Source organism: Ailuropoda melanoleuca, chromosome 8, assembly GCF_002007445.2.
Source record: "Ailuropoda melanoleuca isolate Jingjing chromosome 8, ASM200744v2, whole genome shotgun sequence".
Taxonomy (NCBI): Eukaryota; Metazoa; Chordata; class Mammalia; order Carnivora; family Ursidae; genus Ailuropoda; species Ailuropoda melanoleuca.
The window spans coordinates 53,699,418-53,769,173 of NC_048225.1; the positions used below are offsets into that span (position 1 = coordinate 53,699,418).

General features: G+C 54.4%; 1 protein-coding gene and 1 pseudogene across 5 annotated transcripts; one reads left to right on the forward strand and one right to left on the reverse strand.

Moving 5' to 3' along the window:
- Positions 1 to 4,500: 4,500 nt before the first annotated feature.
- On the reverse strand, positions 4,501 to 50,914 carry SLCO2B1 (solute carrier organic anion transporter family member 2B1). Of its 5 annotated transcripts, none has more exons than XM_034666325.1 (14): positions 50,062 to 50,373; positions 38,194 to 38,324; positions 36,971 to 37,108; positions 35,424 to 35,586; positions 32,335 to 32,574; positions 32,004 to 32,102; positions 29,544 to 29,734; positions 20,534 to 20,636; positions 16,915 to 17,272; positions 13,768 to 13,933; positions 9,410 to 9,573; positions 7,752 to 7,816; positions 7,365 to 7,485; positions 4,501 to 6,361 (listed from the first exon to the last, which is right to left on the reverse strand). In XM_034666325.1, the coding sequence occupies exons 1-14, from the start codon at positions 50,096 to 50,098 to the stop codon at positions 6,181 to 6,183; spliced, it is 2,157 nt and encodes a 718-aa protein (XP_034522216.1). In that variant the 5' UTR covers positions 50,099 to 50,373; the 3' UTR covers positions 4,501 to 6,180. The 5 variants fall into 5 exon arrangements, with proteins under 5 accessions (XP_034522216.1, XP_034522217.1, XP_019650927.1 ...); XM_034666326.1 differs by lacking the exon at positions 50,062 to 50,373 and adding an exon at positions 46,167 to 46,443; XM_019795368.2 differs by lacking the exon at positions 50,062 to 50,373 and adding an exon at positions 42,523 to 42,701.
- A 15,153-nt stretch (positions 50,915 to 66,067) lies between these two features.
- LOC100478048 lies at positions 66,068 to 67,148 on the forward strand (annotated as a pseudogene).
- The last annotated feature ends 2,608 nt before the right edge of the window (positions 67,149 to 69,756 follow it).

The following is a 69,756-nucleotide window of genomic DNA, read 5'->3' on the forward strand; positions in this document are numbered from 1 at the left end:
GGGATCAAGCCACACGTCAGGCTCCTCCGCTATGAGCCTGCTTCTTCCTCTCCCACTCCCCCTGCTTGTGTTCCCTCTCTCGCTGGCTGTCTCTATCTTTGTCAAATAAANCTAAAAAAAAAAAAAAAAAAAAACGAAACCCTCTGACCACCTGTCAGCAAAGAATGGAAGCCTGACCAAATCCACAGAGTGAGCCTGGAAGTGGATCCCAGTTGAGCCGTCTGATACCTGCAGCCCTGGCTGACACTTGACTGCAACCTCCTGCGAGATCTTAAGCCACAATCTCCCAGTTAATCCACTTCTGGGTTCTCGATCCTCAGGAATTGTGTCAGATGATAAACATGTGTTGTTTTAAACTGCTAAGTTTTGGGGTAGTTTGTAACTCAGGAGTAGTTGACTACTATAGTGCTATATTGTCACGTTAAGTCCTCTCAACAACCCTGAAAGGTGGCGTTTGTTTCTCCCATTTTTAGGATTGAGAAAACCAATGCTGAGATGAGGGCAGTGACTTTTCACACCTGGAAAGTGGCAGCGCTGGGATTTGCCCTCGTGTCTATTGGATTCCAGAGCAGAGGGAACCTGGTTCTGTTTCCTCAGCTGGGATTTCTGCAGGGCGAATGTTGAGGAACTGGGAATGGGAGGAGGAGGTCTCTCCCTCTGATGTGTTTTCTCTCCCTTTCTTCATTCCACCACATTAGTTAGCCACTACATCATCTAGTGTGTACATGTGACTCCGGGATAAAAAGTTGTATCAGAAAAAACAGTAAAGTTTTGAGAGGATTTTGAGTGACCTTGGACAAGTTTCTGCACTTTTCTGGGCTGTGGCTTCTTTGTCTGCGATATGGGGAATATAGTCCTCCTTCCACGTGCCCCACCAGGAAACCCTGAACATCAGGTGTGAGGGGATTTTGTAAAATGCGAAGCGTCCTGATTATGGAAAGGTCTGCTTTGAGTCGGGAGCGCCCCTGACCTGGACTCTCGCAGCCTGCAGGGGGTGGGGATGGGCAGCCCCACCCAGTGGCCTCTGCACAAGGGGCAAGTGCTCCCTCTTCTCTCCCACTTGAGTCTAGCTTCAAGAGACAGAGAATACTGAGAGAAACTGAAGGCCCCGACCCACTTCGTCAACCTCATCCCTCACCATGACCTCTCTCTTAGGCCACACCGCAGCCTGGCTGAGCTAGTGGAAATTCCCCAAGCCTGCCGGGAGCTTTCTGGATGCTGAGACTTTATCTGTGCCATTTCTTCTCCCTGGACACCCTTCCCAACTTCTCCACCTGGTGCGTTCCTACTCATCTTTCAAGACTCAGCTTAGATGCCCCCACTTCTAGGATGCCTCTCTTGACCTGGTTCAAGGCCTCCTACTTCTCCCCTTGATTAGTGCACCAGCCTCCTGCCTGAGCTCTTGGCCTCCAGCTTCCTTTTTCCACTCAAAGCCCCCATGGTGCAGCCAGCAGCCTTTCTAAAACACAAATCTTGTCCTGTCACTCCCTGCTTAAAATAACCAGTCAATGGAATAATCCATCAATCAATGCTTCAAGGGCTTCTCCTTGCCCTCAGGAAGATATCCAAAGCCTTCAGCTGGAACTCAAGGCTTGGTCCCCGCTGGTGTCTCCAGCCTCAGTGCTCTTGTCTCTCCTGATTGCCCTGCACATGCAGTACACCCCTGCCACCTTGCTCTTGTATCATATCTCAGACGAAACTTACTCTCTCGTGCCTCCCTGTCTTTGCTCATCCTGTTGTTTCTCACGCCCATTCCCGTCTCCTCCACCTGGGGACTTCATGCCTAATCTTCTAAGCCAGCTCTGCTTTAACCTCTTCTGGAAGCCTTACTTGGTGGCCCCAGGAGGAGTTCATGGCTTCCTCTTCTTCCTTCTCTTATATGACAAGTCATGTTTTGTTACTGTTTGTCAGTTTGTTTACACTGGGAGTGTGCTGTATCTGACCCTGGCTGTGTCCCCAGCAGTGCCGGTGTGGGGGCACAGAGCAGCCATGTGGGATTTCTTGGCTGGTTGGGTGGTTGAATGAGTGAATGGTGGATGAATCCAGCCTTGAGCCATCACTTCTTGGCCAGCCCCAGAACTGCTGTTTCCCAGGGTAAGCCCATTTTATAGCAAAAAGGGAAGCAGAGGAAGGGACTGCTCTGGAAGGGAGAAAGAAAATCAATAAAAATGTAAATCTAGTTGAGAAAAGCTGTCCCAGGCTGGCTGTGGGGAGAGATAAGACTGGGCACGCTGAGCCCTGGCTGACAGTGGAAGGGAGATTAGGGGACAAGCAGAGCTGCAGCCAGGGCTGCAAAAGGAGTGTGTCTCCCCTCAGTGGGACCTCCTCCCTCTACCTTCACCCTCAATCCCCCCCCCCGTGCTCTATGTGCTCCTTAAATTCTTTCAGGGACGGGGAAGGAAACTTACAAATATTGGTCATCCCGTGCACTGCCTGAGCACGGGTGTGTTGTTAGTTGGTCTTCACAAATTCTGGGAGACAGGAGATGGGAATGGTCAGCCTTACTGTACAAGTGAAGAAACAGATGCGGAGAAGGGCAGGGTCACACCGCGAGTAAGCGGCAGTCAGGATTTGAACCCAACTCTCACCCGACTCTAAACCTCTGTTCTTTTCCCTCCACTCCACTCCACTGGAGGTCTACAGCCAGACTTCAGATGGTCCCCAGCCTCTGAAATCAGGCACAGGTGTTTATATGATTGTGTGCAATTTTAATGGAGATACATCTCGCTTTATTCTCTAAGATGGTCGTCGTCCACTCTCCATTGCCTGTACCAAGCTGTCTCCCCAGAGGTGGTGGCTTTTGAGTTGGGTCTGGAAGATTGGGTAGGACTTCATGAAGTGGGATGGAGAGGTAAGCAGTGGGGTGGGGATGAAGAAGGCCCATTAGGTAGAGGGAAGAGCACATGTTGGGGCCTGTTGGGGGAAAGGATCAATAGGGCTACAGAACGGCGAAGGTGCTGTGGGTTCTTGCTCTTCGTTGATTTGTACTCCAGTCATGGTGCCTGTCTCCTGGCTCTGGAGAGGCATCTCCCTGCTGCTAGAAAGTTGCATAGCCCCATGGGCCAGAGGGTCTCCGAGCCAGGCATCAGGATGTTCATTCTGGTTCCAGGAGAAACTGCTGGATTTTCCCACTGGTCAACTCTAGCATGGAGACAATGCCTTTCTCCCAGCTTCCAGATGCAGGGTGAGAAGAAAGTGAGCTCATAGATGCAATTGCTCGTGGCTCCTCATTGGCCAGAGACCATAAGAGGGCTGCTCCCTGGACTCCCTCGGTCCCTGGGAACCCCTCCAGCCCTGACCTGCTCCACCCCTGCCTCTCAGCCCTGTGTCTCCCTTGTGATGACTCCTGGCATCTCCTCGCCCTGACCAGCCTGGGAGGTTTTAAGCACAAGGACCTCATTTTCTCCTTCAAATCTCAGCTCGACCAAGAGGCGGACTCAGCATGGAGCTAATGCTGCTTGAGTATCATCATCTCTCCTCAGGCCCAGGGAGGGGCCTCTGCAATGTGTTCAGGTTGTGGTGTTCTTGGGAAATTTGCAAAGGTCCAGGGTACTTTAACCACAAGTAGTTAAGATGGCTAGTTCTTCCTACTCCAGCTACTTGTGTCCCAGTTTCTCTTAATGTGAGGTGGGCTGGAGGGGCCGTGGGCATTTCTGGGATCTAGCTAAGGGGCAGTTCGGTTGAAGATCAACTTAATTTGCGTTCATTGGGATATATTTCTATGGTTCTCAGTCACCTCTGTAGCTAGATAACTCATTGCTAGCCACCTGCGTGTAGAGAATGGCCTCTAGGAATCTTTCTACCAACTGTCCGACTCACTCGGCATTGTGACATCAAGGTCTCATATCCAGAGGTCATCTTGTGACATAAATGTGTTTTATGCTGCCTGGCCCTGGAAGTACATGGGCAATGGAGCAAAAACAGGTTTGCAATGATGGAACCAGAAGTGAGGCTGCAGAAAATCCTTCTAGTCATCGGGGAGACAAAATGTATTTTAGACGTGTGTACAACAGTTAGTAAAAAATCTGCTATTTTTCTGAATCGTGTGATGTATTTGCTTTGACTCCTTTTCTCATTCTAGATAAATATTCACTTTCTTACCTAATTTTGTGCTCCTTTTTAAAGAGGGCTCCCCAAAGTGTATAAGCTTCAGTTCCCACAAAACCCTGGCTCCACCTTTTATGTTCTGTATGATCTTGGGCAAGTTGCTTATTCTTTCTGCACTGTTTCCTCTTCTGTAAAGAATGAATGACAGTTTGAACAGGTGAGGACTCGGAAAGCTTCAGGAAACTGACTGCATTTCTGAAACCATTACTAGAGGAAGTAACCCAGTCAAATGAAAATTAGACCAAAATATACAGATAGGGAAAGATGTCATATACAAGAAATAACAGTGAGCAATAAATCCAGTAAAACTTAAATCTAAATAACTGGAAATAATGAGGTTGTTGCAAACTGTAATGCATTTTGTAAGAAAGGAATTTTGTAATATAAGAGACATCATGCAAGAACAAATTTAATAATAAGCCATGTCTATAATTCCAGATTATTTCTGCAAAACTTGGGAAACAGGAGGAAGGTGAAGAAATATACACACATGAACGGCCTCACTTTGTTGGAGGAAACTCTGAGGTTCTTGGCATTATAAATACAGGCTCAGATATTTATTCAACATTTAAAGGTATCAACCAGTAGAATCAAAATGAGAGTTAGAACATCTGTACCTTCTTCTTCCTCTTCTTTCACTTGGGAGAGCCTCAAAGTCCTGCCGCAGGAGCTGCTCGGAGGGCCAGAGCCACACATGCCCCCACTGCCTTCCCCCGCCTGCCCCACAGCTTCTCCTCTGTCTCCAGCACAGGGCTGGACACAGGGCTTGGGAAGCCGCTGCTGACAGCTGTCTCCTGTCTCCCAAGCAGCAGGCGACAGAACGGGCTGGAGTAGATCGGGAAACTCTCTTCCCCTCCCCGGGGGGATAATCAAGCCAGAGAAGACCGGCCATAAAACAAGACAAGGCCCACTGAAGGACCAGTTGGTTCAGACCCAAGCATTCCACAGACCCACTCATTACACAGAGCTGGACATTACAGACCTTGGCCTTACAAAGAACAGGTCCTTACACCAACTCAGGCATCACAGAGAACCAGATGTTGCCCCCAAAACGTGGTTATCACAGAACCAGCCATTATCTACATAGCGCTAGGCGACACAGATTCGAGCACCCTGGAGGAAATGGTGAAATTCGGATTCTAGTCAATAGGGGTCACAGTGATTTTGGTGGGCCTGGTCAAATGTGTGAAGTCTTGGCCATGTGTAAGTGAATTCACATACCAGTGAATGTGTGCTGAGTGTCTTTGGTCTTTGAAGTCAGAAAACGCCCAAGTGTGGGGCCTGGATCTCCCTCCCCACTAGAGCTCCTAAGGCAGAGACTGGGCCTCGCCCAGACTGTGCCCCCCTGAGCGCAAGGACTGGAATTTCCTGAGTCTACAGAGTGAGCCTCCCCTCTCAGCTAAGTGGCCCCAGGGCTCACACCAGGTTTGCTGAAGGCCGGGATCGGCCTGATGTTCTGGGCATGAGGCTGGCTTCCTCCCCACTGGGCCCCCCTCGGAGCTCAGGGCTCTTCCTCCAGGGGGCGCCAAATATTTCTTTACAGAGGTCCTCCCGGCCCCACCTCCAGGCGGAGTGTGGCTGGGGAGGAGACCTGAGTCCGTCCTGACCACACAGATGGTCATAGTCAGAAGGGGCCAAAAAGCTGGCAAGTCCATTTCCACCTGTCAGAGATGGTGGCTGAGGCCCAGAGAGGGTACGGTGCTTCCGGCGAGCGGCAGAGCTGAGCTAGGACCAGGTGTGTAAGGCCACCTGGCCTACTATTGTCTATTATCTCTATTCTAGGGCCTGGGGGAAACATATACAGTCCTTCCACCAGGAAAGTCTGGTTTCAGGTCAGCCTGTCTGGCTGGGGGAGGAAGGGGAAAGACCATCGTGCTTTAGAAGTGGCCATCACACCAAACCCCTAGACAACTCTTTGGTTCAGATGAGTAACAAAGGCCCAGAGGGGGTCAGTGACTTGCCCCAAGTCACAGAGCAAGTTAGCAGAGGAGTCAGAATTGGAAAACAGGGTTCCTGACACCCAAGATTGGGCAAAAGGCTCAGAGGAGGTACTCCCACCACTCTAGGGCCAGCTCACACTCTGGATTCCTCAGGCTTCTTTTCTGGCCGTGACGCTAACAGCTGCTGCTGTAGGCCAGAGGTGGATACGGTCACCTGGGTCCCCTCCTCTTTGTCCTGCTGCCTTAGGATGGCCAAAATCAAGGCGAAGCAGGCCAGGGAGCCTGTCTTGAAGAAGAATTGGAGGCCAACAAACCTGGAAAAGACCAAGGGACCTATGAACTCAGGACCTTCCTGTCCAGGGCTTGGATGTCCTTGGAGTGGGGCAGAGCGGGGTCAGCCATCATCACCCATTGTGTGGTCAGAGACATTGAAGCCTGAGGGGAAAAGAGACAGCCCCAGAGGGAGAGGCTCTGCAGAAGGAGCCCTGGGCAGGGAGGTAGAAACCTGGGCGTCCTCCTTGCCCTGTCCCTGGCCGGCTTGTAACCTGGGCCAGCTCTGCCTCTCTCTGGCTGTCGAAGGGCTCAGGGGGCCTGACAGTTGCAACTTTAGATCACCTCCCCGCCACAAGAGGATTCCCTCCCCTGTTTGCCTAACTCACCAAGGCTCTTATTTGCTTTTTCTTCCTCTAGGAAAGGCCTTGGTCAGTCCCGGCCCGCAGGAGCCATGCCCTCCTCAGAGCTGGCAGTGACCAGCTCCCTGCTCCCAGCTCTGTTAGCAAGGCCCCTCCAACCCCCCCCCGTCCCATCCCAGCAGCCTCTCTGCCTTCAGGTTCCTTTGGGCTCCCCACTGCACAGATGGGAAGACTCAGTTCTAGAAAAGGCAGGTCTCCCGATGAGAGAGACAGAGCTGGGCTGGATCCCAGGCCTCCTGTGTCCTAGATAGGCCTTCTCCCAACCCCACTTCAACTCCTGGTCTCTCTCACAGCTGGGCTTCTCCCCTGATTCTCCCCCCGCTCAACCCTGATGACACATTTCCTGCACAGACCATGGTTAGACTGTCTGGGTTCAAAGCCTAGCCTATCGCCCGTTATCGGCTATGTGACCTTGGGCTGCTTCACTATCACTTTCTTTATCCGTAAGAGTAGGGCATGTGGCTGGTTCATAGGACTGGTGAGCTCAGTACGGGACATTGCACCTGCTACCTAGCAGCGGGATATAAATGGGCCTCTCGTCCCTGCTGCTGTCCTAGCTGGGACCCCAGGAGTATTTCCAGCAGCCTTCCCACAGGGCCCCGGCAGCCCGCACCCCAGGTCTCACCGGTTTCGGAGCAGGTCGTGGTCATAGTAGCGGCAAACGGCCCGACGCCCACAGCTCTGGGCCCAGTGCACACAGGTGGTGTCGATGGCGCTGCCGTGGATCACTGGGCTCGGCATCCAGGCTGCAGGAGGAGGTGGGCAGGGGACAACGGGGCCTGGCATTCCTACTCCCTGGCAGACACAAGCCCACCCCTTACCCTGGTGTGAGATGCGCCTCGCTGGAGGCCTCTTTAGCTGTTGCACACCCACCTCCAGGGTCCCAGGTCAAATCTGTTGCCCCATGAGCCTGTGAACCCTAAGGTCAGGAACTGGGTCCCACTCACCCCTGTACCCCCAGGCCCAGCACACAGTGGGTGTCTGAACTAAAGGTCCCAGGAAGGTTCTTTACCCAAAACCCTCAGGAGCATGAACTGGATCCCCACAGCCAGGGTCTTGTCTTCTTTCTTCACTCCCCTAACAAGCACAAACACGACCACAAACATGAGGGTTGAGAGGGTCCTGACCCCCAGGGGCTCTCACCATTCCCTTCTCTCTCACCACCCAGGGCCTGCCTTCCCCCAGTCTGAAGGCCCTGGGGTAGGCTCAGGCTCCCCACTCCATTTCCCTTCAACCTGCGGAGTCTAGCCCCCACATTCCAGGCACTCCCACTAGCCATCAAGGACCCTGTGCTGGCCTCCCTGTCTTCCTGCTCACAGACACTCCCCCGCCCTGGGCCCACCAAATTCCTCCCCCTTCCTCCTACACTCAGCAAAACTTGAAGCTAGGTAGCCAGACCTGCCTTCTAACTTCCGCAAGTGCTGTGAGGCCCCAGCCTAGGGCACCCGGGCTCCTCCTTGTAATGTCAGCAGCTGGTGTTAACGGAATGCTTACGACAGGCTGTCATTCTATACCGCAATCCCTACCTCACACCCTATGAGGTAGGTTATACCATTAGCCCCGTTTTACAGATAAAGAAACTGATGAATGTTTAGATAGGTTAAGTGAGTAGGCTAAGATCCCACAGCAGGTGGGTGTCAAGAGTCAGAATCTGCAGCCCACTGCCTGCATTATCTCCTCTTACATGGCCTTCCTGCTGGGACATCCGTTCCTCTACCTTCTCTCTGGCGGCCAGCCTGTTTATAGATCTACGCGTCGTCTCATATTTGTAAGGGGTGCCACCCCCCTTTTAATTTTCCAGAAAAAAGGGAATTAAAATAATCCCAGGGGTGCCTGGGTGGCTCAGTTAGTTAAGTGTCTGCCTTTGGCTCAAGTCATGATCCCAGGGTCTTGGGATGGAGCCCCGAGTCAGGCTCCCTGCTCAGAGGGGAACCTGCTTCTCTCTCTACCTGCTCCTTCTCTCTCTCTCTCTCTCTCAAATAAATAAATAAAAATCTTTTTTAAAAAAGTAGTTTAAAAAATAATCCCAGCACAATGAAAATTTGTAATCCCCCCAGGGGGTCCCCTTATTACAGGCCCCACCCTAGGAATGCTGACTTTGGCCCCAGGTAACAATTTGTCTGTCCCAGCAGGCACCCTCAGGACAATGGCCAGAAAGATCTTGGACCCAGAGGCAGTGCTCCTGTGGGCTGGGTCCCTAGCGGACTGTAAGTGCTCATTGACCTGAAGCATCGTGAACCACAGTGATAGGGTTTGGTTTTCTGGATGGACCTCCTGCAGACCACCCACAGGCGGGGGGAGGGAGGAGGTGGGCAGTCAGGGGGCACTCTACTTTCTCCTCACTGTGACTGGGTGGCCTCTCCTCCCCCAGGGCAAGCAGGCGCCTGGCTCTGCGCCCTGGTACCAGTGCTACTCTACCCAACACTTGCCACAGACCTGGGGCTCGCTTCTGAATTCCTCTGAGCCCCAGTTTTCTTATCTATCAAAGGGGGGCGTCACTTTAGTAGGTTGCCATGAGGACGAAGATGCGGCAGTGAGGACCCGGTCTGTTACGGGGCCCAGGACACCTGAGTAGCCTCCTTCTTCAAAGCCCGCCTTCGGGATCCCTTCTCCTGCCTGGGGTTAAGGACTTCTCCGTACCCAGCGGGCCGGCCCGCGCGCCTCTTTCACCTGAGGATGAGCATGAAGGAAGGCGTGTGGGTGAGACTGGCCAGCGCCGCTCCCAGGCTGACCAGGAGCATGAAGGGCAGCACCAGGCCGCTGCAGGCCGAGTCGCAGGAGCCCGCCGGCACGGGGCCGCCCCCCGCCACGCAGCTGCAGTTGGCGTAGAAAACCTAGGGCGGGAGGGGCGGAGAACAGCCCTCAGGAGCCTCCCAGGGCACGCGGCTGGCCCAGCGACGCCCCAGACGGCTTGTGAGGGACCCGGGGGAACCAGCCAGTGGCGGCAGAGCGGGCCGGAGGCGGGGATTTCTGGCCTCGGGCGGCCCCGCAGGTACCCGGACACACACGCTCTCTGCACACCCGGGCTGGGGCTGTGCGGACAGGGGAGCGGAGGACACGGAAAAGGGAGAGGGGCTGGGACAGCATCACCGCCCATGGCACCGCACACGCTCACACACATCCCACGATCACTCTCACACAGGCACCACCGTCCCACAACACACACCCACACACCTACACACATGCGCACACAAACTTTCATTCTTTCGCCTGGTGATGTCAGGATGTTCCAAATTCCTGACGGTCTGCGCCAGGAATCAAAGTAACCAAGAGTATTTTGGGGATGTCTCTCATGCTCTCTCCCTCTCTCTCTCTCAAATAAATAAAATCTTTAAAAAAAAAAAAAACAATGATTTAAGAGTGTTTTGGGGAAGGAACTCAGATTTTCCAGCTCAGGGTCCCCTCTTCTACTTTACTAGGTCTGCCAGGGCCCTGGGTTGCCCAGGAGACTCTCCACGAGAGGTTCAAGCACAGGAGAGAGGGACGCAGATGGCACCATGGGAACTTGGCGTCAGCAGGTGAGGGGCAAGGAAGGCTTCACTAGAGAGGGGTGCTGGATTTGGGTCTTGAGGAATGAATAGGAGTTCGCCAAGAGGAAAACTGAAATGAGTAGAGGGAAAGTCAGAAGTAAAATCACATGAAAGTGGCACGAAAGAGCACTGCAAATCTGCCCGGAGCAGAGCACAGAGCGGAGGCGCTCGAGGGCTGCGCTGGGATGGCGTCGTGAAGAGCTTGGGACGCAAAATAGGGACCTGGACCGCAGTTTCCAGAAACACAGCCGACCGGGGCCCTGCCAATCCTCCTGCTGACAACATAATGCCGGGTAAAGTATTGAAAACGTTGTCCTGAGTGCACCCGCGCGCTGGCAGAAACGGAAAACCGCTCAGAGAGGCCGGAACCCAGCGAGGTGAGCAGGATCCTGAAGCAAGCTTTGACCCCAGCATGTTTGCAAACCTACATGAGGGAGTATAGCTTTCTGAGGTCTGGAGGCTCTAGGGCCGGAGGACAAAGCCTAGCCCTCCCTCAGGCTGGAGTGAAGTCCATTAGGAGATCCCCCTCCCCCAAACTGGGATCCCTCCAGAGGCTAAAGTATGTGAAAAGCTGACCCCTTTACAAACTGCAAGGAACAGCCCCCAGGCTGGCCCAGGGGTGTGTTTGATTGCAGCCCGCATTCCCACCCCCATGTGGCCTAGAAAACTTCCAGCCTGGGATTCTTTCAGTAGTGGTCTCCACTGCCAGAGTCTTCGGGTGCCTCACAGGAGCAAAGCAAGCCAGGAAGCCTAGGCTTTTCCTCCCCATAGAACAGTTTCTGACCAGTGTGTCCGAGGGAGCCTCGGCCCCTGCTGGGAGACAGGTGTGCAGGGATGGGTGCCATCAGCCTTCAGGGTGGTCTGCTCAGCCTGGGACAGCCTCTCACCTCCAGCCCCAGCAGCCTCTCACACTCCCATTGTGAAAGGGTTGGGAGTCTTTGAGATGGACTCTGGGACCTTGGGAAGAATTGAACCATAGGAGGGACGAGAACTTACAGCACCAAAGTCGCTCTGCCTCCTGCAAGAGGACAGGCCAGACAGGAGAGGCAGGCCAAGAGGCCCACCCTGGAGAGAGTGGTGGGAGGGGGAGGAGGATGGAGAAAAGCCTTTTGATTGGAGAGATACTTAGGAGGTAGAATTAGGGCAAGGTGAGAGAGAGAGGGAGAGAGACCCGGGATTCCCAACGGGGTAACTGGCCGCTCTTTCCGTTGCCCGCAGGGCACCTGGGCCTAGGGTGCTGCCATATGCGTCCGACCTGCTGAGCGCACACCCTTTGGACTTTTGCCTCTAGACTAAGCAACCCACTGGGCTGGAGGTACAATGGAGGGACAGCTAAGGGGAGAAATATGCCGGGCAAGGTTGCTGGAAGAGAGGGACCCCGCCCTCGGGCCCTTTCTGAGTAGCAGGAGATGGCTGGGACCGACACAAAGCTAGAGGCCCTCCTCTAGGAGCGTTCCCAGCCCTCATTCACATTCATCTAACTCCGGCAGCAAGTTCTTCTTATGGGTGACTTCCATCTCTCCAGCTGCCTCCCATTCTCACACCCCGTGAGCCTCAGGTCCCCCCAGCCACCCACCTCCCCCCATCTTTCCCCTGGTCATTTACTCCATAAACGGTTACTGAGCGCAGCCGTGCTGGCCACTGAGCAACGCAGCCCTGGGCCTGCGAGCTCGCTCACAGTCGGTCTGACGAGGCAGGCTCGCTGCGAGACTCTTCCAGGAGACGATTCCAGAGTGACAGTTCCTGCGTGCTGACCACGACCCAGCGGCACCCTCCTCCAAATACGATCCCCAGACACAACCTCTGAGGACGCTCTGGGGAGGGGGCTGGGCTGGGAGGCCCGAACCCTGGGTTGTAATCCCAGTTCTGGCATTAAGACTTTGGGCAATGCCTGGTCCTTTCCCGAGCCTCCCCTTCCCATCTGTATAATGGACATAACACGGGTGTATACTACCAACTGCTTAAAATTTCCCAGTCACTATGCTAAGCGCTTTTCGTGGGCTTTGTCACATGGCTCTGTCCTCACTATTTAATGAATCCACCTGAGGAAAGCATTTAGCAGAGTGGTTGGTATACAGTAGGAAATCAGTACGGTCACCTCCGTTTTATAGACCAGGAAAACGGAGGCACAGATTAAATGATTTGCCTGAGAGAACAGAGCCAGTAACAGAACAGGGATTCGAACCGGGTGGCCTGGCCTCGATGCTCAGGGGCCCATATCCACAAAAGTTTACTGTTCCCTGGGGGATCTCGCCCCAGCTGGCAGGGCCTGGGGCCCCCTGGAAGGTCTCAGGGAGGTGAAACCAGGTAAAGACAGTGAGTGCCAAGGAGGCGCAAAGGCTGGGATTTCCATGATTGCAAATGCAAACAGTTCGCAGAGGCCAGCTGGCGCCTGCTGGCTTGAAGCCCCATCGGCCAGGTGCTTCCCTCTGCAGCAGCCCGTGGGGCCCACGTCTCTGCCTGGAGGAGCCCTGGGTTGGGACACTGATGCCCAGGATGGATGCAAAGGCAGGAGATCCTCCTAACAAAGGTGGGGAACTCTGGAGAGAGGGACGTGTTGTCAGAATGGCCAGCCTCGGGGTCTGAGGAAGGCACGTATTCTCCTCAGTTGTTGTTTGGGGGACTGAGGAGAAAAGGGAGGACGAGTGGCTAGTCTTGGTGACCTGGTTAAGGTTCACACAGAGTACACGGCTGTTGCTTTATTCTGACTCCTTCCCTGCTGGGAGTTCCTTGAGGGTAGGGCCCCTTGGCTCTGGGTCCTCCTCCTGGCACAGAGGAGGAGCTCTGTGAAGGTTGGTTGATTGACTGAATGACTGACTGGGCTCGCTGGGCCAGCCTCCCCTCCCCCCCGCCCCACAGATCTGACCCTGTCACAAGCCTATTCAATGCTCCCCATCGCTCTCTTGGTAAAGTCCCTACTGGTGGCCGGGCATTCAAGGCCCTTCTGTGCCTGAGCCTCACTTTTATGCTTCTGCTCCAACAAGTTCTTTGCAGTTTCTTGAAACACTGTGTGCACGTGTGTGCAGACACTGCTTCTGCAGTTCCCCCTGCCTGGAAAGCCCTTTCCTAGGTTGCTCACTCATCCTTGACGATCCAGCACACATGCCACGTCCCAGGAAGCCTTCTAGGACCCTCCCAGGCGGGATGCACCTTCTTCCATCTTTGTCTGTACTTGTGGGGACCATTTCTCCTGCCTCTCACCACCCCTGGAATTCCTGACATGTTTCCTTTTGCCTCTCCCCTGCACAGACAGCTGGAGCCAGATCAGGTCCCCTGTGCTTTGGGGCTGAGCCCAGCCCGGCAACAGAAGTTTACTGCAAGAGTCCTGTTCTACATTGGCCGACAGAAGGAGACAGACTGGCCAACATATAGACAGACAGACGGAGAGAAGAGCCACAGAATGAGAACGCGCAAAGATGGAGCGCGGGATGGGGGCACAACGACAGGGCGGGGCAGAGCCCAGGGGAGGCAGGGGGAGCAGTCAGAGGCCAGACCCACCTGACTTTTGTCCACACCCTCCTGGACCAGCCGGCTTGTGCAGCCTGCCTGGCAGGGTGTGAGGTATTCCACATGGGTTCTGGGGTCACAGACGGGGTTAAAGTCGTCCTCAGGGCAGGAGCAAGGCTCTGCGCAGGCTGGAAACAGCTCTGGTCCAGGCAGGTTGCTGGTGGGAGAGAAGGCGGCAGGGTTAGCCTGGCCTTCCCACTCTCAGTTGTGAACCGGGCCACCCCAGCGTGGCAGCCCGGCTCCCCACCCTGAGAGCGATGGCCAGAGATTTGGCTAAAGACAGAGCCCTTTACTGTCATGGTTGCTCTGTGCGGCGAGCTCCTTGAAATGCAGGCGTGCGAGCAGGGAGATGGACTAGAAGGTCCCAACGGGAGGAGGGGGGAGTAGAGTCTGACAGAGGCCTCTGAGACCCCGTCCAGCCCCAAGAGCCTATGAGCTTTTGAACTTCTACAAATATCTCCATCCCTCAATGGCCCTTCTTTAGGGAACACAAGATAAATTCGTCCCAGAATTTAGTCTCAGATGAAAGGGCCTTTTTCTTGATGGGCTGGATTGCTTCCTTTTCTTAGAAAATTCAAGTTCTGTGTGTTGGACCACTCAGGACACCTGACTAGCTGTGGGATCACCGACCTGTCCCTGCCTCTCTCTGGACCTCAGTGTCTCTGTCTGTCAGCTTGGCTGGGGCCCCCCTCTCATCGCCATCCTGCAGTCTCACGACCTCTCAGCTCCCTGTCACTACTCTGTTCACTGTGGCCACGGCATGACTTAGTCCTGCCAACTCCCTCTGGAGGGCCTGCCCCCAAGTCCCAGGATCACCCCCACTCTAGTCAGCTGGGAGATCAGAAGAGAGGCTGAGTCCGAGGGGACAGGTCACCCTGGGCAGGGTGTGGGGGTGGCCCCTGGGACTCAGAGGAGGTCCCGACTCTGTGGCTAGGAGGGAGAAAGCCTGCCAGGGAGCCTACGGCCAGGCTACAGAGGAGGACGAGGCCGCAGTGGGCAGCGAGGGTCCTGTGGGCCCAGGGTGGGTGTGGCCCCAGGCAGAGGGGCAGCTCTGGCCAGCTTAGTGACATCTCAGTGCCCTGGAGAAGAGGCTCAGCTCAACAGGGGCTGGGGAGGTGGGTAGGACCACTGGGTAGCCAGAGCTGGGAGTGGGGAGGGGGCGTTGGGGAGAGGTGAATTCACTCCTTTCCTCAAGAGGGGGATTCCCTCTGACAGTGGGTGGGGGAAGATCATCTCTTCTTCCTTCCCCGCCAAGCAGGAAAGGAAATGGGCTGGCACTGCCTGAGCTGAAGGGGAAGGAAGGAAGCAGCAGGAAGGCTGAGTGGATGAGAGCTGGGGGGCGGGGGGGGGCTCTTCCTCAGCCCCTTGCTCCCGTGGGGAGAGCCCTGTCCTTCAGGACAGCCCCTGGCTGGGCGACTTCACCTCTCTGAGCCTCACTGTCCTCATCTGTGAAATGGGGATAAAGCTACAACCCATCTTGAGATGCTGTGAAGGTTCAATGAGACAGAATATGGGAAGAGCTGGGCAGGAGGCTGGGTGCGTGGGGGACCCTCAATTCTTGGCAGCTGTCAGTATCACTAGTTGGCCTGAAATATGAGAAAGCCCTCCCAAATTTGCGCAGTTGGTCCCAAAAAGCTTCTTCAATGAATTAGAGCCCAAAGCTCAGTGAGTAAATTGTAAGAACAAAGATGAGAACACAGTGAGATGAGATGACAGAGGCAAGGTGAGAGGCAGAAGAAAAGGGAAATAGGTATGTGTGCTAGGCTTGACTTTTTTCCATTTACTTTTTGGAAACAAAAAAAAAATCATTTAAAGGCCCTGGCTCTGGGCGCCTGCGTGGCTCAGTCGGTTCAGCCGCCAACTCTTGATTTCGGCTCAGGTCATGATCTTGGAGTCCTGGGATGGAGCCCCCTGTGGGGCTCTGTGCTCAGCAGGGAGTTTGCTAAAGATTCTCTCTCTGCTTCTCCCCCTGCCCCTCCCCACGTCATGCGCTTTCCTTCTCTCTCTCCCTCCCTCCCTCTCTCTAAAATAAATAAATAAATCTCTTCTTAAAAAATTAAATAAAAATAAAGGCCCTGGCTCACTCCTCAGACCGGGGACTTCAGGGGGCCTGGGGACAGCCCCACCTGCTGGGCTTAGAACGGACAACAGGCAGCAGAGTTGCCTTGCGTTTTGGGAGAAGAAGGGACCAGGAAGGAGGGGAAGGGAAAGGATGATGCAGGAGAGGTTGCGATGTGGGGCCCGGGCCAGAGAGAAGAGCTGAGCTTCCCTCAGGTGGGGAGAGCTGGCATGTGGGTGGAGGGAGGAGATGCCCGTGGAGAGGTGGGAACGGAGACAATTGGGGAATTCTAGCTGGGTCTTGGGCCAGCCTAAGCCTGGAGCAGTTCCCAGGAAAAGCGAAGTCATCTGGAGAAGAGGCAGCGATGTAACTTCCAGCATCCTCTCGAAGGCGGCCCCCACCAGGAGAGACCATATGTTTGAGGGTGGGAGGACGGAGAAACGACAAGAGAGATGGGCATCGGAGGCTTTCCTCCCGGTGCTGCCTCAGATGTGGGAAAAGAACCTTAACTTTTAGGGTCATGGAACAACAGAATTTTAGCTGCCAGGCTCTAAGAACCGCAAGGCTTCAAGGCCTCTAGGCCAACCCCTTCTGAGAGCATAAATCCCTTCTGCAGCGTCCATGATAGATGCCTTCCAGCCCCTGCTCGCCCCCTCTCTCTCTACCCCCGCCCCCCCGGGGATAGAAAGTGCATGGGCTCCCAGGCAGGCCTTTCCTCTGCCCAGAAGCGAAGCCTTCCTCACGCTAAGCTGGGTTCTGCTCTCTGACGTGGCCCCCACAGGGCTCGGCCACTCTGGAGATGCCGTCCCCACCGGTGACTTAGCCCTGCCTTGGCTTCCATCTCTCCCCAGGCTTGAGCTGTGCTGTCTGTGAAGGTCCATCTTCGCCCCTCCTAGTGATGCCTGACACCTTCACTGGAGACTCGGAGAGAGAAGTCTCACTGCTCTGAAGCCAGCCGGGGAGGGGAGGAGAAGGTGCTGGTGCGACGTGAGCTTTGAGGTAGACGGGTACCCCATTCCCCTGGCCTTGTCCAGGTCCCCTCTCTGACACCCTCCACCACCTGCTTCCGACACACTCACCCAGGCTGGCGGGTGATGCCTGCAATCTGGTGGGTGGAGCAGCCCATGAAGAAGAGGGGCAGGCTGAAAAGTAGGCAGAACAGCGCCCCCAGCAGGCAAAGGACGCCACAACGCATGGGGCCCAGATGGAGGCGCTTGACCAGGACGCCCCCGACCACAATGCCCACGATGGCCGTCGGGATGGTGAGGCAGCCTATGAGCAGGTTGGCGTAGGATGCTGTGACGGAAAACTGGCGCTCCAGGAACTTGGGCAGGAAGGTGGCCATGCCTGCCACCATGGACGACAGGCACACCTGGGACAGGACCACTAGCAGGAAGATGGGGTGGCGTAGGGTCCGCAGCAGCACCCTGGGGAACACTGTTGGGGTGAGCGGGGAGAAGGTCAGAGCGGGCAGGCTGGCCATGCTTCCGTTTCTGTCCTGTCTTGCCCTGTTCACTTGAAACTGGCCCGTTCCTTCCATGCCGTCTCGTTTAATTCTACTGAACCCAACTCTAGCCCGTTACGTTTGACTCCTTTCCATTTAATTCTGTTCCCGCTTTTGAAACTCAGTTTCGTTCCATTCCATTGAGTTGGAGTGCACTCTATTCAATTGTGCCTCTTTCCATTCGATTTTATCTAAAATTCAATTCCATAGAGTTCTATTCCACCCCTCCTATTCCATTCATCTCATCCCATCTCGTTCCATTTCTTCTGTTCAACTTACTCATCTCATTTTTCCCCACTAGGACCTTTTCATCCTGTCCTCTTCTAGCTCTCTCCAAGCCAACCCAGGCCTTTGTCTTTCCTCCTTATCTCCAGCAGGGAACAGCGGCCTCTCCCCTGGTCTTCCATCCCTAGTTTCTGTTCTCTGCAGCATTTTACCTAACAGACCACATGTTTCCCTCACTTAGCCATCTTACTATCTCCCCACCAGAATACAAGCTGCATTCAGAGCAGGGATTCTTGTCTGCTACGTTCATTACTGAATCTTCAGAGCCTGGGGCAGAGCAGGCGCTCAGTAAATATTGATGGACTACGTGAAGGCACAAATGAATGGACAGACAGGCCAATATGTGATACAATGTCCCAATGTTGGGGCAGAAGTAAGACCCCCAGAGAAGGTGAAAACTGAGCAGGCTTGGTGCTGGGTGGCTTCTCAATGTAGGACAGAAGTAGGGCCTGAAGAATGGATCTGAAGGAGAAGGAATTCCCAGCAGGGACACGGCAAGAACAAAAGCACGCAGAGAGGCATAGAAGCGACAGGCCTGGCTTTGATGACCGCCCCACTCTCCCATTATCTCCTAAACCTGGGCCTTGTGTACGGGTTTCCTCACTGCAACCTGCTAGCCTGAAGGGCATGTGATATGGGGCAAATCTTCAAAGAGCTTCAGGTCAAGAATGCTTTCTTTTTGCCCACACGGCACACACAGGAGCCATCCTCTCCACTAACATCAAAAGAGAAAGGCCTGTGTCTCTGCCCACAGGGGGTGAGGTGTGGGGGAGAGAGGAGGAAAGGCCCATTAAAGGTGATAGTCACAGGAGCAAACCACCTGGCAGTCGGGACTGGTGGGGAAAGATGGCCCTGGGGCTCCTCTGGGCCCAGTGGAAGGTCCCTCCTGTTCCTGCAGTAGCAGGACCAGGGCCTCTGTCGCTGGAGTTCTCTGTCTGTCCTCAGAGCATGGCCAGAGCCCAGTCAGCTAGTTCTCTAGCCCCCTGGGCCGGGCCAGGAACCATTTCCTTAGAAGCCAGAAAATAAAGACAAACGGCTGGTCAGGGTGGGTAGGAGCTGGGGCTGTGGAATTCCCCTTCCTTTATGTCCCAGGCCTGGCTCCTGTCCTAAGTCCCTCGCCCTACACACAGCGCATTCAGCCAGCGTTTGGAGTGAGAAGGTGTGACGCGTGGCCTTCACCCCAGGTAGCTGCGCCAGCCTCCCTCCCTCCCTTCCTCCCTCCCTCCGCGAGCTGCCCCGGCCAGGATCAGCCCAGGTCCTGCGGGTGCCCTCACTGGACAGGTGACGCCCAAGTTCATCTAGAGCAGCCGGGGCAAGGCCGGCAGTTGCCAGGGGACTCCTAATGTAAAGGCCATTCCACCTACTAGACCCCACCCCACCCACATTCCTGTGCCTCTCTGACTCCCAGAGGGCTCTATCTCGTTACTTGTTTCTCTCTCCTTCTCCTGTGCTAAGCATCCCAAGTGCACTTTGTACCCCCATCTATCTCTTCAGCATCTGCAGTCTGTCCTTAGAACAGATGGAAAATTCTTGGAGGGCAGGGCTATGCCTTTCACTTAGATAGGGATACCAGCAGGGGAACTCCAGGGGCGCCTCTCCTACATAGCTGCTTCCCTTAGCTTAGTGTCTTCTCCATCAGATAGGTTAAGGCTCCTCTCCACACAGAGACTCTGTCTCCCTTATCAGACAGGAGCCTCTCACAGCCCAGAGGCCACGTCAACCCTCACTGTAGGGATAGTGTTTCTTCCCTTTGCCAGGGGCCTCCCTTAACTCAAGGATAATGTCTTCCCCATCACACAGGGGCCTTCTCTAACTCAGGGACTGTCTTCCCCCAAGAATTTAGGCCTCCTCCAGCTGAAGGGCCATGGTTCCTCCTCCCTTTGGCTCCCCCACGGCCCCATGCGGTCAAGGCAAAGCCTCAAGTCACCACTGATCCCTCTGGAACTCAGCAGAAAGCCCAGAAGCCCAGCTTGCTGACCAACTACAGGGCCTATAGCTAGCCCTGCCTCAGTATCCTCTAGGCTCACAGAGAAGCTGAAACCACCAGAGACAATCTGCCCAGGACACCCACTCCAGGATCCAATTTCAGTGATTGGTCCCAGCTTTCCTCTGGGCAGAAGCCGAAGCAGTGATTAATAAACTCTCTCAAGGAGCGGCCTGCTGGGGCCTTCCAGCAGCTGGGGGGTGATCTGAGGTTAGGGAGTCCAAGCCCCTCCTGCCTTAGGCCAGGCCCCGATGTGGTCCAGCCCCCCCCTCACCCCGGGAAGGCTGGAGAACTGGGGGCTGGATTACTGGTACCCCAACATCAAGTCTTAGGACACACTTCCGAGAATTGGGCCTAATTAACTTCCTGTTTCAAGAGTCCTCAGGGGGGGCAGGGGTGGGTGCTGAAGCGAACCCCTGAGGCCATCACCCTCCTAAACCATAGGCAGCTCAACTTACTGCCCCGGGACGTGGTCAGAGTAATAGCAGTAGGGCAGGGGTGGTAACTGAAAAAAGAATTGTACCTTATATAAGTAAAGGTGCTTTGTTTTTTTTTTTAAATAGTATACAAAAGGCTTTCCATTCATCACCCCATTTGATTCTCCTAATAGTCCTTGAGGGAAGCAGAGCAAGGATTATAGGCCCTGAGGGTTTGGAGAACGGAGAGGAGGGAGAGCCAGGCTTGCTGGGGGAACGCACTGGAGCTTGACCTAAAGGGACAAGGAAGATTTTGATAGAGAGCAATAAAAACTGATGTTCCAGGCAGAAGGGATCATAGAAGTCAAGATTTACAGGACTGTATGGTGCTCATGAGGGGACTGCAGGTGCGAAAGATAAATCAAGAAGTGCAGGAAGGGGCTGGATGTTGTACGGCCCCACGTGCCCTCTGGTCCCACTTCTCTATAGCCTGGCCTGAGCTCCCTTACCTTTAATGAACTGGATCACCGTCAGGTCTGGCGCAATCTGGGCGAGGCTATCCTGCTTCTCTTGGGACTCCCCCGGGCTCTGCTCAGGGGGAGAATCTTCACCCTGGGAGGACACACAACCAAGGGCAGTCAGTGGGATGCCAGGCATTCTGCCCCAAGATGCCTGTGGGCTGGGGAGACACTCTGGGAGAGAAGAGGGTATGGGGCAGTCACTGCATCAAAGCAATAGGGATCAACAGTGTTCCATTTGTTTTGGCCCCAAATGGGCCTGGATGGATTGATGCTGATGTGTGCTGGGTGTGGGGGAGACTCCTCTGGTGCCTGAACACCCTGTAAGGACCTTTGCTTCACCTTGGTGGGGGAACCCTGAGAAAGGCCGAAGTCGAGTGTCTCACTAATCCAGCAGGATGGGCATTCAGAGCAGAAGGGAAGTTGATTTTCAGAGAAAATCACCACCTTACATACGCACGTAGGTCTGAGTCAAACCTTGTTCAGTGTCTCCCCTACTGGGCTCCCAGCTCTGCAAGGGCAGGGATCGTGCTTATCTTGTTCCCTGTTGAAACCCTGGTGCCTAGCTAGGGTCTGGGGTGGAATGGTGGGTATCTGATAAAAGCTGGAACAGAAGGAATGGAAGAGAAGGCTGCGACAGGCAATGGGCACCGCCATCATCAGGCTCTAGGAGGAAAAATGAGATCAACGGGAGAGGCTGTTGCAGTGCAAGTAAGCTCCCACACTGCTTCCGGTTTGGAATGGTGCAGGGGGTCCACACTGAGTACCCCAGGGGCCTAGCAGAATGGGGACTCCAGGTATGCGGGGCCATCGGTCTGTGGACTGGGGGCTCCGCACGCGCGCTGCTGCTCGTTCCTCACGGGCACCTGCAAAGGAAGGAGACGGGCTCCGCCCAGGAGCAAGGCAGCTATGAGGTTAGGTAACTTGCTCAACATCGCACAGAGCTGTGATCTGAGCTCAAGCCTGCCTGAGAGAGAACTCATGCTTTATCCACTAAGCCCCGTGAGTCGGAAGCCCTGGTGCAAGGCCGGCAGAACTGGGAGGCACCTTTGTGGCATGATGTGAAGGGGCCTGAGAGCCCACAGTCTGAGGCACGGGCCGAGGCATTGTGGGTCAGTTACTCACTGATACCCGAGAGCGGCGCTGTCTGATGCGGCGGCCACCAGCCGCATGTGGCCTCCGAGCCCTAGAAGTACGGCCAGTGCAGACTGAGATGCGCCTTGAGTATCAAACACAGGCTGCATTTCAAGACTTAGTATGAGAAAGAAATGGAAAATATCTCATTATTCATTTTTTAAAATTTATGATATGCTAAATGAGAATATTTTAGATGTAGTGGGTTAACTTAAATATGTTATCAAAATCATTGTCTTTTACTTTTGAATGTGCTACCAGAACATTTAGAATTACGTATGTGGCTCCCATATTTCTTTTGGGCATGCTGCCTTTGAGAGAATCAGAGAATCTCCTCGCACCTTTCTCTGCCCTAGCCAAGCCATGGAGAGTGGCGCTGGGAGGGCCCAGGACCGAGGGAGGGGTGCTAGGACTGGGACACCGCCCCAGGAAGGGAGGGTGGAGATGAACTGAGATAAACTAAGAACCTCCCAGAATTCTTATCAAGGACAACGGGATGGGCGGACTCGGCTCGGCCTGTGGACAGGCAGAATCCCCTGAGTTCCGGGCCTGGGGTTCCTTGTCCTCCTGTGAACAGCGTCTGCACGTCCAGCCTGTGGTCTCCCCCGCACTTTCACATCCACCATATGTCATTTGATTCCTGCAACGGTCTGGTGAAGGGGTCATTATTGCACCTATTTTGCAGAAGAGGAAACTGAGACCCCGGTAGAGGAAGTGTCACCCAGGGAGCAATGGGCAGGGCAGGTTCTCGCAGGCAGATCCTCCAGGACCACCCTAGTACCCCTGTCTCATGCTGTGAAAAAAAGCATGGGGTTTGGAGACAGGAGGGGAGAGGCAGACCTTCAGGGGCTGGGGTGGGGGTGGGTCAGGGAAGGTCTCCAGGAGAAGTGAGGTTTGGGATTTGGGTGGATAGGAAGGGAGAGGTTATTCGAAGGAAGGGAGAGGTTATTCGAAGCAAGGGCATAGGATAGCAGGAGTGCAGGGGGTAGGGGGAGGGGTCTGTCTGTGCCAGGAGGCCGTCCTGACTACGGCCAAGAGTGGCTGGGGCAGGAACAGGGGCAGGAGTCGGGCAGTCTGGAGGGCCATGCTAAGGGACTCAGGTTTTATCAGGTAGGTACTGGGACCCCCTGTCCTGTGCTCTTCACAAGTTTCTGCCTCTCTCTCCAGATCTGTTTTGAGGACTCCTGACCAGGAGTGGGCTCCAGAAACCAAAAGCAGCCTTGTGGTTCCTCTCTGAGCAGGGCTCGGAGTCAGCCGCGTCTGGCTGTGGTTTGCCCCGGTCAGCAGGCCCGCGTGAGGGAGCTGGTTAGAACTTCCCCTCCGTCAGGGACAGCTGCGAGTCTGCGGGACACAGGATGCCGTGTGGGGTCCGGCATGTGCAAGTGCCCTCCGTCTGCCGGGCCTCTGCGGCTCGGGGAGCTATCCTCGGGGGAAGCCGGGTTCCTAGAAAGCTCTGAGCAGGGCTGTGACCCCAGCCCCACGGAGCCACGCTGACCCTGGCGAGTGATGTGGCACTCCCGGCCAGCCCTCTGCTGCCATCGCACGTGGCCCTGGCCCTGGGCCCAGGGATGGGGCTATCTGCTACCCATCCCACCACTGCGGGAGGGAGATCGTGTTTCCCGCAGAGCACCCGGAGACCCGAGCTTTGCCGAGGATTGCGACATGCTTCCTCCGGCTTTCTCATATTGAGATCTGTGCAACTGGCCATGCCTCCTTGTCCCTTTGGCCACCCGCAAGCTCAGAACCAAATAAGGGGTTCGCTTATACCAACTGAACTCATCTCTGTGGTCCATGCTTCTATGTTTCCCCCTCTCTTGCTGAAACCCCTCTTGCTGCTGTTTCTATTTTCCTGCCTCCTGGTCCTGACTGAGTGATTCAGCCCCAGTCCTGCGATGCCCGGGTCTGAATCCCAGCTCCACCCTTCACTAGCCCTGTGTTCAGATTATTTAATCTCTCTGCAGCTTGACCTCTCAGGGATAAAGTGGGGTTATAGCTGATCCTACTTCATAGGCAGATTGCAAGGATTAAGTACGGTAATACATACAAAGGGCTTAAAACAATGCATGGCCAGAGTAAGCGATAGATGTCAGCCTAATTTCCCACTCTTACTAGTACGGTATGTGAGTGTGGCGTGAACTGTAAGAATATTAGAAAAAAGGTAATTTTTCCATTGTTTTTCCTCTTAAGAGCCGGCTTGATCAGAGAAAGATATCAAGAACGAGCACTCCTGGCCATCAGGCACTGAACGACCCACCTCACGCTTTGCCTCATTGCATTCATACAACAATCCCAGGGTGTGGATGTTAGGGTTATACCCATTTTATAGATGTCAGGGTTCCAAGTACGGAGGCAGGATTCATAGCCAGGCTATGTACAGCCATACGCATGTACAGATAACGGCGTGTCTGGCTCCTGCTGCTGGCCTCCCTGACGCCAGTGCGGATGTCTCAGGCACCGAGGAGACTCCTGGGCCAGATCAGCTACCGATCAGCTCTCTTCCTGAGTCTCAGTCTCCTCCTCTGTCAAACGGGGGTATTGGACTAGATCAGTGTTTTAAAAACTGGGTTCTTAGCTGCAAAACCCTTTCGCCAATTGAAACCTCAGTCAAAAGACTGGTATAAAAATACATGAAACTAGAACCTGTCTGATTGAAGTGTGTGTGTGTGTGTGTGTGTGTGTGTGTGTGTGTGTGTAGGGAGGTGGAAGGCCCTTAGTCCTATTGGGGGACACCTCTCTTCAATCTCCCTATGGTGGCACCCTTGCTGTTCTGTGGGTACAGTTTGAAATCACTGAAGCAGATCGCCCCAAAGAGCCTTCGAGTCCCAGTGTTGGAGGAAACTCTGATCTACACCAGGCCGTGAGTGGGGGTGGGGCTCACCTTAGCCCTTTGGGACCAAGACCCGGCTTTGTACAGACTGGTACAGGGGGAGGTGGTGGTGGCCAAGCTCTGGTCACAACCTTGACCCTGTCTGGGCCTGAATCCGTCCATCTGTAAGATAGAGTGGGGGTTGAACTGGATGACCACACAAGACCTTCCACTTCGGAGAGTCGAGGAGGGGTGAGGGTGGAGGCACAAGGCCTGGGGTGCCAGGGATCGGGGGAAGGACACACGAGGGCTCCCGGGCTGGCTGGGAAGGGTCTGGAGGCAGTGCCTGCAAGGGAGAGGTACCAGGCATAAGGGAGACCCGAGTCACCTTGGACCTCCCAGGGGCTGCAGAAGGAGCACGAAGTCCAAGGGGAACAGAAGCCTCCCAGCTGGACCTAAGTCCTGGGCTTTAAGGGCCACTGTCACTGCCCACTCCTGTCCCCATCCTTGACCTCTCTCCCAAAGAAGCACATCAGGCTAATGTGGGGAGAAAACAGATTTCGTAGACTCCTAGACTTGTAGGCCAAAATCGTAGCCATGTAGAAACATGAATTTTGGGAGTCAAAGACCGTTGGGGGCATAGAATCATAGAACAATCGAACATAAGTACTTGAGAACCTTTACTAGAAACACAGAACTTTAAAACTGTATAATATTAGAATCCCAGACTCTGGGAGACGGCCTAGAAAAACAGACATGGAGATTTCTGGGACATAGGAACTGAAAGAAGGTGACAGAGGCCAGTGGTGCTCAGAGGCTGGGCAGGGACCGGAGCTCCTGATGGACGAGGCCCTTCTTTCTGCCCCCTGGCCCCACCCCAAGGGCAGGCACTCAGAGGGACCTGAGGGTATGGAGGGCACAGGAGGGTGGCTGACTAAATGGGGTCCTACGACCATAAGGACAGATGGGGCCCCTAAGGGGCCATCTCTACTCCACAGGCCCTATAGAGCCATGTGTCATGAGTCCTGGGGCTTGACAGGACCTTGGAGACTGGCTCCTTCTAGGCAGGGAGACTGGGGCTTACAGAGTGCTAACGCCTGCCCTGGGTCACTCCTAAAAGCATGCCTGGTGGCCCCCATGAGGTCACAGATACGTGGGCAGAACCAACGCCAGGAAAGCAGAGCTCCTGCCCTTCCCTGTCCCGATGGCCTCCCCCATCTACCATCTCATAATCTTCCCTGGGGATACTGGTCATGATCCCTTTCCCACCGGCAGAGAACTCTAAGCACTGGCCATGGGAAAAGCCTGAGCTGTGAGTCAGTCCTCCCCCTGTCTGTCTGCATCTGGCCTTCCTTCTTTACCTGAGAGCTTCTTGGGGCAGAGGCTGCGGACTGCACCCTTTTTTCCCCCACAGCGGAAGGGCTCGTGTACCGCTCTGTTTACCGAAGACATCACTGAACCTGTCAGAGCTGGTAGACGCCGTCCAATTGTCTGCCCATTGTACAGATGAGGAGACTGAGGTCAGAGACCTTCACTGGGTCACAAAACCCTGATATTACATACCACCATAGCACCATTAAAAACTGCATTTGCTTGTAGGAGGCTACTTAGGGGACCCCTGAGCCTGGGAGAAGATACTCGAAGACATTTCAGAAAGAGTCTCCCCTTCACTTTCCCTGCCCCCCTGCCTCTTCCCACTCTCTACAGAAGATACACGTCCCACGTCTGTGTGGCTGCCAATTCTGCCTGCCTGGGCCCTTCCTCCCGGTGCATCTACGTCCCCAGCCTGAGTCGCTGCCGGCAGAGCTGGTCGAGGCAGCCTCAAGGAGGCAGGGGGTGGGGGGGGAAGCAACTCCTTCGACATCAATATTTATTGCCTGCGAGCTGCTGGAAGCAGATCGTGGTGTTCTCAGCCTTCGGTTCTTTTTTAAGAACCTCTCACCCCCTTCCTTCCTCACTCCCCATCCCCAATGTGCTGACAGAATGAATCCAGACAGCCAGACAGGTTCACAGCCGGGGAGCCGGGGCTTCCAAGCATCAGAGAGATGCCGCTCTTTGCATCCAGATGTCTGTAGCCCAGCAGCTTCGACTCGAGAAGCTGTGCATTCTTAGACTTGCGGGCGCACAGACTACGGCTCCAGGAATCGACCCTCAGCATCTTACAGGGCCAAACGGAATGGGGAAGCATCTTGCTCAAGGTCACACGGCAGACACGTGACCGAGCCCAGCCAGGCCTCACACTGGCTTCTCCCACCTACCCTGCCCCATGGCTCAAGCAGTTGTCCTCTGTTCAGATGTAAGGCCCAACCTGGACACTGTCCCTAACCAGAAACTCCTCGCTTCCTTCATGACCACTCCTACTTCTAAGAACTCTTCACCCAAGTTCTAGGAATTCTTACCTCACTCAATTTCTGGCCTGAGCTAGGCAGAACCAGGAAGGGCCATCTGTGGTTTCAAGCTGCCTTCTTCCCCTGAAACCCGTTGCTCTGCAGGGCCTGCCTCCCCCTTCCTTCGAGCCCAGCACCAGCCCAGCCCTGCACTGTCCTGGGATGTCCCATAGCAGAGTAGNGGGATCAAGCCCCACATCAGGCTCCCTGCTCAGTGGGGAGTCTGCTCCTCCCTTTGCCCCCCCCCCCCCCGCTGGCGCACTGCTTCCCACCTGGACCATGGCCAGAGCGGCTGCACCACTCTCCCTGCCCCCACTGCTCCCCGCACACTTCCTCTGTCCCTTTCTCGGCTTGGACCCTGCCATAGAGCCATGGAACCTCCGTTTACCCTCCTTCCAGGGCTCCCAGCTGCTCTTGAAGCTGGCAGGCAAGGCTGCCTCTGTTCTGGCCCGTATTGGCTGTTCTCACATCAATTTTCACTGGTCTCCCACGTATAAAACTTCTGTTCCAGCAGGGGGTGGGGGATGGGTCGTGGGGTTCATAGACCACCCAGGTTTGGGCTTGGACAGACTTGGGCTCAAATTCTAGCCTTTCTAGTTGAAGACATTTTCAGCCCTCTCTCCTAAGCCCAGACTTTCTTGCTCTAAGAAGGAGGGCCTCTCTCCCATCACAGCCAGAATATTTAAATGCACCAACATGCCTCATTAAATAGAATTATTCTTGCTGCAAGATATTCGACAGGCTTTTTACAAATCGTCCCTTTGAAACCAGAATTACTTAGCAACAAATAATTTCTGATTGTGATTTCTCAACAATTACTTCCCTGTGAAATAATAAGAAATATATATGGAAATGTATATATTCCTGACACAGAGCTCCTAAAACTCTTGTAAATAAGAGTGCATAGGAGAATCTTCTAATATTTAGTCTTTGACCCCAGTTCCTGACACAGAGCTCCTAAGATCGGTGTAATTTCCTGCGTGCGAGAGGAACATCTTTTGTCCTAATGAGATGACTCTCGGGGAGCTCTTGGATGGGAAATGGTCACCGAAAGACCAAGCCACGATTACAAGCTTAGAACTTTCAGCTCCCCCACCCCCACCCCCCATTCTCCAGAGAGAAGTGCTGGAAATGGAGTTAAGGATTGTTCATGTCTATGTGGAGAAGGCCCCCACAAAATCCTAATAGTATGGGGTTCAGGGAGCTTCAAGGTTGGTAAACATCCATATGCCAGGAGGGTGACATACCCCAATTCCACAGGGACAGAAGCTCCAGTATTTTGGATCCTCCCAGGCCCCTCCTTACTCAGCCCCTCGTCTGGCTGTTTACAATACCCTTTATCATATTCCTTATTACATAATTGGCTGGTAAACACGAAGTAAGTGCTTTCCTGAGTTCTGTGAACTGTTCTGGCAAATGATGGAATCCAAGAAAGGGGTTCCGGGGACCTCTGATTTGTAGCCAAGTAGGACAAAAATTGTGGGGAACCTGGGGACGGGCCTACTACCTGCGACTGTGGTGGGACTGAGCCCTAAGCTGTGGGCTCAGATGCTGTCTCCAGGCAGACAGCATCTGAGTTGAGCGAAATTGTAGGACGCCTAGCGGGTGGCACAGAGAACTGGTCGGCGTGAGAATCACCCCACACACTTGGTCGCTGAAATGTTGTGTGTGGGTACTCGAGGAAAGAGAAAATCGAATGTGCAAATTTTCAGAATGTGATGAAATGTGTGTGAGCGCTAAGGAAAATTTGGTAAAGTCAACATTAACGACACACTGAACTTTCATAAAACGTTTCTGTTTGTCATTTTCTTTTGTACTCTGGAGCCAATTAATTATTTTTAAGGCCTCGTGTTTTGGTGAGGCTCTGGAAAACTTGGAGGTCCCCCCACCCAGAATCGTCTCTCCTGCCCAGTGGATCTCCTCTGAGGAGAGACCATCTGCCCTTCAGCCGAGCAGGGGGTTTCAGCGAGATATCCTCCAGCACCTCATGGCTTGTTACTTATCAAGGAATCTTGGTCCCCACTAGGCCGTGCCTGTTTTAAGGGCAGAGGCCACGTGCTGAGCTCCAGTGTTGGCCTGACACCTGGCCCAGAGGATGCACTCAATACACATTTGGCCTCTCACTGCTTCTGGAAAGGCTGGATTCCTTTCTACAGCTGAACCCTTTGTCCAAGCTGCGTCCACATCTAGAATGCCCCCTCTCCCCTCCCCAGGCTCCCACCAGCCTTCAGAGTCCAGCTCAAATCCCACCCCTTCAGAGAAGTCTTCTCAGACCCCCCCCCCATTCTCCACCTCTTCCTACTTCTCAATATTGCTCCTGCGCGGCACATTCAGAACTCACAGAAACCGTGAAGTGACGAGCAGAGAGGAAGACAGTGTGATGGTTAGACAGAGGGCATGGGCTCAGACAGGTAGGGGTCCTCACCCCAGTGCTACCCTCGCTGGCCATGTGATGTTGGCTAGGTCACTTCCTCCTCGGACCCCTGATCCTCTCAGCTGTGGAAGGGCCAAGACATATTCACTGTGTGGGGCTGTTGGGGGATCAGCGGAGCCTGGACAGAATGGCTTTGTAAGCTGTGACGTCAGTGCTCAGGAGGGATGAAGGTTAAGGTTACAAGGACCCGTTGGTTGGGGCTGGAGCCTGGACTATGGTACGCGCGTGGAGGGGGCTTACTTTGCTGACAGAGGAGGCTGTGGCTGCCAAGACCCTTCGACGAAAGCGGAGCTCGTGCTTCTCCTTGGGCATCTCCCTGGGGAAGAAGAAGTAGGGCACGGCAGCCAGGGCCACTGCCCCAGCGGAGATGAGGAAGCCCAGCCACCAGGCACCCACCCATCGGGGGTCCTTTGAAGTCAGGCTGATACCACCTGCAAGAGAAGACCATGGTGATGTTAGGGTCAGGATGGGCTGTCCCTTCTTGGCCACCACCCTGGGACAGGCGTTTGAGACATCAGAGTCCGGAGACCTAGGCTCCAGTTGTGGCTTTGCCCGTTACGTCCCGTGTGACCTTGAGCAAGGCCTTGATCCTTCCTGGGTTCAGCTTTTCAACTACTGAGGCACTGTGTGTAAGGTCAAGGTGATGGACTTCGGAAGTGGACTGCTGAGTCTGAATTCCATGACTAACATCACCTTGGGCAAATCACTTAACCTCTTTGTGCCTCGGTGTCTTCCTCTATAAAATACAGACAGTAGTCTTACTATTTCAAGGGCCGTTGGGAGAATCGAGGAACCAACACAGGTAAAGCACGTAGAATGTGCTGTACAGATGTGGGTTCTTCTGGGTGGCACAGCGGTTGGGCATCTGCCTTCGGCTCAGGGCGTGATCCCGGAGTTATGGGATTGAGCCCCGCATCAGGCTCCTCCGCTAGGAGCCTGCTTCTTCCTCTCCCACTCCCCCTGCTTGTGTTCCCTCTCTCGCTGGCTGTCTCTATCTCTGTCAAATAAATAAATAAAATCTTTAAAAAAAATGATGTGTGTTCTTCTTCCTCATCTTACTGTTACTGTTGGGATTATTATTATTATTATTAAATTGATGGTTAGGACCACTCTCGTGCTTCTCAGACCTGCATCATTTAAATCACCAGGGTACTTGTCAAAAATACCCAAGACCAACTTGAAACTACCACGGGATGGAGTGAGAAGGTGACCAAGGAGGCTTACCTTTAACGAGTTCCCCAGATGTAATCAGGACTAGATTATTCCAGATATGCCTACTGGCTGGAGTGCCCACTTCTCCCATCCAAGCCCTTGACCTCAAGGCTGAGTCGGATAGCTCCTCCTTCAATTGCCACAGCATCCTCAGACACTTGACAATGACACAGCTGCGTGATGACACCAACCCCAGGAGTAGGGCTGGGTCCCAGGTGCTGGGTCCTGAGCGCTCCTGGCCGGGGGCCAGACTACACAACCTGCGCTCGGCAAATGTATCTGTCAAGCTGGGGATGAAGTTGGCTTTTGTACGAATTCCCTCCTCCACCTATTATTTCCCCTGCTTCTGTGCCAGCCCGGCGAGTGCGAGCCCGGGCATCTCCCCGGCTCCCCCGCTCCGCACACACCCGTCTGTGCCTGCGACAGACATGATCTGCCCACCGCATGAAATCCCCGCATGAGAAAGGGTAGGAAGATCTGTCTATGGGAACACCGCATCTGGCCGTGGAGGAGCCACTTCTGCCACGATGATGTCACCAGAGCCAGAAAACACACCCCCTTCCCTGGGGCTGGGGCACATCTGGGAAACCTAAGGAAGCCAACCAAAGCTCGCACTTGGCTGCTGGGCCCCGCTTTTGAGAAGGAAGGAAAGTAGGGCAGGGCTACCCCTGCCCAGGAGGCACCCTTGAGCAAAAGCCAGTGAACAAGAAGCAGAACCGGCTTGTCCATCCCTTCACACGTGTGTCCCCTGAGGTTTCTAGGGCTTGCTGGAAATCTCCAGGGGAGAAGAATCCTCTCCTGCTCCCTGCAGGGGGTCAGAGCTCGGGGACCCCCACCACTCCCCACTCCTGGCTGCCTTCAGACCAAGCTTCCGTCCCACTCCTCGGCCCACCCGTCCTACTGCCTGGATCTGAGACTGCTGTTCCCTGAGCGGTGCCCTCGGCACGGGCTCCCAGACTCTGAGGTGGTCAGAACTAGAAGGGTCCTTGACGGTCACCCAGTAAATTCCCCACCTGAAGTAGGCCCAAGCTCACTGAGCTCTGCTCCAGAAATTCTCTCCTGCATGCTTCTCTGTTTCACCTGCGTCTTTTTCCCCCTAAAGATGGGAGCTCCCTACAGGCCAAGAGCACATGTGCCCCTGTGTGCCCCGCAGTGTATCCGAGCTCAGGCTGGGGTCAGGGGGAGCCCAGGGACGGGACTGGGTGGAGAGGCATCCTGACAGCAGTGACGACTGCCCGTCTGGTGGTGTTTTGCGGTTTAGCTTCATCTCTCACTAGATTCTGATCGCAGCTTGGGGAGGTGGGTGGGACGGAGAGTGTCTCAAAGATGAGGAAGCTGAGACTCAGAGGTTAAGAGGCATGTCCAATGTCAGTGGGATCGCTAGGATTTGAACGTGAGCCCCCTGGCTCAGTGTCTTCTATGAAGCCAGTGGTCGTGAGCTAGCAGCTGGGTGTCCCTGGGGACGCCTGTGTGCTCTTTGAGGCTCACCTTCTGGCATCCGGTCGATGTCTACATAAAGGCGTAGCATGAGGCCGCCTAGCCCATAGGCCATGCCTGGCCCCATCATGGTCACTGCAAACACGATCCCTGCAACACAAAGCCTGGGTTAGGCCCCCTGGCCCTGGCTTCCCTCCGTCTGCAGAGCAGCGCCTGCCCAGTCTCCGACAGGCAAGAGCGGTCAGGCCCAGGAAACTCCAGGGCTTCTCCAGACCTTTCCTGGCCACGCGGGGCAGAGGTCAGGAACTCATGCCCAGCCCCTACCTAGTCCTCTCATCCTCCAACCTCCGAGCCTGGCCCTCCCTCCGAGCCCGGTTCTCACCAAGGTAGAGAGGCGAGTTGCTGTCGTGGGCAAAGTCATCGATGTAGGAGATGCCAAAGGGCTGAATGGGCACCGCGCCCACGCCGAGCAGGGTCTGTGCCGTGAACATTATAGCCACCACAGTCAGGTGCTGGGCCTCCGCGTAGCTTGAACAGCTGCTGTTGGAGGCGGCTGGGGTTGGGGCTGGGACCGAGGCTGTGAGCTGGCACAGAGAAGCCTCAAAATCCTGCGGCCTGTCCGCTACGGGATGATAAAGAATATTATGATGAGAGCTAGGACTCTTCACACAGCGCGCACTAGGTGCAAGGCCATTCTGGGTGCTGTGTACATAAACCATTTGACTCCCTCCCCCCAGCGAACCTAGGGGTTGGGGGTTCTCATTACTCCCATTGCACAGACGAGCAATGCTCAGGCAGCAACTAGCAAAAGCAGAGCCAGGATGGGAACCCAGGCAACTTGGCTTGAGTCCATGCTCTTAAACTGCCCTACGCCACCTTGCTGAGCAGAGCTATGGGGAAGTGCCATGGCAACCGTGGCTCTCGGGTGGGGTGGGGCTGTCCAAGGAGATTGAGTTTGAGCGGGGCCAAGAACGAACAAGATTTTCCAGAAAAAGAAGGTGGGAGGGGTGCTCCAGGGAGAGGTCACAGCACATGCAAACCCAAGGGCTTGAGAAGTTCAGCATGGCGGATTCACAGAGCGTGAGGGACAAGGCCAGGGCTGAAGTCAGGGCCAGTCAGGGGAGGGACGCTGGGGCTGGACTGTGGAAGGCTCTAGGGCCCTTGGCCTCCATTTTGGGTGGGCTCCGTGTCAGCTCAGGACACAGAGGCAGAGTTCAGTGGAGGGGAATATCTTTATTTAGTACCAGACAGTTGCTCCCTGTAGCTCACCAATATTTGGTGAGCAAACTTGAAGAGCCCCTCGTGCTATTATTATCCCAAGTGTGGGTGTAGATGTGGCCTTCTCTCTGTGGCCGGCCCAGCCTTTCTGGAAGCTGGGACTCTGAGAAAAAGCCATGTGAACCAGGGTCAAGGACATGGACCTTCCACCAAGGCTGCGTGAGTTGAAGCCTGGGAGACTTCGACGGAGGCCCTCAGCCCGTCTGGGCCTCAGTTGCCTCACCTCTCAAGAGTCTCCTAGATGAAAGTTCTACAGAAATTGAGAATTCAGAAGCAGAATAATTCAGTGGCTTGGAGCCAAGCTGCCTGGGCACGTCATGGCCCCATGAGCTGTGGGCCTGGAGGAGATGCCCCCTCTCCCTGAACATCGGTTTCCTCCCCTGTAAATGCACGACTACAGACAGGCCTGGAGGAGATGCCCCCTCTCCTTGAACATCGGTTTCCTCCCCTGTAAGATATTAACACCTGCCACAGGGCCGTGCACACGGTGAGAGCTGCCGTGCACAGCGCCTACTAGACAGTACAGGCGAGGACTGTCTGAGGGGCTCTGTCTTCTTTTTGCTCCCCTGGGACGCCAGGGCCTCGCAGGGGCCTGGTACAGAAGTATTAGAGATAAAGAAACGAATTCATGTTGGATGAAGGCGGAGCGGAGGGACTAGTCTGGGATGCCACAGCAGGCCGGTGCCAGGCGGGCACCAAAGCCTGGCGTACTCATCCGAGACGCGCTCAGGCAGGGGAGGGGCTGCACTCAGGCTCTCCCGGGGCGCCCGGGGCAGAGGGGTGTTGTGTGGCAGGGAGGAGGAAGAATGTGTATGACCCTGCACAGAAAAAGCTCCGTTAAAGTGAAAATTCTGGACCCAGAAATGTATTTTTCCCCAGCATTCCAATCAGGCCTTTTGGCAGCTCTCCGCACGGACCTCGATAGCCTACTCTGAGCTGTTCACACACAGTCTACTTGCCCACCTCCTGGCCATTGCTCTTGCGGCTCCCTGCACTCGAAACGCCCCCCTTCTCCTTACCCCCCACCCCACTCAGGGCTCTGCCAGCTCTCTCCCCCTCCGAATCCCGACGAGCTGGAGTCTCTACCTGCAGCAGCACGGCCCAGGCCTCTAGCCTGTGCCTCCCCAGGAGCTTCTCAGGGCTGGTTGTACTGCTCCCTCTTTCTGCCCCCGGGCCTGGCACAGAGGGGGAGCTCTGGGGTGGGAGCAAGGGAGGAGATGCTCCGACAGCACTCTTCCCCTGGGAAGGCTTCCATGATGCCAGGCTGGTCCCCATGCTTCCTCCTCACACAAGTGACACACTGCAGGGTCTTTGATCGCCTCTGTCTCCCTTCCCAGGCTGGAAGCTCCCTGGAGGCAAGACTGAGTTCCCCGAGAGGGTCTGACACAAAGTAGGCTGTACTAAGGTTCATTGGGTGGACCACGGGATGGATGGATATGGATGGATGGATGGATGGATAGATATGGATGGATGGATGGATGGGTATGGATGGATGGATGGATGGATATGGATGGATGGATGGATGGATGGGTATGGATGGATGGATGGATATGGATGGATGGATGGATGGATATGGATGGATGGATGGATGGATGGATATGGATGGATGGATGGATATGGATGGATGGATGGATGGATGGGTATGGATGGATGGATGGATGGATGATGGATGGATGATGGATAAGTGGGTGATAGATGCGTGGGTAGCAGGATGGGTGGATGGAATATGGAAGGAATGAAGCTCAGGTAGGCCCTCAACAAAATCTCACTGGGCTTCACAATTCCTGTCTAAAATACTTTCATTTTTTAATTTGTTCATGCACTCATTCGTTCTTTCATTCACGTCGTGGCTTCTTGTGAGGATTAAATGCACGAATACACACGGAGAACTCACCACACCGCAAGTGGTTCGTAACATCATTATTACTCCATGAACATTTCCTGAGGACCTATTGCAAGCCCTAAAGGAGGCTGTGTTGTAAATTCTCTCCGCCTCAAAAACACAGTGACACACAGGCAGGCCCTGACCAAGGGAGGCCCAGAGGGTGACACTTCCGCTGCCCCAGGATGACCCCACTCCCCAGGACTGCCAGAAGGACCCGCCCAGGCTGGGACCGAGGGAGTGGGGAGGACCAGCAAGGGCCCTGGGAAGCTCCTGGGGTCCGTCTCCAGCCCAGCCCTTCCTGCTCTTACCGGAGCTAGTACGGTCGTAGCGGTAGGGCTCCGAGATGAAGTGTGGCAGACTCATGAGCAGGCCTGCTAGGGCCACAAGGACAGCCCCGTAGCCGATCAGTCGGGGCCGGTGTACCCGGCTGCCAAAGTAGCTCACGAACACGATCAGGGCGGTGTTCCCCACCTGCCAATGGATGAGGGGACCCATGCGAGTGGAGCCGAGCCTCCAGCGGCCAGAACCCCCTGCTTTGATCACCAGTCCGGCCTTCCCCTCAGTCCAAAGGACTCGCTGACACACTGAGAATTATCTGGGCCCCTCTTAATGCAGATTCTGGGTCCTCCTAGGAGGGGCCCCACGGCCCCCATTGGGGAGAGAAGTGAGGGCAGAGTGGACAAGGCTAGCCATTCAATTTCATCCCGGGAAACAGGCTGGACCCCATGTTAGAACATGGAAGAGCCAATGAAAGGGTTTTTGAGTTTCTGGGATATCACGATGGAGACAAACAATAAAATCTGAAGCCAGAGGACTAAGGCTTGAAATTTTAAGCCTTAAAATAAAAAACTGAGGATGTGGGCACTGGAGCGGACTGAGGGCAGGCTCTGCCGCCAGAAGCTGGGGTGTGCTGCCCACCCCACCGCTCCTGGGCTGTTATACTCACCCTGAGCCCCAGGCCCCAGGCTACTTGCCGCTGGAGGGGGGCGGTATCCACAAGACAGTTGGTAGGAGGACCAACCCTGAGAAGGATAGCCACTCTCCACTCTATAGGTGGGACACTGAGGCCCAGAGGTGAGGAGTGACTTCCCCAAGGCCCCAGAGCTAGGTAATGATGTTTCCTTCCCACCTCAGATCTGGAGGTGGGGTCTGAGGACTGCCTGGGGATGCTGTGTCCTTGGCAGGCCAGGCCGAGATAATTGCCTAGAAATCTGCTGTGGGGTGGGGAGAAAGAGTCCTCCAGGCAGTGGCCTTCTCTGAGGTGGAAAACATCTGGTGGAGGGGTGCTGGGGCACAGCCGGACCCTGACCTCTAAATCCCCCCAAAGCAGCTCGTCCTCTCCTCTCCACTTGGCTGTGGGCCCCAGACTTAGGGATCGCCAGGCAAGTCTAAGGAGACACACATGCCATGCTCTCACTCCCTCCCCCACCCACCACCACCCACTGGTCCTAAAGTGCTGCCTTTGATCTCATTTAAATCTATCTCACTGCTATTGAAGTGACTTCCTCAGAGTCCCTCCTGGGACAGGCAATAGCCAGGTCAAGGAACCAAAGGGAGAGTGGGTGGGTGTGGGGATTCTGCCTAGCTCTGTGATAGCCCACACCCCAACCATTAGAGCGTCCCCAAGGGCAGGACCACGCTGTTGTGACGTTACAAGGAGGCAGAGGCCAGTTTCTCCACCAGGACCTGAGGAAGGAGCTGGCTGAGGAGATTTGGGGAGGAAGCTGTGACGGGCTTGCCTCTGGGCCCAGGGACAGGAAGGGTTTCTGTCAGGGTAGTGAGAGAGGGGGTGATGAGGTGGGGGTGAGAGTCTCTCTCAACGTCCCCCCCCCTGCGGCTGCACCAGGGTCGGTACCTCGTTGAAGGCAGCCAGCAGCCCTGAGGTCTGACTGGAGAGGCCGAAGCGCTTCTCCACTGTGGAGATGGAGCTCTTGAGGTAGCCGGAGATCATGAGCTGTGCGAGCTGCAGGAGGCTGTGGCACAGGACGAAGAACTGCCAGGGGGGGCCCGAGGCAGGGGCAGCGGCGGAGGGAGAGGCAGAGAGATAGGTGGGGATTCAGTCAGAGGGGATGGCGGTTAGGAGACAGAGACGGAGTTGGGGAAAGGGAGGAGCAAGGAATAGAGATGGGGAAACAGAGTCAGAGGAGACAGATACACAGGAGAGAAAGGAGAGTCAAGAACAAGGGGAGGGGAGAGAGAGAGTTATTGGAGTAGCCCATGGCTTCTCACACAGGCCTAGAAACTACACACACTCTCCTGGGTACCTTCAGGGGGCCTCGGTACCACCTGAGACCCACATGATTGAGAGTAGGGTCTGTCTGGGGCTGAGAATGATGGGAGCCACTCTGACCCTCAGAGCTCCCCTGGGCAGGACAGGACCTCCCTTCCTGTTCCACCACCCTGCCCCTTTCTCCAGGAAGCTCTCCTGGAGAGCCTTCTCCACCCCAGCCCACCCACTCCTTCCCTAGAGCTCCCCTGGGAGACCACTCGCATATACCGAATCCTCAAGCTGCCCACCCCACCTAGCCCCACCCCAAACATCCGGGCCTCCCTCCTGATGAACTGGCAGAATTCCAAGGAGAAGAGAAACTAGCTTCAAAGAAGGGTGTTTATGCCAGAGCTTAAAAATATTCACTCTGTTCTTCTGAGTCTCGGTTTCCTCTTATACACAACAAGGACCATGTCCCTACCCCTCAGGGCTACCACGAGGACCAAACAAGACAGGCCCTGGCACCCAGGGGATGCCTGGATGTTTAGGGCTGCCCCTGGAGGAGCCAGAGCTCCCCAACATTCATCAGACTCAGGGCCCCTGGGGTCCTTCTCTTTCGCTCTAGGGAAATGGGAGGCAAGGAGCCTGGTCCCCCACTGCCCAGAGAGCAGCCCTTCTTCTCTGGAAGGAGGGAACACGTGCCCCAAACCAAGCTAAATGTTTAGTGGATTCTCCCTTTGATGCTCACAGCCACCTGTCCTACAGATGAGGAAACTGAGGCTCAGAGAAAGGCAGCAGCTTGCTTGGACTTGCACAGCCTCCCCTGCCAGGCTCCGACAGCGCTGTTCCCGGCAGGCCCTGAGCGGTACCTTGACGCTGTAGAAAACGCTTCGCCGCGAGTCCTGAGGGTTCGGGCTGGCCTTGCCTCCGGGTGTGTCTTCTGCACTCCTCATGGCCTTAGTGTCTTTGTCTGGCATCTGGGGCTCCTCACTCACCGGCCCTGTGGGACAGACATCCAGGAGGTGAGAGCGGAGAGGGACTCCCAGAGAACGGTCCTGCCCCAGGTCACCCGAGTTGTTCCAGGGCTTGGTGGCAATCTGAGAGTCTGACCACCTTCAGCCTTCCTGAGGCCCAGGGATGGGAGGGCCCTTCCTAAGAAGGTACGTGTTCCACGTGCCCATGCTAGCCTGATCGCAGCTGGGACCACCTGTCTCACACCTTCATTCCATTCCCAGCATCAGCCTTCCTTCTAGAGAGAAGCTGCCAGCCACACTCCATCCCCTTCAAGCGGGGACTCTGGCAGTAAGAACGTGCAGCCTTAGCCCCGCTTGGACCTGTAGCTGTGAGACATCCGGTGCTCCCAGAGTCGTCTGGCTCAGGGTAGGATCACAGGTGTGGGGTCAGGTGCAGGGTCAAGGCTTGGTGCATAGTCAGGGCATAAAGGTTTTTCCTGGGAGTGGTTCAGAACAGGTACCCATGCTCCCACAGGGCAGCACCCCGCATGTAGTCCCAGAGCTACCTAGCCCAATCTCTAACTCATACATCAAGCCGTATTGCTGGTCGGTGCAGAAAGGGCCCTCGGAGGTCATCCCCCTAAACTACCTCCCTCAACCTGGACAAACTGAATTCCCCAAGTGTGGTGATGACTCGAGAGGCAGAGCTGTGCTTAGAACCTGGATCCTTGGCCCCATTAGGCATGTCTGGGTTGCTCCCTGGTAACCATGGTAACCATGCCTGTATCCCACTCACCGCAGTGAAAGGAAAGCTGAACCCCATTCAGGGGCATCTCCTAGGGTCTCCTGATGTTTCATCTCAGTGAGGAGCTCGGAAGTCCGGCCTTGGGAGACTCCACCCTTCCCCTTAAATGGAAACGGACCCCCTAGGCTTTCCTCCCCTCCTGGAGCCCCACTTCCCGCGGAAGCCTCTCCCATTGTTTCATGTGCTTCTTAACCTGGCAGGAGTTTCCCCTCATTCAACAAGCTCCTCCTGGAGCCTGGAAACTGACGCAAGGACACCCCTGAGCCAGGCAGGGACATGGGGACTCTCCATCTCCAGACCCCGAAGGCTAACTCAGGGAGGGGCCGCGGCAAAGGGTCTGCACTCCTCACACAAGGTATCTGGGAGCCTGAGGAATTGTTTTCAATCAAGGTGTAATTCTTATGCCATAAGCCCACCCTTGCAAAGCACACAAGTACGTGGGTTTTGGTTTATGAAAAAGGGCACACATCATCGCCACTCATTCCAGAACAGTTTCACCATCCCAGTAAGGAACCCCATACCCGTTAGCAGTCCTCCCTCTCCCCAGCTCCTGGCAACCTCAAATCTATCTTCTGGCTCTCTGGGTTTGCCTACTCAGGATATTTCATGTAAACTCATAAAAATGAAATAGTACAATACGTAATTTTTTGCCTTCTGCTTTCCTGTAGTGTAATGTCACAGCGCGCACCGGTACGACATTCCTGGATAACACCCCACTGTATGTACATCACGTTCTGTTTATGGTTCAGGCACTGTGAACATTCATATGTTGTACACGTTTCCGTGTCGGCATATGTTCTCACTTCTCTTGGGTATACAGCCAGGAGTGGAATTCCTGGGTCATGTGGCAATTCTGTTCAACTTTTTAAGAAACTGCCGAGCTGCCTTCCGAAGTGGCTGTGCCGTTGTATACGCTCGCCAGCAGGGTATGATGGTTCTAATCTCCCCACGTCCTTGCTAATACTTATTATTGTGTCTTTTTGATTATAGCCACCCTGGTGGGTCTGCAGTGATATCTCATGCAGTTTTGATGAGAATCTCCCTAATGACTAGTGATGCTGGGCATCTTTTCATGTACTTATTGGCCATTTGTGTATCTCCTTTGGAGAAATGTCTATTCAAATAGCTTAAGGAATTTGACTGAAGAAATGGAAGTGTGTGTGGCTGGGGAGGAGTGCCCTGGGGGGCATAAGGATTCAGGGGAAACAAGGAGATATTGAAACCAAAGTGACACCTGTCAGGGACGAGATAAGGGGTTGACCTAGCGAAGGGACGGGCTCCGCGGAGGTCACTTAGAAGGAGACGAGGAGGTGAGAGGGTTCCTGAGTGGACTGCCCCAGAGGAGATCGATGGGACCGTTTCCAAGTGCTGGTTTTGCTCGCCAGCATCGCCTGGTCACTTACTGCAGCGCAGAGGCTGTGCCAGGTGCCCTAATGCAGCTACGCCCTCACATGCATGCTCTCCGTGCCCCTGACTCCTCCCCCCAGCTCTGGGCCTCGGTGCCTCCATTCTCTCTGTGCATCTGATGAGCACACTGAGACTCTGAGGGAACGAGCCCTTCTGGAAACGTCGGTGCAGGGACTCAAGGCCACGTGTTCACCTCAACACCACTCCACACTCCTTGCACAGGTCTGATGAGGGGAGGAAGCACAACGCTCTCCTCTGTCGCGGCCCAACCAAACCTAACTGGCAGTGAGCGCCCACCAAGGGGCCAGGCCAACCAGGGATGAGGCTGGAGCTGAGTCCGGGAGGGCAGAAGTCACTGACCAGGAGGCCCGGCTCTGAAAGAAGTCCAGCATATGGAGAAGGGAGGGGGACAGAAGAGCCGTGGACCGACTTAGAATCTTCCCCCTTCCCGTGGGTTAGTCCTAGCCTGAGCCTAAGGATGAAGGAGGGAAGCCGCGGCCCCTGGGATCAGTCAGTGCATTGGGCGGTCAGTTGGTCACTGAAAGGGGCTGGTCAGGTGGGTCGCCAGGCCTCTTCAAGCTCTTCCTGTGGGCTGAGGCCCCTGAGGAGGCTGGCAACAAACGGTCTGACTCTCTAAGTAAGGACAAAGCTCCCTTCGGAAGGAGGGTCCTGAACCAGGAAAGTACATTCTCCTCATGTGACATGTCCCAGGGCCTTCCCATCCTGTGAGCGTTTTGTCAGGGGTCGCCCCTGACAGGAGAGGGGTTGCTGTGGGGGTGGACCTGGGCTGGGCCTGGGTGGCCTGTGGGAATGAGACAGGGAGCCAGGCCCCAGGGAAAAAATCCCAACTTGTTTCTCTCCCAGGTGGGCTGCCAGGTTTTAGAGCTCCAGGTAGGCCAGGTGGTTCCTGGGGCTGGAGGCCACATCCCCAGAGTGGGCAGGCAAGGGGTCTGGGTGCCTGTCAGTTGGTGACATGGCTGGCTGTTCACACGGGCGCACTCATGTCCATCAGCTGCTAAGTCACTGGTCTGTTGAGGCAAGCCGAGCTAGCTGGCTAGGCAGTCAGACAGTCATCCTGAACGTCTGTCAGCCGCAGACCTTCAGTTCACTCAGAGACTCTGAATGTCTGTAAGGCAGAAGCTGTGCCTCCAGCGACCCCCTCCGTGGGCAGGAATCAGCATTCTTTACACCAGCTGAATCCAGGGTGATGAGGACCAAGGTTTCAGAGAGCAGCCTGACAGGGAAGGCTAGATTTCTCTGCCTGTTCTTTGATGGAAAAGCTCAATGTCCTACCTCCTCCAGCCACCTCGCAGCTGCAAACAGAAAATCCCAGGCAGGAGTGGAGCTGAGCAGAGGTTTCAAAGTCCTCAGCCCTGGGTCTGAGCCCCAGGTCTGCCAGCAGCAGGCGTGTGAGCCCGGACACGCGCTTTCATCTTTCTGAGCTGTTTCCTCTTCTTCCAGAGGAGGAAACAGCATTTACCTCAAGGAGCTGAGGCATCGAGCACCTGCCCGGGCCTGAGACACAGGAGGCCCCACTGGGGACAATTACCCTCTCCTCTGCCGATGACCTTCGAGCGCCTCCAAGGCCTCAGGGCCCAGCCGAAACCATCCCCTTCACATGCACCTGGCCCCTCCAAGTTAATGCCTCCTTCTGACTGCACCATCCGTCCATCCCTAGATTATCTCTCCCTCTCATCCAAGGCCCATCTTCCCACAAGGAGGACCTGGGACCCCTTCCCTCCAAGCACACTCACTAGCTTCAGACGCAATTGCCCAGGTTTGAGTCCCTGCCGGCTGCCATCCTGCTGTGTGGCCTGAGACCAGTGGCCCCTTTGCTTCCTTATCTGCAGGGCTGGGATCGTAATCCCGACATCCCAGGGCAGAAAGTGCCCACTGAGAACCAGATCCTTCCACCCCCCATTCAGCCTAGACACCAAAAGCCTGAAACCACACCGTCTTGTCTATACGAACTTGGCCTTGCAAGGCCACTGCCTTCATTCGCATTTTTTCCTCTTACTCTAACCCAGACTCACCAGCTCAAACAAATGGCTTCATCGTTCATTACAGGAACTTTCTGAAAGACCCCGGGACTCTTCAAAGGAAACCATCCACAGAGTGTGTGCCTCCGACTCTTTGAAACTCTCCCCACAAAATCTTCACCTTGTTATTTCCACCACCGAACCGCTGTATCGTGATTCTTACCCAATCTCAGGCAAGCCTCCCACCTCTCCTCCCTCCCCACACTAAAGGACCAGCCTTAAAACAAACTTTCAATTCTCAACAAATATTGACCTTACCTCCCCGCTCTGAACCACAGCCAAAGCTTTGAGAAGTGGTCTTATCCCTCCTCACAGTAAACAATAGACTTTGTCTTATCAGCAGGTTTTGTCAGTAACGTGGGGGGGGGCCGGCACAAACACAATGGGTAGCAGGTGTGCAGTTAATGGTGTTCGATTCCCCATCGGGCAGCCAGTCTTTCCGTCAGCTGTCTGTCCTGCCACAAACTCCCCGCTGGCTGCCATACCTGCTTTGTGACTGCAAGGAGCATTGCCACATCTGGAGAATCCAGAGAAAGTTCAGCCCCAGAGGGCGGGGAAGGCGGGAGGCTGGGAGACCCAGCTCTCTGGCTCACCCTAATTCCCAACAGGAAGCGTCTTGGAGGAGCTTGTCCTAGGGGCTTTTCTGAGGGGCCACCGCAGACCAAGCAACACTACGTACTGGGCTGGGCTGGGCTGAGCTCACTCACCAATCCTCCCAGCACCCCTTAGAGATAGCTGCTGTGATTCCATGATACAGAGGAGGAAACTGAGGCACAGAGAGGGGAAGCAACTTACCCAGGATCCTGGGGCTGGTAAATGGCAAAGCCTGGACTGGAACCCAGATCTGCCTGACTCCTGGGCCCCCAACAGCAACCAAAAGAAGGTTGGTTGCTAAGATGGCCTTAGAACAAATGAAGCATACTCCCCATGTAGCCATTTCTTATTCCAACCTGGCTTCCGTTCTGGGCTTTGTCAAAGATAGTTTTATGGGGAGACTGCCATTCTACCAGCTTATTCTTCAGAGAGCCGGTCATTCACTGGTAAGTTAACACCCCCTTCTAATGGCCTCAGAGAGTGCTGTCAGGGCAAGGCTGGAGAGAGAAATGAGGCAAGAAGGACATGTGGGGACCCAAGTCCCATACTCCAGGGGACCTGAGTATGGTGGGAGTTCAGGACTCATAATCAAGGCCCAGATTTGAACTTTCAGGAGGGACCTGCTGGGAAATGCCGAGAGAGCCTGTGTGGGGTCTCACATCCTGAGGACCAAGGAGGGACAAGGCAGAGGCACTTTCTCTCCGCAACATTCCAGCCTATCTCCAGCAGAGAGAGCAAAATCAAAAGATCGCTTAGACCCTGTATGGCCTTGGGCCAGCAATTAGACTTCTCTAAGCCTCTGTGAGATAGGAATACTAAACCTTGCCTCTCAAGCCTGTGTGAGAGTCACACAGGCTAATGTCCTTTGTCAACATCAGGATATCCCGCAAGTGGCAGTTTTGTCAGCCTTTGCTCCAAACTCACCAGGAAATCTATTTCCAGGTCTGGCCTCCAGGCCCCAGAAAAAACAATATTCCTTCCTGTGGGAGACTCAGCCCCGGCATCACTCACTCACGTCCTCCTGATCCCTGAAGCAACAGAGACCCTTCTGGATGCCTCCCTCTGCCATTTCTCATCCTCTCCCCACACCCACCCCATCCCACCGGCTGCATTCCAAGGTCCTTTTTTTTTCTTCTTCTAATAACTTCCCTGTACAAGAGAACGAAAGGCGTCTCCCCCAAACATTTGCCAAGGCCATCAAAAGAACCAGCAGAGATAGAATAAAAAGCAGAGGTTACAACAGAGAGGCCCCGGCAAGAGGTCCTGTGTGCAGTTGTGTGGGCCGTGCACCACAAAATGAGTGGTGCCCTCTGGAGTTGTGCAGCTCGTGGCCGTCCTGCCTGGCAGCACATCTGCCTTCTAGACGTTTTGGGGGGCTTGCGCAATGCTTGCTTTCTGAGTGTTTTTAAGTTAGTTGCCAACATTTAAAAACAGGAAATTTCATATAAAACTCCAGATTTTTGCTTTTTCCTGGAAGAGTAGCAGATCTGGCAATCCTGGGCCCACATTCTCATATGGCAACAGTCAGCTGGCCCAAGATGCTGGGCCTGCATGTGGCAATTTGCCCTGTTGGAGTCTCTTTGTGGGGATGGGGGGGTGCCTCCCTGATGTGTTTTCTGGAACCCTCTTCACGTGCCTGTGACTCCACAGCAACACTGGAATGGGGAGCCAACTGAACAGGAAGCCAGGGCTGGGTTAAGCCTTTGAGGGGTGAGTAACCAGGGCCAGAAAGGACCATGACTTGTCCAGGGTCTCCACACGGGAAGAACTGTTCTCTGCTGGTTCTAGAAGTGACAATGAAGATTGGTTCCACACACTGCGACAGCTCTCTGAGGCAGGCTGCTGGGGACTTAGAGGCCAGCAGCCCCGGTCCTTGTCCTCAGGGAGCTTCCAGTGTCTGTGTGGGGGGTGGGAGGCAGACATCTAACACAGAATCGCAGTGACATGAGCTCACTGACATAACATAAGGAGTTTCAAGACTACAGAAACACAGCAGAGGCCCTAGCCTAGATTCCAAGGTTCTGGAAGGCTTCCTAAAGGAAGAAACATCAGAGAAAAGACCAGAAGGATCAAAGTACAAAGAATGCTCAGGGAACAAATGGTCTGACAAGGCTGGAGCAGTGGGGCCAAGGTGGGGATGCAGTGGGGGTGGTGGGGTGCTGGAGCCGTTGGAGGGGCCAGTCTACGATGAGCCTGAATGCCAGGTTGAAGGGCTGGGCTTTGTTCTGAGCCCAGGGATGAGGTCTGATGTGGCCACCTGGAAAGACCTGCGTGCCTGTGGGGGAGTCAGGCAATGGGCAGGGACCAAGGAGAAGGCAGGAGTGGGTCCAGAGCAGCGAGTGAGCATGGGGACTGGGCTAGGTCATGGCAGTGGGAAAGGAGAGTAATGACCTCAGGTACCACAGTGGGGAGGTAGGATGGGCAGGACTTGGTGGAAGATCAGCTGTGGTGAGTGCAGGAGGCCGAGGAGTCCTGGGGGGCAGGAGTAGAGTGGGGAGAGGCACAGCTCTATATCTGGGCATGCCACCATTGAGGGCTGGGTTTGCAAAGTGGTGGTGAGTTCAGCCTTGGCCGTGGTGAGTTTGGGGGGGCAGGGCGCAGCACAGGGCACACCAAGATAGAGATGTTTAGGAGGCTCCTAGAGCCCTCAAGAGATAAGGGTGGGAGTCAGATCTCTGGCTATCTGGAGACAAGAGCGGAAAGAAGGTAACAGAAGCCACAAGTGGGCAACTTGCCCAGTGAGAGTGAGATGCCCCCACCTTGTGCCCCATCTGAAGAGAACAGAGCGAAAAGAGGAACCCACCCTGGAACTGCGTTCAGGTGCCAAGGTGGGGGGAGGGGACAGTGTCACAAAGGCGCCAAGATGTTTTTGGAAAACCTACCTGCTTCCAGCACTGACACACCCACAGCCCGAGCCTGGGAAGGGAAATATTCCTGGCAGCCGATATTGGGCAATCTGTCCCTTGTAACCATGACAGATCCCTCTCTGAAGGTGTTAGAGAAGGAAGCCAGCGTGGCCAACCCCTTCCTTGAGCCCTTCTTACCTCGTAGATTGCTCTGTATGCCCTCAGCTTGCTGGTCCCTCTTGCCTAGCTCCTGCGACCCATGCCAGCTGTCTCTCCTTCCATAAAACCCCCTCCTGGGCCAGTTCCCTCAGACCTTCCTCTGCGGGGCAGTGCTGGTCAGTCTCCTGCACTGTTTATGTCCCCTTGATGAAGCAGTGAGCTCCCCAGGGCAGAACCTGTCCCATCCTGTGTCCTGAAGGACCATGTCCCTGCTGAAATCCTCTGGGTCAGAAGACTTTGGATTCAAATATTTGCTTTGCCACAGCGGAGCTGTGTGACCTTCGGCAGCTTAGTTAGCCAATGTCAGTTTCAGTTTCCTTCTCTGGAAGGAGAGAAGAGTGCCCATCTCATGGACTGTTTGTACGATTGCAGGGAAATGCCATGCCAGGCACACTGTTATCCTCACAACAGTTGGCCCCCTCCTCCCTTCCTACCCCGTCTATACCATGTGAGAACAGACATCTCAGCCTCAGAAGGTCAAGGCCCCTGGGAACCGCTCCTGTCTCATCTAACCACCCCTAGCGAACAGTATTCTCTGGCCCCATAGATGCTTGCCATTCCCCAAATTCATCCTATTCTTTTCACCCCTCTGCCTTTGCACATGCTATACCCTCAGCCTGGAGAGTCTTTCCTCCCCAGCAAACCATTTCTTATCTTTCAAGGCCTGGCTTGGCTTAAAAACATGATTGTTGAACAGAGCTAAGCTGAGGGAGGGAGAAGACAGGGCTGGAGCCTGGGAATGTGGGAGGAGGGGCCCAGGTGGGGGGGGGGCCCTGAGTGCTCCAGTTTCCAGTGTGGCCTAGTGAGTTTCTGGAGGGGGAAGAGTTGGAGGCAGGAAGGGCTTGGCTGTCATTATTGGGAAATTCCTCCTTGCAGGGCTTCGGGTGGTCTGTTGGGATGACAGTAGCATGCTTGAGGTCCAGCTCTTGCAGGCCTCCCAGCTGTTGCTTCTTGAGGGAGATCGTGCAGGGTGGGGGAGGAGGCCAAGCACTTTCTGGTGGTTTCCAAGCTGGGTCAGGCACCTTGTGCTGGGACTTTCTGTTCCCAGTTCCAGCCCTGGCTATCCCATCTAGACCCAAGATGACCTTAAAAATAGTGAGGAGGGCCTGGGTGGGGGAGGATGAGCCCTGAGCCCTGAGCCCATAGGGAATTCAGGTCAGTCTCCTTCAGCCTAAAACATGGAGCCTGAGGCTCAGAGAGAGGTGGCCATTGGCTTTGGCCACACTGCCTCCCCCTACCATGCATGTCCTAGCTCATTATCTCTCTGTACTTACATTTACTCCCTAGGGCCCTCTTACACCCAACCTCACACCATATCATGAGTCTCCAGTCCTCAATTAGAGTAGGCTTTCAAAACAGTTTGGAGGGAAGGAAGGACTGTCATGGGGGGAGGCATGGAGTGAAGCAAGGACAGCTTAGACACGGAGACTCTCCCAAATCCTCGCGTCTGCCAAACCTGTGCTGAGATCTGGGGCCCCAAGAATGGATCGAGTCTGGCTCCACCTCCAGGGAGCTCCCAGGCATTGTTCTCCATCATTTCAAGCATTAGTGCTTTGGGCTCTGGGCTACAGGCTGCCCATGAGGGATGGCAGCTACCAAGTTTACTTCCTTACTTTTTCCCCAACCCCCAGCTGAAATTCAGGCTGGCACCCTGGAGATAGCCAACCCCCCCCCTTAACACCGATGGGGAGATCTGACCCTTCCCCTGCAGAGAGGCCTCTGCTGCACTGTTCCTTCCAGAGACAGAAGACCGAGCTTCTCAGAACAGGAGGAGACCAAATGACCACCTCGGCCAACCCCCTCCGTCTCCCACACGGAGAAGGTGACTCCCAGAAAGGGACAAAAGCAGACGGGGCGTTGAATGCCTGGCCCCTGACTGTAGGGTCTAGGCAAGTTTGCCAGTAGGCAAGGCCTAGCCTGGGAGGAAATAACTACCCCAATCCTGCCTACTCCCCAGTCATTAGCACCCAGAGAATAATTTGCTTTGTCTGGAACCAGTGGAGAAGTGCCCAAGTGGGTGGAGTCTCACCAGTGTGGGGTCTGCGGTAGAGAGGAGGGAGCCCTGAGGGTAATGGCAGAGAGGGGAAAGAGCTTTGGCATCAGGACAATCTGGGTTCTGGCCCCCACTCTGCTGCTCCCTTGCTGGGTGACCTTGGGTGAGTCACTTGCCCTCTAGGAGCATCTGTTTCCTCAACTATTAAAAAGGGTGAGAGTATGTCACTGCGTTCTCATAAAGCCAGTGATGCAGAGCTCAAATTTCAACCCAGGGCAGCTGGTTCTTTCCTTTGCCCTACCTATCTGCTCTGGATTGACGCACTTTGAACCCAGGAAGGCTGGAGCGCAACAGAAACGATATGAGGAACAAGAAAGGATGAACCTCGAAGAAGGTAAGTCAAGCAGCATATCTGAGACAGGTTACTTCTAGCTGGAGAATCAGTCTGGAAGGCTTCCTGGAGGAGTTGATGGTTGGAGGAGTTGGCAAATGGCAATTTCACCAGAATCAGTGAAGGAGCATGGGCAGATACCTTCCTAGTACAGGTAAAAGCTGTGAGCAAAGCGGCAGAGGAAGGAAAGAGGCTTCTCTGAAATCAAAAAAGGAATGGCCTTGGGAGATCATTTTCTCCAGCTCCTCCCCCACAGACAGGGAAAGCTCTGCCTGTTGCCTAAGGGCACGTGGTAAGTTGGTGGTAGGGCTGGGCTGAGAGCCAGACCTGACCCTGATTCCTCTCTCTGGTGTCTGCCCCCGGCTGGGACAGCTGACCCCTCTCCCTCACGCGAGCTGGCCCCTGCTCTCTTCCCAGGCTCCAGTCTCTATACCCTGCCACACCTGCATTCCCACATCCCTTAGATGCCCTCAGACCAGAAAGAACACAGGGGAAGCCTGGCCTCAGCTCAGGGTGGGGCCCAGGAAGCAAAGCCAGAGGAGGCTCCTGGTGGCCCGGTGGGCAGACACTGGGGTCAGCCTCCCGCTGTATGTGCGGGAGGTGGGCGGCTAGAGAGTAGTCTAGAGCTGAGCCCTGCAGGGGTCAGAAAAACAGTGGGGTGGGGGACGCGCCTGGGTGGCTCAGTCGTTAAACGTCTGCCTTTGGCTCAGGGCATGATCCCGGCGTTCTGGGATTGAGCCCCACATAGGGCTCCTCCGTTGGGAGCCTGCCTCTTCCTCTCCCACTCCCCCTGCTTGTGTTCCCTCTCTCGCTGGCTGTCTCTCTTTCTGTCAAATAAATAAATAAATAAAATCTTAGAAAAAAAAAAACCTGCGGGGTGTCGGGGGGGTGGGGACAAGCACTTTCTTCCCATACCTATAGGGTCACCACACTCCCATCCTGCCGTGGGCCAAGGCTGCTGGGGAATTTGGCCTGTCAGTGGCCCATCTCCAAACCAACCGGCCCAAGTCTGACCTCATTGTCATCTCTCCAGCGAGGCCTCCAGAGGAAGCATCCACTCCCCTTTCCTGGCGTGCCAGGGTCCCCAGGCCGCGTCAGCCTGCCCACGAAGCCCTCTGTGCCGCCCACTCGGGCCAGGGGGCAGGTTCACTCCTGCCCGAGTGGGTGTGAGGCTAGCACAGCCAGCAGAGGACGGACAGCTGGAAGGAGGCCAGCGGTGATCACTGCAGGGCACCCCGTCTGAAGACCCTTTGTTTCCTCCACCTCCCCTCCTCTGCCCTAGAAATGCACAGCGGGGTGCTCCGTTCCCAGAACCGCCGCCCTCTCCACGTGGCGCGTGGCACACTATGGGCTGGGCTCTGCAAGTCTCTCTCTGAATCCCTTTCTCTTCTGTGCTGAGCTTTCGGATTCTTTGTGGCACGTCTGCCTGTCTCTCTCCTGTCTGTGTCTGTCTGCTTCTCTTCGTTTCTCCCTGCCGTGTCTGCACCCACCTCTCTGGGGCAGACGTCCTGCGCTGTCCCTGCACATTCCTGCAGACACCTGTTGGCCTCTGTCTTCTCCTCTGCCCCGGCCTTTGTCTGACTGCGTATCTCTCCACGTGCTCTGTCTCCGACTCCACTTTCATCTGTACCTTTCTCTGCTTTGTCTGTCTTTCTCTCTGCCTGCTTCAGAGAGGGAAACAGGGCTCGGCGACGGGCTCAAGTGGCCCAAACTTCCATGGGCGTTTCTGTCTCATCAGCGTTTCTGTCTCATCAGGGAAGGTAGGCTGGGTTCCCTGCCTCCAGCTGAGCAAACAGCGTCCCTTCCCACCCCTTCCGTCATTCACTCATTCACTCAACACACTTTCTCTAGGTCTGGCCCTAAGGCTGGCTCTGCATGGGGAACTGCGTGCCCCCCACCCCACCGCACCCCGTACACCCATTTTGGCTCAAGAGCCTGCTCAACCCCCACCCTGGGAACGTGGCCCCCAGACTCCCTCCCAATGCCCCTTCCTTAATTTCATCCCAAACTTACCTATCCTGGGTCCCATGATTTTGGGGGTGCAGTGAGTTCCAGCCCCTGTTTCAATGTCAAGAGTGGGGCCGAGCAGGAGAGGGAGTGAGGCCTTATCGGGGGTCCCTGGAGACAGCAGCCGCGAGCCACAGAAGGGAGGCACTAGTGTGGAGCCTCCGGGTCCTTGACCGGTGCTGCTCGGGCCACGCCACCCTGGACAGCAGCCACCTCTTCTGAGATGGGTTAGGAATTCCCGTAAAACTTGACTCCACTCTCTAAGTGCCTGTTGCTTGTCCTTCTGTCTGTCTGTGTCTCTGAATTCCTCTGATCTTTGGCTGGGACAGCCCAGGGCCAGAGTGGTGCAGGAGGCTGGGTTTCTTTCGATCCGGCCCCGTTGCTGGGAGGAGGCTGCCGTGTCACCTCCCCTCAGCCTGTTCCTTCACATCCTCTTGCCTCAGCATTCCCCTGGCTATTTTCTCTTCCTCTGTTAGCAGTAGAGGGGTGGCGGGCACAGGGAATGTTGAAGGTCCCCAAGCCCTGGTCTCATTCAGTCCCGATTCTCCAGTCTCCTCTTGCACTCCCATTCTCAATCTGTCCCCCACCAAGCTCCAGTCCCCCATCACAGAAATTTCGTCACCCTCCATGAGCCCCATAGAGAACCCCTGTTCCCCCAGTGTCCCCCTGCCCAGAATCCCTGGCCCCCTCAAGATCTCACCCCCTCTCACTAAACCCCCATCTCCTCTCTGAGCTCTGAGGATCCAGAGAAAGGAATAAGTCCATTCGCCAGGATTCGCAATGGCCAGCCTGCCGTGAGGGACTCATGCTGGCAGCCCCATAAAGCGGAGCTCCATCTTGGAGGAGGGGGTTGGGGAGCGGAAGAGCAAATCTGGAATTTCAAGGGTTTTCTGGACTGAAGGCTGAGCCTGGAGGCCTTGGAGCCCCACAGACCTGGGGCTCATTTCAGCCAGCTAAGTGGTCTCAGACAAGTTTCTGCAACTCTGAGTATCATTTCCCTCATCCATAAAGAAGGGACAGCTGGCCCCTCACTTGCAGGGCTGCTGTGCAAGTTCAGCAAGCAAGAAAAAAGCCAAGCCTGAAGGCCAGGAGCTCAGAGAAGGGAGCCACAGAGGCAGGGCTCAGAACAGGACAGCAAGAGGAAACATACCGGTTTGCCTTTTCCAGCTTGCTCAGCACTCTTACACATGAGAGTGAGGCCCCACCGGGTCTACCAACCCTGTAGACCAGGTATTTATTCCCCCATTTTACAGATGAGGCATCGAGTCTCGATAACTGCCCAGAGATCATCCAGCTAGTGCGTGGTGTGACCATGCCTTGAACCTCTGATGCTAGAACCAGGCTTTTTCCTCCACCCACCCAGGCTGCATTTTCTGAGGAAGAGCTCTGGGTTTCCCCAAATCCAAGATACAGAAGTGAACCTGATGCAATTCCAGGAATAGGGTCCTTGCATGAAATGGAGATGTGGATTTGGAATCCAACTTTCAGGATGCAGTGATAAGAGAAACATACATGAACCCCACTTGGCTCCTGGGGGCTATCTGAGGGAGCTGGGGGCACGTGGAGAGTCTTGGAAAGAATCAGTGCACAGCCTGGCACATAGCGGCCCTCAATAGATACTCATCGCCTGACTATCTCTGAGAAACCAGAAATGTGAATGCACGACCACCATACTAGGAAAGGTCAATAGTTGGTTCCGATTGATACAAAGGCCAGGCCCCGCTCCTGCTTGAAAAAACCAAATTGGTTCTAATTCTCTAGATCCTTCCGACTGAAGTCAGTAGTGCCAGTCTTCGCAGAGACCGGTGGAAGTTCCACCTTCGGACTCCAAGCGGCAGGTGCATGGTTAAGAGAGAGAAGGTCCCTTTGGGCTTCCTGGAAACTCAGTAGCCTCCATCTTGGCTTCAGAGGCTGAAAAACTTGTATACATGGATTGGTCTGGGGACATGCCGGGCCCAGCTTGGCTGGCTAAGGTCATCGCATCCATCTCCGAGTGAAACAGTGCGCAATGCCCCACAAGGCCCGGAACACACAATAACTTCAGACATGAGCGCTCTGCGTTTATCACCTCGGCCTCCCCAGGCTGCCGTAGCCCAGGCCGAGAATATTCCTGAGCTCAGCTATGGAATTGCAACAAGGGTCAGCTACCCAGCAGCTTCTGGATAGGAGGCTAACAGGCTTTCAGGTGGCTCTTGGGCTAATCCCGCAGTGACGTCCCATCGTGGGTGGCCCCAAATTGTTCAACCAACCTGCTTTGCATCCCAGCTTTACCACTTACCAGCACGGTGTTTGCTGAACCCTGTGCATTTTACAGAGCCCCATGGTGTGTGTAGATTGCAACACCATCTGCGGATTCCCACAGTTTGCAAAACTTGATGCCTTTTTTAGAGTCCCACGCTGTTGGCAAAGCCCAGCATGGCTGGCAGAGCTTTTGAGGCCCCATGATGCGCACACAGTCTTCTGTCTCATGCCGGGCCTGATGCTGTTCATAAAACCTTGGGCTGTTTGCAGAACCCAGGCCCTTCCTTTCTTTAAGTCAACCCATGTAGGGGGTTTGCAAACCCTGAAAAATAGGACACTCTTCATTTTGTAGAACTATCCGAATTTGGGTATAAAGGCATAGTGCTGAGCCCCAGACTGGAGACCTCAGTTCTGGTCCCAGCTCTGTCACTAACTAGCTATGGGATCTGCAGCAAGTCCTTTCTCCTCTCTGGGTCTCAGTCTTCTCATCTGTTAAATGGAGATCATGACCTCAAACCACCCACCTTCAGGACTGTCATGAGTGTCACTGTGAGAATGCCCAGAAGATGGGGAGGCAGGGGTGGGAAGGGGAAGAGTAGCCAGAGGCTCCTTCCTGAAAAAGTCTCCAAACTGCCATCTCAGCACCTTTGCTCCCACTTCCCTTCAGCCTGGCAGCCAGGGAACGGATGTCTATAAATGCGCCCTTGCCTGGGCAGACAAGTGAGGACCTCAGTCAGAGTTTCAGCCTTCCCCACCCCCAGACGCTGCCTGGGGTCAGAACCCAAGCTACACAGACATGCTCCTGTGCATGGCTCATTTAATCTGCTCAAGGAGGGCTGTGTCATACTTATTTCACCCATGAGGACCATGACACTCAGAGAGTCCCTGTGACTTGCCCAGAGCTATAAGTCGAATACACAGCGGGGGCCGGGATCTGAGCCAAGGACAGCAAAGATGGACGCATGGTACCTAGAAGGTCGGAGCAGGAAGGAAGCTGGAGCACATTTAATTCAATCCTTCCCTTTTTCTGGCTGGGAGACTGAGGCCTGGAGACACCACAGGGAAGTTACAGTCTCTCCTTAGGCTTCAGTTTCTCTCTCTGGTGGATGAGAAACAGACCCCAGCCTGCCAAGGGTTCAGGACCTTACCCCTCTTTGTTGGCACAACTCTTGGATCAAGACACAGAAAATTTCCCAATCATGCGAGGAGAAGCACAGGTCTGCTGGCAGGTGGGTGCATGGCCTGGCCACTCAGCCTGGCCACCTTGGCACAGCACAGCCACTGGCTCCTCCAGCCCACCCGGCCTTGCATAGCCCATGCTGTGCTCTCTCTACAGCTTACACTCCCTTGGCGGTTCCTCCTTGAGAAGCCCTTTTGCCCCAACAGTGCTGGGTCCAACGGCATCCACCCCCACCAGGTTCTCCCTCCAGGCTGGAGAGAATGCATGCTATGCTAGAAACCCTGCATCCCTGCCTGGATATGGTAGCCCCAGGCCCCAGAAAAAGCGTGAGCATGGACAGCAGACAGGTCAATCCTGACCCAGTCCGAAGACCTCAGAGACCCAATCTCCTCATCTGTAAAATCAAGATAACAGGACCCCTGCAGGCAAAGCCACAGAAAACCCCAACCATCTCCCTGGATCTTCAACTTGGTGTGTGTATAGCTTCCCTCTCCCAGACTGTAATCTCTCCCAAGGCCTAGCTGGGTGACCCAAGGCTAGTCACTTGCCCTCTCTGATCTTCAGTGCCCTTGTCTGTGAAATACCTTCTCGGGGCTGTCCTAAGGCTCAAATGAGCTAATAGATGGATTAGCGCTTGCTAAGTTCTAAGAGCTGAGCAGACATGAGCCATTATTAATAGGGTGATGATGGTAATAGGGTGACTCGTGTAATTCTGCAAGCAGAGGATGAGGAGGAAGAAAATCAGGGCGGGTATGTGCCAGGTCAGTCGAACCCGACTGACAACCTCATGGGAATAAATCACTGAGAAGGCCCCCTGAGGTGGGAGGGAGCTCAAGGGCAAAATTAGGGCTCTGCAGGCTGGCTGGGCAGCCCGTGGTTCTACGGGCGGTGCAGGGCTATGCCCTCTCACAGGGTCCAGACTGGGTGCTGGCTGGCCCGTGGCTCCCAGCCTTGGCTCCGCCACCAACACACTGACGTTGGTCAGATCCCACTTCCTGCCTGTTCCTCAGTTTCCTTATAAAATGGTGGTGGGGGGATAAAAAGAAGGGTCTCATTCTGCTCCACCCCAGTCTTTGGGGAAGTGCCACCTGAGCTAATGGATGTGCCACTGCTTTTGTAAAGTGTCGGGTGTGGGACACGAGGGATTATGGTTATTAATAATTTGGCTCCTGGGAGAGAGGACGTGGGGGAGGGGTGCAGCAAAGGCTGGGAGAGGAGAGGAGGGGGGCCAGCACCAGCCCCTGACTGCAGGGAGTTTGAAGCAAGGGCTCCAGCTCCCAGAAGGCTTTGCAACACTGCCCCCTGGGGGCCAGAGAGGAGGTCTGTGCCCCAGGCTTTTCCGCCCAGACTCCTCCAGTCAGGGGAAGGGGGCAGAGGCCCACTGTCAGAGGAGGCCAAAGTGGACAGGCCAGGGGGAGCCCAGTGAGAGCAGTCACAGCCTGTCCCTGCCTCTCCCTTCCTTCCACACCTGCCTATTCGCTCCACTAGTCTTTCAAGCCGTCCGGTTCTTCCCATCCTGTGGTCCCCATCCTGGTCCAGACCACCCGTGGCTCTTGCCTGGGCCCTGCCCCAGCCGCCTCCCCACCTCCAGCCCATCTTCCTTCCCGCCTGAGGGAAATTTCCAACCCGTCAATTTCCCCTTGCCCCGCCCTGCGTAAAACTGTCGGGTCCTGATCTCCCCAGTGCCTTCAGGAGAAAGTGCCTCTGGTTCCGAATCAGTATCTCCACTTGCAAATGAGACAAAATAGGGGATGGTCAAGGACAAGGCTTTGGGGCAGGACTGCTGCGTGTGACTCCTGGCTTCTCCACTTGGTCGCTGTGTTACTTCTCTGCTTATTTGTAAGGTTTTTTTGCGTTATGGTAAAATAGACATAGCATAGAATTGACCTTTTTAGCCACCGGACGTGCACCCTCCAGGGGGCATTAAGCGCATTCACGTGTTTGTACAGCCAGCACCACCCGACCCCGCAACTGTCGCGTCTTCCCAAACGGAAACTCTGCAGCCGTGTGTTGCTTAATTCTTTAGGCCTCTGTGCTCTCATCTGTAGGACGGGGCTCATAGCGGCCGTGTTCGCACAGCGCTTGGTGGGCGGAGGGGTGCTCCATCAACACGACTAGGATTTTATGCTCTTGAGGCAACCTCTCCGGAGAGCGCATGCGCAGCACGGCACGCGCGAGCCACACAAACCTGAGGGCCCGTTACTCCCTGGGCATCATTTCTGGGACTCAGGCAGAGTTTATGACAGCTGCTGGGGAAGCATGCCGCACGCTTCATCTAGGAAGATGAGTCACTTCCTCCCTGATGGGCCTGCGAGCCCGCAGATGGGGAAGGCAGGAAGCCGAGCGCACAGGCAGCGGATCCCAGCCGGCCGGCCCTCCGCAGATGCTCCGGGGAGGGTTGCTGGGGCCAAGAGCATTCCTTCTGGCGTCAGGGCCCAGGCTGGGCCGGGGCAGCACACGCAACTGGGCTCTGCTCTAACTCCCTCAGGAGAGGCTGGAACGGGCTGACTGGTCCCAGCAATGCCATTTACCTGGAGCGCTGCCAGTTTGCATTTTGCTTGGTCCTCTCCTTCTCACGTTCCAGCCGAGCACACCACCACCCCCACTCGCACACACCCTTCCTAGCTTCGCTCACTCCCACTGTTCTGGCACTCAAGCCTCAAACACTCTCACTATCAAAGGGGCTCGGTCCTTATTTAAAGGCCTGCCCTTTTTTGTCCTCTGGGTGAAACACAGATGTGTCTTCCTGGGGGAACAGAGAGAGCAGGCCTGAGATGTCCCAAATGGAGCAGACCTGGTCTCTAGCAAGGGCAGGGGTGGAGCTTTCCAGCAAATCTGAGCCCGGGCCCACAGAATCCCTTCCTACGGGTCCTTAGGTTGCGGACTCCTGTCTCTTGAGTTGAAAACATCAGCCGTCTTCCAGAGATAGGCACAGGGAAGGCAGTTCAGCGTAAGCAAACCGATCCAGTCTTTGGAGTCCCTCAGGCCTGAGCTCTGCCAACAACCGGCTGTGCGACATTGGACAGCCACTTCATTCTTCTTCTTTCATTTTTTAAAGATTTATTTATTTATATTAGAAAGAGAGAGAGCGGGGGTGGGGGGCAGAGGGAGAAGGACAGAGAGTCCCAAGCAGCCTCTGCTCTAAGCACAGAGCCTGACATGGGGCTTGATATCATGAACCTGAGGTCATGACCTGAACCGAAACCAAGAGTCAGTGGCTTAACTGACTGCACCACCCAGGCGCCCCATCCACTTCATTCTTCTAAGCCTCGGTTTCGTCAACTATAATATTGATACAATAAATATAAATGACATTCATGAATCACATACCAAACACTGTTCTAAGTACTTGACTTGCACGGACCCAATTAATGTTCCCAACTACCCATTAGCACCCCTAGTTTACAGATGAGGGAGCTGAGGCACAGAGATGTGAGGACACTTGCCCAAGGTCACACAGCTTTAAGAGGCAGAACCAGGATTTACCCTAGACGGTCTGCCTCCAGAACTTGTGCCCAGACTCACCACACTTAACTATCTCAGAGGATTAGTTTGAGGACTCAGTCATCTGTCCACCAGTCCCTAAACCATGGGCTTGAAGAGAGTTGAGGAAGGAGCTAAGCACTTTTGACCGGGGTCCGGGCCTTTTCTACTGATCACCATCTGAATGACCTTGGGTGTGTCATTTTCCTCCTCTAATCTCAGGTTTCCCTACCACAACAGAAAGGGCTTGAGCCCCAGCAGGTGGTTCCTAGATTCTGCTCCAGCCCAGGCTCCCTCCTGATGTCCACCTGTTCCTGGGGGGTTCCCCCAGGCACCTCTGGTTCAGCAGGAGCTCACTGTTGGCCTGGGACCTGCCCCTCCTAGGTCCCTCCAGTCTCCCTGGAGTCAGGTCCATCCCTGACGCCCCTCCCTCCCCACAGCCCATGGCAGCTCTCTGTCCTTCACATTCCTGTCTCCTCCTCCCTGTCCCCCTTAGCTCAGGGTCCATTCCTCATTCTTCCAGACTCTTGCAGTCCCCTTATTCTTCTGTGACTCCAGTTTCCCTGTTCGAATTCATCTCCTCTGTTCTCCCAGAGTCATCTTCCCAAACCCCAATTTTGTGGCACCCCAGCCCTGCTCTTCAGAGCAAAGTTTNAGTCCCCTTATTCTTCTGTGACTCCAGTTTCCCTGTTCGAATTCATCTCCTCTGTTCTCCCAGAGTCATCTTCCCAAACCCCAATTTTGTGGCACCCCAGCCCTGCTCTTCAGAGCAAAGTTTATTTTTTTTGCTAAAAATTGGTGTTTGTTGTCACATACCTATGACCTACCTTACCGGCCTCCCCACCTGCCCTGGCCCTCCGCCCAAAGCATACCACACACGCTCATGTCTTGGTACCGGTACATGAACAGTGTCCCCCTGGCCAAACGCCCTTCCTCCCTTTGTCACAAGATTAACACTCACCCTGCAAGGACCACTGCCAACTCCCCCCCCCGCCCCCGCCAAGTGTTTTCTGACTCTTCCAGAAAGAAAACGGACAAAGTCAGGGTGANCGGCCTCCCCACCTGCCCTGGCCCTCCGCCCAAAGCATACCACACACGCTCATGTCTTGGTACCGGTACATGAACAGTGTCCCCCTGGCCAAACGCCCTTCCTCCCTTTGTCACAAGATTAACACTCACCCTGCAAGGACCACTGCCAACTCCCCCCCCCGCCCCCGCCAAGTGTTTTCTGACTCTTCCAGAAAGAAAATGGACAAAGTCAGGGTGATATCCTGGTTCTCTACGTGACCTTGGTCAGTGAGAGTTGAACAGGCTGGCCATACCCTCAGGAAATTTCCACCGGCCAGTTCCTCTGCCTCCAGCCTTCCAGGGTGAAAAACTTCAGAGGAGAAGACATCCCCGGGGTGGCCTCTCTGTGGCTGAGGTGGTGACAGTGATAGAAAGCTTCACAGCCCTTCACATTTTGCAGAATGCTCTCATCTACAGTATCCCACTAAAGCTTCGCGCCAGCCACTGTTGCTGGTGCCGTTGCCCGCATTCACTCAGGGGAGACAGGGGCAGGGAGAAGGGACGTCCTTTGCCCAAGCGGAACTGGTAAGTGGAGGAGCTAGGATTTGAACCCACACGCATCTGGCCCCCAAAGCTGATGCATCACTGCCTCCTGGTGGCAGGAAGGACGGTGACAGTGATGCGAAGGCTGGAGGCCCTAACCCTGGGCCCTGATTCTGGACTCTCCGTGGCCTCTTGCCCACAGCTGGGAAGGCAGAGTAGGCTGTCCCTGAATGTATTTATAACTTCTTTTTCCTCCTTGGCACTTTCCTTTTCCAGCCTCTCGAGTCTGCCGGAGCGTCACACCGGTGAGGGTGAGGAGTGGTAGGGGCGAGACAGGGCGACAGAGCGTCACCGACTTTCCAGGGCAGAGTGGCGGCTGCTGGCCTCTGCGAGGGTGGGAACTTAAGCAGGGCGGGGTTGTTTTCTCTTCTGAGGTCAAAACGTTCTTGAGATGCATGGGCTTCTCCTGGAGACGTATCTGGACATCCCCACTTTCTAAGGAGGGAGAGGCCTGGCCCGTGAGCGTTATGGGCCTCCCCGTGGCCCCATAGGAGAGAGGGACAGGGCTTGGGCAATCTGGGTGGAAAGTGCTTATGACACCAGCTCGCGCCCTTCGCCTCTTCTCAGCGTGCACGGCACGAGCACAGAGCTTGCACTCAAGAGCTACTCACTCACTGAACAAACCCCCATGGTACAGAAGACGGAACTCGGTCTCAGGAAGCTAACTGCCAGGCTCGAATCCAATCGNCTACTCACTCACTGAACAAACCCCCATGGTACAGAAGACGGAACTCGGTCTCAGGAAGCTAACTGCCAGGCTTGAATCCAATCANGGTCTCAGGAAGCTAACTGCCAGGCTCGAATCCAATCGGTCTGGCGCCGAGATCTGAGCCCGCCCCGCTAGACAGGCTTCGGGTCCCACCGGGTGGAAAGAACAAGCTCCCCACAACCTCCACATGGTCACGGACTTCGCCTACCATTCTGGCCTGAAAGGAGACTTGCCCACCCCACTCCACCTCCCACTTGCACCACTAAATCCACAAACCTGCTCTTTCACCCCTCCTCTTTCTACCCCCCTCCCCCACCGGACTCACCACGAGTCTAGACTCCCGACTCAGAAGCTCCTCTTCTCCTCTGTCAACCATCCTTTCTCCCATCCCTCTCTACTGGCTTATTTCCACCAACTAATGCGGGGAAATCTGCTCAAACATCTCCAGTTTAAAAATACAACAAAATCTTCCCTGACCCCTCATTGCCCTCCAACCACACACTTCTCTTCACAACTAAGCATCCTGAAAATGCTGTCTACCCCTCTCTCCACTTATGCAGCCCTCAGCCTCCCACACCCACTGCTCCTCTGGACCAGTTCACCCCAGCGTCACCAGTGGCTTCTTCCTCTCTGGGCCCCAGACACTCCCCGCTTCTCAACCTCTGGTCCCCTCCCAGCTTTACTGCTGCGCATGCCCTTGGAACTCCTCTGTAAAATCATTATGGTTGCACTCTCTCTGGGCATTTTTTCCTCAGCATCGTTTGCAGACCTTTCTTGTTCTGCCCCCCATCTCGTGCTGGTTTCCTCCAAGGTTCTGTCCTTCTCACTCCACACTCTCTCCCTAGCTCCGTAAAAACAAAGTCTCCCCCACCACCACCTCCACCCCAAGTCTTTGCAACTCAGCTTTCTCTCCTGGATTCCAGACTTAAACCCCCAAATATCTGCTGGACATCCAGATATCAGGCTGCACTTGGATGTCCCACTGGCTCCTCAGATGCAACATGTCCAAAACGAACTCCTTATCTTCCTCTGAAAACGTCTTCTCACCTGCACTGCCCACCGCCGTGCCCTCTGTCTCCGTCAGCACTGCTGCCGTCTGCCTTGTCGCCCAAGCCAGGATGCTTGGACTCTTCCATAAGCAGTTATCACATTTGGGCCAGTCTGCCCCTTGAAGACTTCTCTGATCCTGGGTAATGAAAGGCGTGGGCATTGGAGATGGATAGAATTCTAAGAGTGACTGACTCCCTGCGGGCCCAGAAGAGGGACCACAGCAGGCATAGTGACAGCAAGGGTAATGAAACCACCGCTCAGATGAACTGAGATGAAGCAGGTGACCACCTGGGCACAACATTAGCACGAGTAAGCACTCAGGAAAGGCAGCGGGTTCGGTCATCGGGAATACTGTTACTTCTCCCTATTCCTCTTCTTGCTCCCCCGCTCCCCGCTGGCCTCCCTGCCTCTAGCCTCTCCCATGAAAATCTGCTCTCCACGTGGCAGTGGGGGTGATCATTTTGGAACAGGCAGCTGACTGTTAGTCCCCTGCCTGAAGGCTGGCCCCGACTCTCCCATGTCTCGTGTTGAGTTCCTGTTCCTCGGTCTGGAATTCGAGCCCCTTCTCTCTCTGGCCCCTGCCAACTTCCATAGCTTCCCTTTTTGAGACTCCCAGTCTCTCCCTCTGTTCTGCATCCCAAATACTCCTCTCTCTGCCCCCTTGAACACACCTCCTGCTTTTTCAGCTCTTCCTGACTTTGCCCCTGCCTTCTTGGCCTGGAGGGCTCTCCTCATCTGCTTATAATTCACAACAAACCCAAAAGCCGTCTTCCATGATGCAAGCCAGCTTTGTTCCCTCCTCTGAGCCCTTTGACTCTATAGTCATACACGTCACACTGGATATAATTGCCAGTCAGTGCTGTCATTGGCTATCCCCACTAGACTATGTCGACCCACTGTGATCGGGCAGCCCGCACACAGCCAGCTTCATTCAATCGGGAATGAATAGTGAGCCTGAGTTCTCCTAATTTTAAAAATAAGCAACATAGGCAGCCAGGGCTGGTTAATCCAGAGGAGAGCAAGAGCACTGGGGGGGTTAGAGGAAGATGAAATCACAGAGGGCTTCCTGGAGGAGGTTGGGCTGAGTTGTAAGGTGTCTAACAGAGAGCAAGAGTGAGCAAGAGAGGGCAGGCAAGTGTGAGAGAGTGAAGTTCTGGGAAACTGAGTGGCTCCCTGCTCCGTCACACTTGTTCCTCTAGCTTCAGAACACTCAAAGCCCCACCCCCATCCCCTGGCCCATAGCACAGGATGGACTTCACATTTACATAGAGAATTTCCATAAACTTTTCCTTCTGTGTGTGGTTGCTTGGCTCAGGGGCTAGCCTGAGAAAATGCGAGGCCTCAGATCTGCTCTGGTGATTGGCTTCCCATGTGATGGACAATTCCTCCCACTTCCGAGCTCCAGTTTCCTCATCTGTCACCCAGTTGTTGCTCAAGAACTGGGAAAACATCCACAGACCACAGAGGTCAGAGCCCCAGTGAGGACTGTTACGCTTGTCCCATATCAGCAAAGCCCAGAGGTAGCCGTTAATCAGCCACTTGGGAGTCCCCAGAAAACATTACGCACGGCCTCGGTAGAATGGAATCTCGAGGGGAAGAGTCCCAGGCGGCTAGTGATGAGCGGGGCTTGGAGGTTTCATGGTACCAGGCTCAGCCCCAATCTCATTTTCTCCATTGAGGCAGAGCTGGCCTGGTGTGGGGGGGAGGGGGACCTGAAGTGGCCTGGGTTGCAGGTGAACGGAGCCCTGCAGAGGCCTTGGGGATGAAGGCAGTGCCCAGAGCTGGTCAGAGACCAAGGAAGGACAAGGTTCTGGGAGGGCAAGCTTTAGGGGGGTAGGCAGGTAGAGACTCTCACCCCACTGTAAGAAGGGCTCTAAGAGAAGAGAATGGGCTAAAATCTTTCTGTCCCAATTTATAGCATCCCGGGCAGGCTGGTTCTGGGGGTGATTTGCTGTGTGATTTTAGCCAGGTCATAGCCCCTCTCTGGGCCTCTCCCTTGCTATCAGCAGCAATAAGGGAGCAGGACCAGAAGGTCTCCATCAAGTTGAGTGTTGTCTGATTGCGCCGGAATGCTGGAGAGGATTTCCTGAGGTTGTGGGGACAGCCATGCTCCAGTGTCTGTCTGTGGAAACACCAAGAAGCAAGATGGGTCCCACTGAGGTGCTTGTTTTCCAGGAGAGGAGTCAGAGCCCATCTCCAGCCCCAAGGAACCCACAGGCCAATGAGGGAAACATGAATGACAACTCCCAGAATGATCTGGGCCTCCAGACAGGGAAGCTTCAGTGCCTCTCCCAAGGTGGCCCCTTAGGGGGCCTGGACAAGGAGCCAGAAATGCGGCTCCTAGCCACAGCTCAGCCACCAACCCCGGTGACCTTGAGCAAATCACTCCCTTCTTTGGGCTTTTTTAATTTGAAAGACGGGGAGAAATGGGGCTCGGACCATCCTGCTGGTGTTTCAGGAGGCTTCTGGCTCTGATGTTCCGTGATTCCCCAGCGGACCCGGCACGTGCCGCTCATGTGGGCCCAGTCTGCGGAGGGCACAGCCGCCCAGACTCACGGCGACTCGCAGGGACTGTGGTTTGGATCAATTTCGGTGCTAGAAGAAAATAGAAAACCTTCCGATGAGTCCATTAGGGGAAACAGTTGAGTTTCACTCAGGTGAACCATTTCAGTCATAAATTCATTTATTAAAAAATATTTGTTGAGGCTTTCTGAGAAGCTGGTTTTTACCAGGTGTGAGACACGTAACATTTCTGCTCAGGATGTGGGGCCTGGCTGCCGTGACCTTCTCCTCACAGCTATGCCCAGTCTATCTCTTCCTTAAGGCATTTCTTGAAAAGAGCATTTTTCTAGCCATGTAGAGCCTCCATTTGGTAACCAGCCCATCTGAAACTGTTGGAAAACACCCTCAGAAGAAAATAGAAATTTATAGCTGTCTCTGACATCAGCCTAAGAAACGGAGAGAGGAAAATAAAAACTTTGGCCTGATTTTTCCCTAGGTGGAAAGCAGAGCTTCCCGGTTCTCCAGGTGTCCAGTCTTGGTGGACCGAGGCCAAGGCCAGAGCCCGGAGGCCTGCTTTCCAGGACCAAGTCTGGCAGCCAGCTGCTGTTGACCAGGGGCTGCTCCCCAGCCCCGCCGATTCTTCGATTCTTCGTCTGTGAAGAAAGGATCCGGGACTGGCCTATCTGCAGGGCCATTTCCGCTCTTACCCGCTCTGTGACATGAGAAGGGTTTTGTGAAGAGAGAGAAGCTGGAGGTGGTCTTGGAAAACCAAGCAGCACTGCTCACACGGTGGTTGGGACAGAGAGGCAGTGATCTGAATATCAGCATACCCTGGCCCCCGATCACTGAGTCAAGGTCAAGGGCGAGCCAAAGCCTCCCGCAGCTCAGTTCCAGGGGCTGCGGAGTCTCCCTTTGGGTCTTGGGCAGGCGGCCAGTGTCGAGTGGCGACCTTCTTCAACCTCCCTGGCCTCTGGGGAGCAGAGTGACTCCCTGTGGAGCGATCGGCCAGCTCTCCTGACACTGGTTCTGAGTCTTCCCAGTTCTCTGCAGTGCCCTCTGAACTGGGGCCAAGAAAGGAAGGCTCTGGGGTGTTGGGCGTAAAATGGCTAATGAGTAACACCTGCCAAGCTTCGGCAGCTAGGAAGGGGGAAGACATATGGAAGGTCCCTGGAGGCCAGGGGTTTTTTTCCCCAATAGGGAGAATTCATCTTCAACTTGGATTCCACTCAGAAAATGACTCCTTCTGCCAAAGTCGTACACAGTACCTCTCCCCTTCTGGGGTAACCAACATTCGGGTTTGCTGGGGATAGAGCGATTTCCTAGGACACGGAAATTTCAGGACAAAAACCAGGCAGTTCTGGGAAAATCAGTTCTGGTTGTTCCCTGGATCTGACAAAGAGCCAGGATGCAGAGAGAGGTCACTGGCATCCAGGTTAGACAGAGACAGACAGAGGGCCCCACCAGCAGCTCCACAGACAGGAGAGCCATTCTTGGGTTAAGAACACAACAGTCTATGATGTTCCTTGAAGGCAGCCACTCTCCCTCTCGACACCGCAATAAGATGGTCCAGAAAGGGAATCCTCAAGGGAATGGAAATAGACAGACAAGGGACGCGGATTCAAGAGACACAACATCCTAGCCCAGATGGAGTGAGACAAGAAGGAGTGGGGTGCAGAAGAGGAATCGAATTCAGAGATGTACGGAAATGGTTCTCTCAGGGTCCCCAAAGCAGGGTTCCCACCGCCTGCAGAACTCATGAGCTGGAAGCCTGTATCAGAAGCCACTGNAGAAGAGGAATCGAATTCAGAGATGTACGGAAATGGTTCTCTCAGGGTCCCCAAAGCAGGGTTCCCACCGGTCCTGTAGAACTCATGAGCTGGAAGCCTGTATCAGAAGCCACTGACAACCTTAGGCTCAGAGGTAGGAGGGTAGAACCAAGGGAACTTTACTGCAAAGTAGGTAGAGTTTTCACTGCAGGTTTCAGCTTCGTCACCCTCAACCAGTGACCTTGTTATCTTTCCGAGGACTCGGGTGAAAGAACTCCATCCAGGAACTGCCACGCAGAGATTCCCGGACCAGAGGGCCTTGTGCCGAATGACTGGACTCAAGATTCTAGTGCTAACAGTGGGCAAAGTCTGGTGAGGGACCCGTCAACATTTCCATATCCAGAATGTTCCTTCCCTATGGTGGCAGGTCCTAGGCTACCCCACGAGACATGCATAAAAGAGCTACTGAGCTAACAAAGAAGGTTCTTGATTCTTAATTGACGTTTGAACTGAAATGGATGCCTCTCAACACTTTTCCTCTCAGATGGAATAAGTTTGCCCACTGAATTCCACAATCTGATTGATGTGGTTTTTATGTTCCTTTTTTTTTTTTTTAAAGAACCAATGGATCTAGGGTTAGAATGCTGCATAAAGATTTTGTAACCTAGCACCTACCCTAATATTAAAACTTCTCTGTAACATTTCAACCAAAAAGACCCCAGCCTTGCATACCTCTAGTTATATGGAATTTGCTAATATTCAGATCAGTTTTGTGCCTTATGGGGTAGTACTAATTAGAAGACTTATTCCATATGTGGGGTTTTGTCAGCCCTTCATGTGTTTGTGTCCACCTCTCTTCCCCACCAGACTAGACCAGCTCCTTCAAGCATTGCTCATTAGACACCTCACCATCCTGGCCTTCTTAATTGTGCAGTGAAATCCTAGACATGAAGAAACTGGTGGGATGGAGATCCACAGTTGAAAAGAAAAAAACAAATGTTCTAGTTAATGTTTCCCTGACTGTTCTGGTTTCCAGAGATGTGCTGATGTCTGTCTGTGGACATCCAGCCCTGACCCATGATGGAAGCCATCTGGATTGGATCAGAGGACTGCTCACCCGTCTTCTACCTGGTGGGCATCCCATCTCTGCATATCCTTCTTCTTCCCTGCCTTCTTGACTCTCCTCTTAATCTACCCGCTCATGCTGCTGGGAAACGCCCCGATCCTGGTGGCTGTGGTGGCAGAGTCCAGCCTCCACAAGCCCATGTACTTCTTCCTGATCAATCTCTCAGCTCTGGACATCCTCTTCACCAAGACCACTGTCCCCAAGATGCTGTCCCTCCTCTGGCTTGGGGACTGATTCCTCAGCTTCCCCGCCTGCTTCCTGCAGATGTACCTCTTCCACAGCTTCTCCTGCCCAGAAGCCTTCATCCTGGTGGTCATGGCCCGTGACTGCTATGTGGTTCTGCTGCCCCCTGCGCTACCCTGTCCTCATGACCCCGCACACCAATGTCGCTCTGGAAGCCTGTGTCTGGTTCACTGCCTTCCTCCTGCCCATCCCCGCAGTGGTGCAGACTTCCCACTTGGCTTTTGACAGCACTGCTCACATCTATCACTGCTTCTGTGACCACTTGGCTGTGGTCCAGGCCTCCTGCTCTGACACCACGCCCCAGACCTTCATGGGCTTCTGCATTGCCATTGGTGGTATCCTTCCTGCCCCTTCTCCTGGTGCTTCTCTCCTATGCCCACATCCTGGCCTCGGTGCTTCACATCAGCTCCCGAGAAGGACACTCGAAATGCTTCTCCACCTGCAGCTCCCACCTCCTGGTGGTTGGTACCTACTACTCATCCATTGCCATCGCCTATGTGGCCTACAGGGCCGACCTGCCCCTCGACTTCCACGTCATGGGCAATGTGGTCTCTGCTGTCCTCAACCCTCTCATCTACACGCTGAGGAACAAGGATGTCAAAGCAGCCATCACCAGAATGGCATGTTCCCGGGACCCAGGGCATTCTGGGGACCCTTGATCCTTAGACACAACTAGTTCAGATCCCTGGACACTAATGACAATGCCTAGAATAGAGGAGAAACACAATAAATATTTTTAAATGAACTTCAACAGTCTAACTTGGCTTCATTCAGTTGAGCAAACAGCTAAAACCTGGTCCTCACATACTGGATCAAGAACGCTTCCCTCTGGTGCTATAGAATAATTGTAGTTTTCACAATTTTCATCAATCATTAACGTGATTAATACAATCTTCCAATCATTCAGAAAAAAATTTTACTAGATGCCAGAGATGGAAATGAACCAGACACAGTTGTTGTCCTCAAGATATCCATAATCTAGTGGGGAGTCACATGCAGAGAATAATATAAGGTGATAGGACAGAGAGAAACAAAGAGAGTTGTGGGGGCCAAGAAGTTTGCATTTAATTTGATGTTCAATGATTTTCCTGCTAAGTTCTTCTATTTTTGGCATTAGTGTCACTCGTTTGTTAGCAAGTACTTGTGTGTCAGCAATATGGTTGAAGGCAGGTGGGAGGCTTGAAATAATTGCATAAGAAAACCACTAGCTGCTCCAATCAGGGAGTGTTAATGGAGTCCATGTTCCTGTCCAAAGGGAAAGATCCATTTTCAGCTTGGATACCCATTAAAAAGTGATGCTTCCTGCCAAGAGCCAGTGGATGGATGGTAGAGTGTCTCCACTCACTGTCACCCACAGTGACCCATTGTGGGGAATCTGTCTTTCCAGTCCCTACAATTTAGCTTCTGTGGATTAAATGGTACTGATTCCACAGGAGACACAGTAAGTCTCACTAAATTTAAAGCTACGACAGCTGCCTGGCCATTTTAAGCCCACTGTGCAAGTATACTAGCAATCAAAAAAGGAGTTACCGTACTTGCAAGGGTAATTGACCCTGATCTTCAGGAGGGAACAAGACTGCTCCTACATAGTGGGGGCTGGGAGGTTGGCACTCAGGCACAGGAGCATTTCTTTTTTCTTCCACGACCAATTTTAACTGTAAATGGGCAATGAGAGCAATCATAGCCTGATGACGCGCAGTAACCAGGGCTTGGAGTTGTCAGGGATGAGGGTCTCGGTCATGCTAGAAGGGAATCCGTCTAGACCAACTGAGGTGATGGAATGTGAAGGGAAAGGAGAAGGGAATCTAGAATGGCTGGTAGAGGAGAGAGAGGGTAAGTATCGCTCGCAGCCATGGGGCTGGCTGCAGTGGCAGGGGCCATAGCTGGTCCTACTAATCCTTCTCCTAGAAATTTCCCCCCAAATTGTGACTAAACAGAATCCTGGAAATCCTTGGTCTCAATGGAGTGAACTTCTTGTGATAAGTGAATGAATCTGAGCGGTTTGAGCGGTAGACTGTAGTAGACACGGTTGGTGGCCTGCCCTCTAGCATCTGAGCCTTGGCTGCTAACAGCTCGCACACATGCATCTTGAGATACAGGTCTAAGCCCTGACCCTGACTGCTTCTCTTTTGAGAGGAAGGGAGCAAGAGAGTAGCTTTATGAGCAGAACAAACTGACTACTGGATACGAAGCAGTTCGAAGCTTAGATGCCAGCTAGTGACTGTAGCTCCTAGGAAAGCCAGCTGGCATCCTGAGACCCTCAGAACCCATGAAAGTTGCATCTTTCCCTGCAGCAAATGGACACCACCAGCCCCATAGGAAATTAAATCTATGCAGGCAACCTGTCCCCAGGATATTGCCATGTAGAACACAGAGAACTTCTGGAGTAATTTTCGGATAATCATGTTTCACTCCAAGCACCCAATGTCCCTTATCTCATTAAATCCTCTCAAAAACTCTATGAGATAGGTAGTATTATGTTCTATTTTACAGATAGAAAAACACAGACTCAGAGAGGATAAAGAACTTGCCTACGGTGACATAGCTAACATATATGAGAACTGATGCTCAAACCGAGGACTTCTTCACTTTAGACCCTCTGTCCTTCCCATCATGGAATACTGCCGAGCTGCCCTGCTGCTCTAACCCTAAACATCAGCATACGCAGTGGTAAGTCATTTCACTTCTCTGGACCTTAACTTCCTCCTCTTGGCCTGCCTGTCTCCCTTGGCTCTTCTGAAGCCCAGAGAGAATAATGTCAATAAAAGCTGTCCCATTGGCTGTAAGTTCTGGAGCCCCTGAAGGCTGTTAACAAAGCTGTTCTCATTATCAGCAAATCCCAGAGGCCAGCCCCCTCCCAACACAGGCTCTAGGAGGGGCCAAGAAGTTGATCGTGGGTGATTGGAGGGCACAGTGCTCCAAAGGAGCCCCATCTTGAGGCAGAGAACCCCAGTAGGCCTGGCTGAAGGAGGAGTTGGAGGGCTTAACAGGCCACAGCTCAGCAGCTGCCTGGTGCTTCCCTGCCAGGCCAGGTTGGAAGACACAAATGAGACACCACAGAAGATACCAAGGTGGCAGTGCTTGACAGGTGAGGGAGCTGGGGGGTGGGGGAGTGCCAAAGCTCAGCAAAGACCAGAGTGGAGAGACAGGGGCAAGGATATGGTGGGAGGGATGTAGAACCGGGGCTGGAGATCAGGAAGACAGTGGGGCGCCTGGGTAGTGCAGTCGTTAAAGCGTCTGCCTTCGGCTCAGGGCGTGATCCCGGCG

Bases quoted from the DNA above. Each gene is read 5' to 3' on its own strand.
- SLCO2B1 (XM_034666325.1), bottom strand. From the start codon at position 50,098: ATGTGCAGGGACAGCGCAGGACGTCTGCCCCAGAGAG. The intron at 20,637-29,543 runs GTAAGCCCCCTC...GTGTCCTCCCAG, and splicing joins CAGCCTCCTCTGTCAGCAAA to GGTGAAGATTCTCCCCCTGA. The intron at 9,574-13,767 runs GTGGGTCTGGCC...CTCCCGCCCTAG, and splicing joins AGGGTGTGGACAAAAGTCAG to GTTTTCTACGCCAACTGCAG.